Source organism: Apteryx mantelli, chromosome Z (assembly GCF_036417845.1).
Source record: "Apteryx mantelli isolate bAptMan1 chromosome Z, bAptMan1.hap1, whole genome shotgun sequence".
In the NCBI taxonomy this organism is placed as follows: Eukaryota; Metazoa; Chordata; class Aves; order Apterygiformes; family Apterygidae; genus Apteryx; species Apteryx mantelli.
Window position 1 is genome coordinate 13,653,162 of NC_090020.1, and position 71,941 is coordinate 13,725,102.

The 71,941-nt window shown below is 41.0% G+C and overlaps 1 protein-coding gene across 4 annotated transcripts; it reads left to right on the plus strand.

The window, feature by feature from the left end:
• Positions 1–211: 211 nt before the first annotated feature.
• RAD23B (RAD23 homolog B, nucleotide excision repair protein) lies at positions 212–36,575 on the plus strand. Of its 4 annotated transcripts, none has more exons than XM_067316490.1 (10): positions 212–292; positions 13,464–13,545; positions 16,383–16,462; positions 18,616–18,881; positions 22,590–22,645; positions 26,285–26,412; positions 30,701–30,824; positions 32,141–32,268; positions 32,676–32,846; positions 34,693–36,575. In XM_067316490.1, exons 1-10 carry the CDS (start codon positions 227–229, stop codon positions 34,804–34,806), a joined length of 1,215 nt encoding a protein of 404 aa, XP_067172591.1. In that variant the 5' UTR covers positions 212–226; the 3' UTR covers positions 34,807–36,575. The 4 variants fall into 4 exon arrangements, with proteins under 4 accessions (XP_067172591.1, XP_067172593.1, XP_067172594.1 ...); XM_067316492.1 differs by lacking the exon at positions 212–292 and adding an exon at positions 867–888; XM_067316491.1 differs by lacking the exon at positions 212–292 and adding an exon at positions 4,131–4,239.
• The last annotated feature ends 35,366 nt before the right edge of the window (positions 36,576–71,941 follow it).

A 71,941-nucleotide genomic window follows, 5' to 3' on the forward strand; every position in this document is an offset into this window, starting at 1 on the left:
CGCGCAGGCGCAGGCGCGACGCGCTGCCCCCGCCCCCCCGGCAGCCCCCGCGGCCCCGCCCCCCCGGGCTCCGCGCTGACCCGACCCGCGCCGCGCCGCGCCGCTCCGCTCTGCTCGCTCCCTCCCTCCCTCCTCCGCGCCGGGGACGCGCGGCGGCGGCGGTGGCGGGGAAGCGGCGGGGAGGCGGCAGCGCGCGCCGCGGGCGGGCGGGCGGGCGGCCGGCGCCATGCAGATCACGCTGAAGACGCTGCAGCAGCAGACCTTCCGCATCGACATCGACCCCGAGGAGACGGTGCGGGCCCGCGGCGGCGCCGTGACACCCCCCCCCCCCCCGCGGGTCCGCCCCGCTCGGCCCGGCGGCGGCGGCGGCGGGAGGGCCGGGCCGGGCCGCGGGGGCGGCGGGGCCTCCGCTCGGTCGGTGCCGGTGCCGCGGGGCGGGGGGGGGGGGGGGTGTTTTGGTGGGGGATGGTGAGCGGCTCCCCGCGGGTGCGGGGCCCGTTGGAAACCGCCGGTTTCGCGGGCTGAGCGGCGGGAGGCCGGGGCCGCCGGGCTGGGGCATGGGCGAGCAAGGCTCGAGCGCTGCTCGCCGTGGCTTCTTGTTAGAAAACTGAGGAAAACTTCCCCGTCTTCCAGCGTTTCTGCCTGGAAGAAGGTCTGGGAAGCGCAGGCGGGGGGGGGGGGGGTGCCAGGCGGGCAAACTCTGCTTATGAGACAGCAAAACGCGCTGGCCCGGCGGGGTCGCGGAGCGCGCAGCGCCTACTGCGCCAGCACCGGGGTGCCCGGCCTGGCACCGGGGTGGAAAGCGTGGCCCCGTCTCCCTGGAGTGACTGGGAAACCAAGGACAGAGTTCTTGCAGAAAAAGTTGAAAGTGGCGCTTAATACAACACGGTAAAAAGCAAAAAAAAAAAACAACAAAAAAAACCCAAAGCATTTTTTGAGTCCTCTGTTAACAAAAAAAAAAAATCTGTTTAAACTGGTAAATTCTTTGCAACATGCCCTGTTAACCAAATGTTTCACAACTGTGCTTGGATGCTCCTCGTTAGTGCGGGTTTTTTTTTTTTTTTTAATGCTAATTGTACCTAAGTGTGCTGGTTCATTAAATTTCTAATGTCTCGAACCCAAATATTCCTGTTTCTGGGGACTCTGGAAGCATTGCTTTTAGTCGTTGCACTGTGCTTGGGTGTTTCGCTGCTAGAGGTAGGCTTGTTTACTTGGAGCTGTGCCCTATACTGTGACAAGGCCAAAAATGATCTAGTTGTGATAGGCCCGGGAAACTTGTTGCTCTGAAATTGGCTTCTGTTTCTAGCAGTTTCTCCTGTTATTCGTAGTATAAATTGAATTTAAACAGACTTAATATTACAGTGCAAAGTAGTATTTTAATAACAGTCCGTGCTTGTTACTAAAGACTCTCATGAGCTCTTATTTAAATATACTTTCCAGTGAGAGTATAAAGTAACACACCTCATTATAATGAAGTAGACATACATTTTGTTACAGCTTTTACATAAATACTGGTTTTTTTCCTGCTTTATCAGATGGTTGAATTTTACGGTTCAGAACATGTTTTAATAATAATATGTCTTTAGCTTATATTTTCGTTGTGTTTTAAAATATTGGCCTTCTGAGTATTTTTACTGAATAAGTATTAGACTTGAAGCACGAAGTCTGTGTTTGTGCAAGTGGTAGGTGAAGACTAATGTATTTTGGCTGATTAAAAAGGAACTGAGATGGCCTGAAGCCCCATTGTTTGAGAAGCAGGGTTCACTGACAGAGGATTTTTTTTAAGCACAGCTGGTTTTGCTAAGTTTGGGGGAAGAACTTCAGGGGCATGTAGGAGCCAATGCTGTGCTCCTTCTGGTCTGTAGAGAAGATGGATTTACCGGCTGTAGTGATTCTGGTATTCTGAGCAGAGCACTTCAGTACCTGATGGTGCATTTGGACTTGCCCGGGATAAACCAAAGCACTTACCTACAGAAGTTCGCCCTCTTGTCTATTGACTGCCTATGAAGGAGTAAATGTATTAAGCTGTGTGTTAGAAGCAGGTAATAAGTGCTGTCTGAAACTGATGCAGGCCTGTGTAGCTGCATTTCTTGTCTGAGTGATGACACTGTAGGCTTCTAAATCAGAAATATGCTTCTAAAAAGTTCTAATCTCAACAAATGTTCTTAACTTGTAAAATGAAATACCAGTCTTAAGTATGTTCTATTTCTTTTCCAGTTTCCCTGTGCTGTTAACCTAAATATTCTGATTTTCCCAAAGGGGAGAAATGCAAGGAATATTCGGGATGTCAGTGATCCTTTGACAGTTTCCACTTGTCATTTTCACGTTTCAATGTCAATTTCACATTTCTGTGTTCTGTTACAGTGTTCAAACCCTCTGGGGAAATGCCTGCTTATTTAAGTGTCAACAGGAAGCTTTCTTCTGGAAGTTGGGACTTCTATATATTCCAGTATATCCTTCATATGTATGAGTTTATTGTTAAATGTGTGTACTGGGGTTTTTGGATGTGCACACAATATCTCTCTGGTGCTGAAAGCTTGTGATTTTTAAGTTGAGGATTTTGGACTAAATACTAACAGAAGCTGTACAAAATATCTGGGGAATGGGTTCCAGGAAAAACAAATAGAAAATGAAGCAGGATACAAAGGGTATGTAATAAAGAAAAAGTGAGGAGTGGCATATGTTTGGGGTTTCCAGCTAAAATAGGTATACTTCAGGAGAAAAAGGACACAGCTCTGAAAGAGATTTTTGGAAAGAGACTGTCCTAGCAAAGAATTTGTGTTTTCTGGTATGTAGGGGTTTAAAAAAGTCTTGGTTGTGTAGCGACAAGAAAGCAGTACCTACCAGGGAGATACTCTTTAATATGTGCTTGGGAGAGTTCTGTGATAAAGAAACAAGTTGCTTTAATTCTCTTTGGAGAACCTTTTATTGGCAGTAATAAATTCTGGAATTAGATAAGATTAAACTGAAATTATTATCTGAGTGGCTAGAGTTCTATCTGTGAACCCACACAAAAGTTTGATTGGTTTCATACCTTTGTATTTATTCTATATTTTGAGAGCTTAACTAAAGCATCCAATAAAAAAAAAAGGGAGATGAGTGTGGAAAAGCTGTTTGTGGGTTTTGTTTTTTTTTTAAGCATACTTTTCATTTATTCCTGTTCTGAGACAAGGAAGGGTATATGGAAACAAGTGATGGGTTGTTGTAAAATCTGCCTATTGATAGTTCATATTTCTTAAGGCTGCCTAGGTGAACTATGGGCTTCTGTTAGAAACACACCTGCTGATCTTATAGCATTGACTGAAGCTTAAAGGTTAACACAATTCTGCATATAACTTAATAGACTGTGAGAAGTATTAGATATATCTTGTAAGAAAGTCAAAGTCTTTTTTTATAATAATACATAACTGATATAAAAATAATTGATATTTTAGTTTTGTTTTCCTATATTTGTGAGAAGAATTAACTTTTGAAACAGTTCTGCAGTAGCCAGAGAATGTGTCTATGTTCAAAAATGCTAAGGTCTGACCTTATCAGGCCTTTAACTTACAAGAAAATGCAAACTTATACTGGCTACCTCCCCCCTGCATGGGCTTCAGTACTGGTTAATGCAGCAGCAGTTTCTGATAAGAGGATTATTTTTATATTTCCCTCAGAGTTTGTATTCTCAGTGGTTAGTCGAAGAAGTACCCTCATGATCCTGTTCAAAATCCACAAATATCCTTCTAGGCTAGAGGTGTCTTTCCATGTCCTTAAGTCCTGATATTTTTCTTTCAGTGCCTCTTTTGTTTTACACTAGGTGTCTTGCTCTTCTAGGAGATTGTCATGTTGCTTTTTTATCTGCTGGCATTTTGTTTGAGTGTATGCACATGCATGCTCAGCGAAGCTGTGAAGTTGCAGGGCTTGTACTTGCTGCTTGAGATTTGATAGATGACTCTGCAAAAATGGTAGCTTTGGAGACTACTAGAATAAAGTGTCATTGCAATTTTTTTTATTGTTTGTTATGCTTTCTTTACAGACTAGAATTTATAAGTTATGTTTTCTGATTTTTCACATTTATCTTACTAACTGTCTGTTTGTTTTTTTCTGCAAATGCTTTCCTTCTGTATCTAGTCTTTCTTTTTTTTTCCCCCTGCCTCATGGTTAGATTTGGAATTTTCAAGTCAGAGTTGTTGTTTAACTTCTTGGCTGAAGAGATCTAGACTTCCACATCTTCAGGAATATTTCCCTTAAGTTTGAGTGAGTGTTCTAATAATAATTTCCAAAGAACTTTGGGGAGGATGATACATATTCCATAAAACTTAATGAAGGAAAGGTTAAGGGAACATAAGCTATGAATACAACTAATTTTGTTCATATTAGAGTGTGTTTTTACATGTTAACCATTTTTCAAATACAGTAGCTCTATGACCATAAGTTTACAACTACTTTATTTTGTAACGTTCTTACTCATTTTAGCTATCATCAAGAAAAAAATTTACCTTTGGTGTGCTTTAGTAATTCATTAATATTGTGTGCTGTATTTCTCAACAATTTAAACTTTCTTGGGGCATAGTTCAGAAGGTGGCCAATAAACTGAGAGGCTAAATATGTGGGTTGTATGAATATGAAATGCTCATATGGCTTGTAAGATTGTTCTGTATGTAATTGTGCCTTAAAGTCTGTTTTGCAGATATAACTGGTAATCAAAGATATCTGCCCCTTGTATGGATAACAGAACATGTTAAAAGATGTTCCTTTGAAATTTAGAGGCAGTGGGGAGAAACAAAGGTGTGTGTGAGTTAAAGAATAGTGTGAGCAGATGATCATGTTGTGCTCTACAGTTTCATTGCTTCCCTCTTGTATAAAAGCACATAATTTACCATCAGGTCTTTGGAATGTATTTTCATTGCATTTCTGAAACATAGCAAAATACTTCTTTAAAGCAAAATTCGTAGGGCTGTGTAAATTTACAGGACTACAGGATGTGGTTGCCAGTGTCTTCTGCCACCAAGAAACTTTGTTTCTTTGGTCACTGTTCCAGGCAGCATACTCAGCTTGAGGAGTCAAATCACTTTTTACCTTGCAAGATGCGGTGAAGTGCAACAAGTCTCATCTAGACCCCATAAGGGCCAGTCAGAAGTCCTTGCAGGCTCTCCTGCCTTTTGCATGCTGCTCTGAAGGTAGCATCAAATGACCATGGAAAGGAGAGAAAGGGGCTCGTGGCTGCTATAAGCATATTGGATAGGAGTGTGGTATAAAGTATTATAAAAACTGACTCTACTTGTCCTTTTCTCTGTCATTCCTTCTGTTTGGATCTGAGGCATGGTAGAGTCAAGGAAACCAAGAGAAATGGGGCTGAAAAGCTTATCCTCCCTCCTCCCCACTTTAACGTCTGAGCTTCAAACCTCTTATTTCTAACTTGTTTGTAATCTGGCACCTTAGATGAAGACTGTTACAGCATACCTAAATAAGCTTGCTTGCAGGTGCTCAATATTAGAAAAAAGTTTTTGGAAAGCATCTTTTTATAATGACTTAAAATGTCCTGTCAGTTCTGCTCATGTTTGAAACCATGATACTGCTTTTGCCCTCTCTTTGAAGCAGTTTGTGAGGAATAGCCTAGCACTTAAAAACTGTCTGTTTAAAGGTGCTGCAAGGTTTCGTTTAGGCTAATAAACATTACCATGCAAGAGTCACCACTTAGAGTATAAGCTTTCTCCTTCAGACAAGCCATTGCGGGCTCTGAGAGGGTACTAAGAGCTATCAGAAGCCGTATCTTTCTGCTGTACTTGAGATGCACAGACAACTGTGTGTTTTTTTCCCTGCTATGTAAAGGTCTACTTTGTGTTGAAATCTGTTTATCTGTTCACACTTTACTACAAATCTCATATATGCAGCCCTTTCAAGCACCGTTTAGCTTCAGAAAACTGACCCAAGTGTTTCCACGTTTAAACAAGCAGTGTTTAGATCAATTTGGAAGCATGGGATAGAAGTGCCTAGAGGCCAACTGGGAGATCAGAAATTCCTTTTGTTAATCTCTGGGCAATGCAAAATTGCAATTACTACACTGGTAAACTTCACCTATGTAGATGAGCTCAGTTTTGGATGGGAAATTAGAAAGGCAGAGGTAATTGCTCAGGAGTAAAAGTCAAAGCTAAATTTAGATTTGTACATTGCAAATTCTATACTACTTATCTACTTACTAGGCCATGCTGCTTCTGTATTTGTGTACAAACTTCAGCACAGTAAATACAGACTGTAAATACAGAAGTTTCTGAATGCTTTCTACTGTCTGTGATGTCCGTTTTTAAATATGGAGATAATTCCTTTAAATGCCTTTTTCCATGGAGTTTTAACTCTGGCTATTTTGACCTATTTTAAGGTAGTAAACCTGACTAGATTCACAGGACTTCTCTTCTACTATGGTTCTTCTTAATTCCTGTATTTGTTACATGTTTGGGACTTGAAGTAGGACAATAATCTGTTAATTCAACTGTGAAGGTGGTCTGGTTAAAAATTGAGTGTTCCATTTAGGAAGGTAATGTAAGGCATTATTGTATGTGTAGATTTGTTCAAAAAACCCCTGCTTTTATTATTTGTAGAGGTAGCTAGAACCAAATGTGTTCTTATCAACAAAACTGCTATAAAGCACTTACTTATATGAGGCAAGTAGTATCTTATGCTATGGACACTTCAGTAATTTGCAAAATATGTGCCATTAATGTATTGCTAATCATTGAATTGGATTAAGGATAGTAAAACCTGTTACAATAGTCAGGTTTTTTTCATTAGTTGTCTTATTGTCTGAAGTAACTGCACTACACGAGGCTGATTTTGAGCAGTAACAACATGGTAGTATAATATATGGGAAACATGTTTTCAAGGGCAGTGGGAGTGAAAACTTTGGAATGTTAAATGTAAATTCCAAACAAAAATGTTTAGTCTGTTACGCTCTGCATGCCCTCGCTCAGGGACAGGGAGGAGAGCAAAGCCCTTTGGACTGGATACTTCAGATTGAAAGCTCTATCTGAAGGATGACTTCCCCCCCTTCCTCCCCCCAAATGCTGGGAGAAACCTGAGTCTATTTTAGAAGGGCTGGGGATTGGTAGAGTAATTGTAACATGGATTTAAACACTCCAATGGGAATTGCCTGCTCAAATAAAAGACGAAAACAGTTGAAGTGTAGGTGGGTTAGTAATGAAGGTCTTTAAACGTTGGTCTTGGGATTAATCTTTTTATAGTGTTTTTTGTTAATAATTTGGTAAGAATTTTATGATTTTGAGTACCAAAGCAATAGAAACATGATGGAGTTAAAGAATACAAAGTTTAAAATTTGACTTGGATGTCTTGATTAGGAGGCTGCCTTTTGGGAGTGGCGGTCAAATGAGCAACATAGCTTCACTACTCCGATACACTAAAAGATAAATCCTTGTAGTTCACCAATCCTGGAATTTCCAGTCAGAGTTGGGATGCTGGTGCAGTACATGAATGTTGGTCACCTATCTCCAGTATGAATAGATTTCCACTAGAGCAGGTGGAAGAAAGAGATGCTAGGAAGATATTGAGACTACTACATGAAAGGAAACTAAAGGGGCCTGGCTAGCTTGGCTCACAAGCTGAGAGGAGAATTTGATAGTGCTGTATAAATGTTTATAGTGGTGAGTACCATGGAAGGGAGAAAGGCTGTTCATGCTTAAAATAGAGCACTGGCATAGGAACAAATGTGTGTGAACGGTCTATGAATTAATTTAGGCTGGAAAGTATAAAAAGGCTTCTCACATCAGAAGCAGCTTTACAGTAGGAGAGATGATAGCAAAAAACCCCTTACTAGTTGTTAGATGAAGATGGATCAGATTCCACACGTAATAAAGATTGTGGGGTGCAAGGAGGGTATGTGACTTGATGCCAAAAGGGGTCCACTTCAGTTCTATATCCAGTTTATCTGTGGATCTTAAGAATTTCAGAGATTTGTCTTGATTGTGTTGCATAGCCTGAAAACTGACAGAATTATACTGTTTCCTGCTTATTTTATTAGGAATCAAGAAATGTGACTTTGTATGAACATTGCCTCTTTTCTTTTTCTTTCTTTCCTGTTTTAGCATACTTTATAAGGTAAGAGAAGTGGAAATTCATCTGTGAGAGGGAAGGGAGGGAGTTTACTTGGTATACTCAACTGTGAAGAACTGCCTGTCTAGATGTCAGTTAGGTCAGCTATATCTAGCTGTCAGGCCTGTCAGGGTCTGATACTTATTTGGAACACCTCAGTTTTTTCGTTTAGGAATAGGTGAGCTGTGGCTCTGCAAACCAGATTGCGTGGTATCTTGTTCTTGAGCAGACTGTACTCAGTATAGACCCTGAATGATAGGGAGAGTTACAGATCTTAATTTATAGAGGGCAGAAGAGAATCTACCAGCTTGTTTTGTAAATGGGCAATTGTAGTGTGTGTGTGTTCTGTTTCTGAGTCTTTAGGGTAAGTGTCTACAGGTGAGTTGATGTTCATCCTTAAAGGTGTTGTCCTAAAATATAGAACAGAATAAAGAGAACACATATTAATTAGAACAAAAGAAAAATGAGACTCTTAGGCCTCAAATTTATTTTAAACTTAGATTAGGTGGAGTTAAGCTAGGTAGCCTGGAGGTTTGGTTTATGCATATGCTTTTTTTTTTTTTAATTAGGAAAATTATGTTATAATGTTGTGGATGCAGAGGGTGACAGTGTGTATTTAAACTGCTTTCCAAAATCATCAGATCAGCTGGCTGGACTTGCTTACCAGAAATTAATTCTCACTTAATAACCCTGAACTGATGTTGTTGCTGATGTCTGGGAGATCTTGTAGATACTTGGGAGACCTGATTTGCTACAGGCAAAGTTTAAGATATTGCTGTGTTCAGCAGCTCCTCATGCTGCTAGCTGGAAGATGTTGCTGCTGTTCCAAAGAGCAGTGAGGGTGCTTCTGTCTTTCCCTGAAAATGGAGCTTTTACAGTTTAAATCTAAATAAAGTGGTTTGAACCACTGTGTCTGCCTTGTCACACTGGTGGATTAAGGAGTGCTCTTTGGTATTTTTTTCTGCCGGTTAAATTAAGGCCATGGTTATATTCTCATTAGTGGATATTAAGTCTTCAGGCAGTCCAGCTGGAACTGCAAGAGGAAATTTATCTGTCACTAACAGGTTATTGGTAAGTTTGGTGTATCACATGTTACCTAATACTTTTTTATTCCCTTATATAAATTGCTCTTCTGTATAAAACAGTTAACTATGTTGTTAGGAATGTACCTCATGGAAGTTACTTGAATATTTTATATACTTTATTACAGAATTTCTTAATTTATAATTTGAAGCTCATGATGTGTTAAGTTACTGTCAGTCAGAAAAAAACATATTAAATGTCTTTGAATGGCAACAGTTTGGGTTTAGACCACCATGAAAGTCTGTTTAAATGAGAGGGTAAAGTTAATCATCTTTGCTTTTGCAAATAACTGTGAGTGTGTATAGTTAGTTAGCAAGCTACTGTAGATTATTTGAACTATTTTAAGCTCAAGTTTTGTTTAGATGTGTGTAAACCATTTGTCAGCTGAAGAAATGTTTCTGAGGACTGAATTTGTGTTTGAAGTTATCATCTGTTCTTAAATTGATTGCTGTATATGGCAAGTTCTGAGAATGTAGACAACCAGCGTTGAAAACTATGGTCTTGTTTCTTTAGCATTACCAGGGGTTTTTTTGAATTCCTCTAAGAAGCCAGTCGTGATTGGCTGTATTGGCTTGTTCTAGTCAAAGATTTTATCAGTTCTTTGGTAGACAATATGTAGTTTGGTCCTGCAATCAGTGCTCTGTTAGCTTATATATAGCTTTTTAGAATTCTTTAGTATTTTAACTTTATTATGGTTCTGCATGTTCTTTGCCTCTACCATTCAAGTCAAAGGGGTTGGTTAGCATCCTGGCCTACTGAGCTGGCATTACTCAAGTAGTTAGGCCATTGTCAGAGTCCCACAGATTCACCTTTGGTGTGTTGCTGTGTAGTTGTTAAGGATGTAATTTCTGTTAGATAAACCACAATTAGGCAGTTGTGATGAAAAACGCACAATTGGTAGAATAAGCAGAACTAAAGTTACAGTTGCTCAGCAACTTGCTACACCGATCAGCGAGCAACAGCTTGGAGCAATCTGCCAACTGGTAATGGTCAAATGGTCTGGAAGATGCTCTTCCTATCATAAACCTCATCCACCTCTGCCTGATGCGGGGGATGACACAACTCTGCCCTTGGTGATGCCTGGCTGTGGAGGACCTCCAGGGATGGCTGGGACCAAGGTTGTGTGGCCAGAACTATTGCACTCAGCACCCTGCTCCTCCCAGCTGCTGGCACTGCTGCTCTTGTCAGCAAGGAAAAGGGGAAATAGAGATATCTGGTTTTCTGTGACTTTGTAGTGTTCTTTGCATCCTTAATCACCCTTTCAGAGAGACAATGAACATCCAAACTCCTCCGCATGGATCTAATTATTGTGTAGTAATTAATGTGTGTGTTTAGTCTGTCCTGACCTAAATCACAACACTGGTGAAAATGGTGTCAGCAGTGGGATCCAAAGGAGGTTTTTGGACTATGAAAAGAGGACTGTACAGCTGTAGTGCTGTTTGATGAATATCTGTGAGGCTGAGACAGCCTATAGCACCTAGTTGATTCGCCCGTATGTAGTCTTGTGGAACCTGAGGGTAGGCACTCAGGGGTAGGAGTCTAGTGGGAAGTGTATGTAGTACTCCTGGAGGCAGTGTGTTAATAGCATATATGGGATAGCACTAACTCCTACTGGATACAGGCCAACAGAAGCTCTGTGTAGTAAAAACTGGTCTTGGTCTTACTAAAGGAAACTGGAAACTCCATGAAGTTGTAGCAGGACCTGGTGCTCCTTGCATCTTGGGTGTTGACTTGTTGAGGAAAACTGTAAGGACACACAAGGACATCAATGAGTATTTGGCATTGCTGCTGTAGAAATGTAAGGGCACTCCTTTGATATCTCAACTGCCTGACCTCTCAGAAAAAGAGACAGTAGTAGCACTGCTACGGATGTCACCTCGGTTGGTGCTGGTTGCAACTTGTACAGTGCACTGACAATAGCAAACCAACAGAGATTGGCTTGGTCTCGTACCTGGTCCTGTCAAAGAACTGGAAAGTCAAGGGGGTGGCTGCTTCAGCCCCATTCATCCTTCAGCATCCCCATCTCGACAGTGCAAAAACGCCATGGTGTTTGCAGATTAGCCATAGACCGTTGAGGTTTGAGTGCACTGATGCCAACCTTCAGTGCAGCAGTACCAAATATGCTAGGACTGCAGTATGAGCTCGAAGTAAAGGTTATCAGAATGCAGCCTGATATTCGACCATCCTCATAGCTTTTCTCAGTTCTTCTGGCCTCTGAGTATAAACTGCAGTTTGCCTTTACCTGTAGAGAACTACAATACACCTAAACCGCCTGCAGCAAGGATGGAAGCGTATCCCCACCATCTGTCATAGACTAATACAAAATGTTTTGGAGAAAGGCAGTGCCTCAGATCACTTGCAGTGCATCAGTGATGACATAGTATGGGGAAACACTGCTCAACAGGTGGATAGCAAAGGCAAACAGACAATTGGAATTTTACTACCAATATTTTACTACAATAACTATCTGAAATCCTTTACACAGATCCAATTATTGCATAATAGTTAATGTATATGTTTAGTCTGTCCCAACCTAAACCACAATATTTAGCTGTTGAAACTTTATTTGTGAGAGCAGGTTTTGGTTTATGTTCCTTGTAGGAAAAAGTGTAGCCTGGCATAAAACTCAGACGCTAAAACATGAAGAAAGTAAAGGCCAATAGACATCTGAACACAATAGCTTGACTACGTGCAGTGGATATGAAACAAGTCTTAGTTCTTTCCATCAAAACAGATTATATGTACTGATCATATTGCAGTATTTGTTATATATCTGTGGCAGATGTTATGGACAGCGTGAATAAAAGGAGAAGCTTTGAAACATCACCATTGAGTGATTAGTACAAGTGCATGTGTACGGGAATAGGTAGGCTGTGTGTTGCAGGGTAGAGGTTTGAAAACATGACCGATTTTAACCCTGGCTAATTCTGGGGTTAATTTGCCTGAGTGGGAGCAGGCCATTTCCTGGAGGTGCTTGATGTATTTAATTCTTTAAAATTCATAAAAAATTGCTTGATCATATATCCGTGGCCTAAGCAGACCTTGCAATGATATGGTGAATGACAGCCTTAAATACTGATTGGGGAGGAACTGCAATTTAGATTTTTAGTTTTCAAGGAAAGATTCTTTTTGAGCTTTTAAACAAGTGTAAATCCGGGGATATAACTAATTGTTTTAAAGTAAGTGCATGAGAATGATGATGCTATTGACAAATTGTTAGTATTAAGTTAAAACTTTGCCCCTACTGAAGACTTCAGGAGTGTTGAGAACTACTGTTAGTTTTGCTGTAGAAATGCAACTGGTCAGCTGCTGACTGATACTTGGGCTTTAGGCATGCTGTCCCAGAGATATTCCCATTAAGAATACCAACAGCTTTCTTTCTCCAGCTGTTTAGGGAAAGAAAGAAAAAAAAAAAAAGTTGGTTTCTTATTTCAGTCTTGTTCCATAGACAACAGTGTATCTTGTGTTTTGGATCCTCACAGTAGTTAAATCACCTTCTGTAGTCCTGTTGGGTCCTGGTTAGTTGTCTAAGCACCTAAGTCAGGTGTAAGCCTGGAGAGGAGGTTTGCTTCTGCAGGCCTCCTTTGACAGGTAATGAAGCCTGGCGGAACGACTCCTTTTCATGTTACTGCTAAAAAGATGCAGCTCCTTCATGAATGTGACAGTTTGATCCATCCGTTTTAAAACTTCCACTTTGAAAGGATAAGCCTGGTAAAGAAACTGATAAGGAAACAAAGAAATTAAAATCTGAGAGGAACAAGGAGAGGAAGAAAGAAGCAACAAAGAGAAGATACTCAGCACAAAGGTTTTAGCATCAGTTAGAGAAGAATGAAGTGAAGGCAGGAAGCATGATTGGTGTATGGCAAGTGGATGACAGATTTTACTTAGGCTAAAAAGTTAACCTTTTTGATATGTAGTAAGTATTTACCATTTACCTGAGAGTATTGTTTCAGAGCATCCATAGGAGGAATGGTAGGGAAATGGGTCGACAGACCCATTCTGCTCAAATTTCTCTACTTTCAACTGTGTTGTAAACTTGTATTTAACAATTATCATGAAGAAATTAGTAATCTAACTAGATTAAACAGAGGAGAGACTATTTGAGGAGGAAAAAAATTGCTCTAGGAAGTTGCTAGAATGACATCTTTGGCAAGCTGATGTTCCCCACGTAATGGGAATGTGAATGAAATACTGCTTTTTCATAGTTAAAACTTAGAACAAAGTCTACTTAATTAGGTTTGTATTGTGAAAATGCTTTTTCTTTTTAAATTAACAAGACCATTTCTGTGCTTTAGGTGAAGGCACTGAAGGAGAAGATTGAATCTGAAAGAGGGAAAGATGCTTTTCCAGTAGCTGGCCAAAAACTAATCTATGCAGGTAATGGATGTTCTGAAGATACTCTATCTGAACCTACAATATTTTTTCCCGTTTTTCTGTGACATTGGTTGGAAAGTTGAGCCTTCTCTAAAACACAAACAAATGAAAAATCTCACTGACAAGGGGGACTTTTATTTTTGAACCAGAGTTTTTCAAGTTTTAATGAATGTGTTTCTCTTATCTTTATTCTGATAACATGATCTGCCACTAGCTTTATTTGTGGGTGGTAATGGTAGGTGAAATAGGAGCAGCCATTGTTACAAGAAATCAAGATGTAAAAAGATCAGATTTCATGTTTTTGGTCAGCTTGTGTTTATTCAAAGCATTCATCCGTATGCCTCGGAGAATTAAAAATCAGCTTATTTCTTTTGGATTTGCTGTGTTAGTCCTTATCTACCAACTAAAAAACCCACCATCCAGACTGTTGCTAGACAAAACTACTTGTCATACTTCTAAGCCCTGAGATTAGAAAAACGTACTACGTGCAGGTGAAAAGCAAGCTGTGTCAGATGAAATTTAAAGATACTGAATTATTTCATTTGTACTTAGGCAGTCAGCTTTACTGACTTCTACTTGACTGGTACATTCTGACATGAATATACTCATTTGGTTTTAAATTCTTACCTCATTTCTGGGTTTAAAAGACTGTCCCAAGATTGGGATGGAATCTACTGCTGCCTTTTTTTTTTTTTTTTTTTTTTTTCCCCCTCTAACTCTGCTGCTTTTACCTCTCTAGCTACACTTGAAAGAAGTTTTGGTCTTTACTTTTTCAGTATGCTGCTTTGTAAACAGTATTGTTTTTCCACTTCTAGTAAGCTAATCATGACACAGGAAGTCAGAAATCTCTCCTTGTTTGTAGGAACTCCTCAGAATTATGTTTCTTAACAAATTTTATGCCCCTTACACTTGAGTGAAGGCAATGAACATCAAGACCATGAGGGTAATACTCCCTTATATAATGAAGAAATATGAGCAAGGCAGAGACTTTGTGCAATGTATATTGTATGACATTTTTAAAATTATGTTTTTGTGACTAAAAAAATCAAGAATTGGATGAGACTGTATAGTGTGACTGAAATTTACTTTCTGTATTTTCAAAAGCCAAAATTTGTCTTTAGCATTATATAATGCATACAAGCACGTAGAAAATGTAGGAAATAAGATTTAGTATAGAAGTCTAGTCTTAGTAATGATTCTCTCATATTTTCCTAACTCCGTCATGCTCAAGGTGCTCCTCAAAGATGGATTTTATTTATTTTATTTTATTTTTATTTTTGGACAGGAGATAGAACAAGAGCATATTGGTGACATTTTTACTTTAATTAGAAAAAGGTTGAGAATTTTCATGGTTTGGTGGAACTGAGTGTGATATCCCAAGTCAAGCTGATTGAAAGTGTACCATTTGTTACTAAAAATGTTTGTTTATTAAACAAAAAAAAGTTATGCTCGTCAGCAGTGATGTGGATCTGTTGTATTGTCATTGGTATTAATGTAGCACCTAGGAGCCCTGAGAGTGATGTGTCCCAAGGAAATAGGATATCGGTGTATATGCATTGTGCGAGCTCCTTCCCCAAAGTGCTTATAAACCAGGTTAGTGTATGTGCAAGTCTGTGTAGATTCTGAGTCAGATGCTGTGCCATACACTACAGGTATTACTGCTACACATAACACGTTTTTGAGTACTTGACCTGCAGGAACATGGTAGAACCAATGGGGAGTAAGTCAGTGCCCTCTCATTTGTGTTTTGCATGCCATGATGTGTGTGCATAGCTTCATTTCCTTGCAGTCAGCAGGATGAAGATCTGTCCTGATTGCATTTAAATGGTGTATTCCACTACTGCTGAGAATGGTTATGAGAATGTGTATTTTAATCTTGAAATGGGGAAGTGATCCTGGGTACACCTTCAGAAAACGCTTCTGCTAAAAGTATAAACTGTTTTCTGAAATTTTTTTAGTAGTAGTAATAGGTGCTGTAAAAATGACTGAAAAACAGACTTAATTCTCTGATTTGTGGCAATGCCTCTAAGCCAGCTCATTGTGTGTGTGTATGTGTGTATATATATATATATATAAAGCCTATGTTTGATATATTTTTTAATTCTTCTATAAATTAGGCAAATATACTTTGTTACAATACCATCTCTGCTTAATAAGTATTACAGGTGGTAGTATAGCAAACAAAGGTTTCTGGTTTTGTCTGATCATTCTCTTTCATCCTTCTGCCAAGATAGCTGGGTGTGAAACAGTTATAGCTTTTCCTAACGCTTTAGCCTTCTGTTAAGTATAAATTAGTAAAACTGAAAGTCACAAGTTTGTCTCCTGCAGGTAAATTTATGCTGTTGCAGGGAACTCCAGATCATTTACTAAATTTGAAGGGCTAACAGAAGAGAACAAAGAAATATGAAGCAGGCAGGAATTTTCTCATCATGTCTAGAGCGTGTAAGCAGGCATAAATTATTTATTTTAGCCTACTGTATCCTAAAACTTTACGTTACTTGAATCTGTTTTAAAGGTTCAATAAGTCTTTCCCTGGCTTTCACACTCCTGTTTTAAATGATTTGAAACACATTCAACACTTACAGAAAGGTATCAAGTATTCTACTGGGGATAAGATACTGCCTTCAAGCAACTAGTATTGTGGATGTCATAGGAGGAAAGTCTCTTAGAACTCTACTGCCAAAGCTTAATGGCTAAAATACGTTTCCTAGGATTATTATATTCATATGTCTGCATAAAACTTGTTTTTATATATTTTGGAACTTGTGTGAATGATCCCAGGATCATCTAATGATCTGGTAAATGACCTTTTATTAATTTGCATCTGTTTAATTTGCTAGGTAAAATCCTTAATGATGATACGGCTCTTAAAGAATACAAAATAGATGAGAAGAACTTTGTGGTGGTTATGGTGACAAAAGTGAGTGGTCCTTATTTTTGGAAAGAAAATTGCATTTTGTTTTTTTTTTCATTGTGATGAGTGATCGTATATGCATATCCTTAAAACCAGTGGAAATTGGTTATCTGAAAGTTTTGGTCAGCAGTAAAATGCTGGTGTGAATAGAGCTAAAATATCAGTTTCCCTGAGTTGATCATTTTTTCTGTTCTGTGCTTAGTGTTAATACTGGAGAAAGTAATTGACAGTGGCTGACTTTGATTTTATTGTTTCTTCTGTTTCTGGCTTAGAGTCCTCTGTGGTCTGTTCCTCCAGCGATTTTCTTGAAAGGAACCAGGGAACCTAGATAGTTTGTTACTAAATCTTCTGTACGGATCTTCCTCCAGTCTTGCCCTGTTGCTTTCCAAAACTAATGCCCCAGTTTCTTGTGTCAAGTTCAACAGCTTAAACCAGTAAAGGAAGAAAATGTGCAAATCGGCAAACCTGTGAGTTTTGAATGACAGCTATGGCTTATTAAAGAGAATGACTGTGACACTTGTTTGAAGTGCCTCTCCTCTTGTCCTGTAGCCAGATTGCTTCCAGGGACTCGAGCCATTCGTCTTGTAGGCATCCCAGGTCCTTCGGGTCTGAGTAGAAGTCTGGTTTTGTCTCCGTCTTGAGACGCGAGGTTAACTTTGGAATTACAGGTCCCCTTCCTGACAAAGGGAACCTTTAGTTCGGTTGCCCTTTGCTTTTGTCTGCTGTTGGCTCATTAGACTCGCTATTTGAACATAACAGCTAACAAACTCCTCCAGGCAAACCAGAGACTAGAACTCAGGAAAAGAGGTGTTTATCAGTAGAAGCACACAGATACAGATGAGATTTCAGAGCATGACTTTGAGCATAAAAAATACCAATCACTTGAAAACTTGCTAGATGCAATACCTGGCCTGTGTGTAGGAATTATAGTTCTTCACTGTTATGGACCTGTGTGTGAAATAAAGAAACTGGGGCATTCCTTGAGTTGAAGTCAGCCTTCTGCAATGCATGTATTGCTATGCACACTAAGTTTTTAAGCTTAGTTTTCCTTTTCCTGACTCTTTTCTGGATAAGACATGCCCCCGTCAAAGAAGCAAACCCACTAATCTTTTCTGATGTTCAAAACTGTATACATGTTTGCATCTTTTCTCTAAATGTTTCTTAGTCTTCTCTTGTGGCTGTCATGCTGGAAACCGCTCATTCTCAACCTCTTTGCTTTTCTTTCAGACAAAAGGAGGAAATACCTTTTTCCTAGTTTGAGCAAACATATTGTCTGAAAGTGATTCACCTTGAATAACTAGTTGTATTTTGCTAAAGTAGCTATTTTTGTTGCTTGGGCAGAGAAGTGACTCAGCTTTAAGGATATGTGTAGATAGGGGACTACACTGATACAGCTTTCAAATACTTAATTACATATCTTAACCATAAGTTGTTATATACATTCTGAAAAGTACAATTTCTGTATAATGGCTTTAGTACTATATCCAAGCAGAATTCATGCTTCTAATGGTGAATCAAAATTATATGCTTGCAAATCTAAATTTGTTGATGTTGATTTGATAGTCCTCAATTCTCCTGGAATTTTGGTGCTCTATACAAAACTCAAGTATGTGTAATGCTAGTTACATAGTGCTTTATATGTAAAGAGTGCATAAATAAAATTTGTTGAAGGTTAAGTTTCAGATTTTTAGCCTTAATTTTTAGTATTTCATTTTCCAGAAAATCACATTCATAACAAAATGTGATTTCTGCCTTTTTCATTTTTTCTGAATTTGAATGGTGGGAAAACCTTGTGCTTGTTGCACTTGTCAGATGTCTTTTGACAACTATTTCAGTTTTGTCTGAAAAAAGGTGCTTTTATAAAACAAGATTATTTTTGAAATAGTGTTTCATTCTATAAATGTTTAGATTTTCTTTCTAGATTGCACTTTGTAATCAGATAGTGTGAATGCTTAGGTGTCTAAATAAGTACTTGAAACTTTAAACATAACAAAAGTCATTATAGATTTAGACAGTCTTTCGAATATTTGTTATGCTTGATGTTGAGGCCACAGGGTCAAACACAAATGTTCTTAGCAGAACATAGTCAGTGTATTGACTATAGAAAGTATTGCTATAGAAGCTTTGTGCGTTGTCTGAATTCTCTTGTCCCATTATAGCCCAAAGCAGCAGCTGTACCGACACAGTCACCAGCAGCAACTCAACAGTCAAATGCTACGACCACTGCTGGCTCTACAACTGCAGCTCTCACACCAGTCCCAACACCAACACCTGCTGCTGCCCCTGTGCCAGCTCGTGTCCCTACCACTCCAGTACCAGCTGCAGCAGCTTGTGATCCTGCACCTGTAAGTACTCCTAAAGAAGAGAAGCCAGCGGAAAAAACACCTGAAGCACCAGCTGCTGTCAGCCCATCATCAACTGACAGGTATGAATGAGTCTCCCAAAATGGATTCTCTGTCAATTTCTGTTGCTTCTGGTTTTGGTTTTAAGTTGAATTTTCCATTACAGTGTCAGTCCAATCATTTTTTCTGTTCTACATAGCTTTTCTTCCCTCCTAACTGTAATTTCAATCTCTGGCTCGAGTATAACATTACTGAAGGTAATACGCTTACCTCTCACCCTGCACCTTTTCCTGTGGGAAGTGTGGTTTAGAACTAAACCTATGGAGTGGGGAGTTAAGTGATACAAGACTTGTTACATTCTCTTCAGGCTTTTCAGAGTTATTGTGACCCACATTTTCTTTTAAACTGAGGATATTCACCTGCATGGTGAACTCATATTTGTGAAGCTCTTCCAGGCTTTAAATATAGGTGTGTCCTCCCCCCTTTATAGGCCTCTGACAGTGTTTAGAATTATACTGGTTAGATGTGAATCATGCTAAGAAGTTCTTTACTACAGCAAGAGTCTCTTAGTTTCTGGAAAGAAATTAATTTTATTTATTTATTTTTTCATAAAATGAAAAGATCTGTAGTGTGCACCCTATTGATGAATTTTTACAGAATCAGCTTTTACCAAAATGTAGGATATAGTATTGCTCTTAATCATGTAATAACTTAAAGCTTTAAGATTATTCATTATGAACAATTCCTTGGCCCATCTGTAAGTAGCTGTGAGACCTGGGATAGCTTTTAACCTCAGTTCTCAATCAAGAAAATCAAGTGCAAGTTTGAAGTTGCATCCCTGGTTGTACTTTGCCTTTTGTTGCTTAAAGTTGCTTAAATATTGCATGGGATAAAAATTTTGTCGGCCATAACAGAATGGCTTGCAAAGTGCTGCATAGCGTCAGATCTTCATTTTTTTTAAAAGACCTGCTAGCAATTATTTGTGTTATTTATGTGAATGCTGTTGCACAAGACATTAATTTTTGAAGTGGTTGTATTTAAATACCATCAAATGTTGATTTGATATGGGGATGAGGAAACAAAGGTTGCAATTGCTTGCAAGGCTTGCAATTACCTTAAAATGTCAGCACTGATTTCTTGCACTAAATACCTTTAAGTATTGATTTAATTTTGCTATTTTGTGAAATTGACATCTCTCTTTCAATCTAGTGAAGTAGGGAATACAAATGAAGCTTCAGGCAGCAGTGGAATAACTTCCTTTTCTTTGTTACTGAGTGGTTTTTTTTTCCTGCTCAGTTTGTCCAGTAAGTTCAAAGACTAGATTAAATCTTTGATTCTGAAACAATGTTCTCCAGGTTTTCTATGCACAGATTGCAGTGCAGGAAAAGGAGTCTCAATGTGAATATTTAAATCTAACAGCAAAAGAGTAATCTGGCAAATACATTGTAGTTATCACCTGCCTTGATTTTAGTGAGTAGTGCTTGTTTTTGATTTGCTTGAGAAATTAAGTAATTACTGCTTCAGGGGTGGGTGAAGGTTTATCTGGTCTTAACCAGGCAAGCTGGTGTTCCATTTCACCTTTGCTCTTTTTCAGTTATGGTAAATCTTAGCAGTGATAAACACTAGCAAAGTATTCTTGCTGGAACAGATTTTTTTCTCACATGAAAAATGCATCTCTGCATCTCTACATTGCAGATTATTTATTTATTTTTTTAACAGCCTGTTCTACAAGTTGATTCTGATTAATCTGATGATCTTTCATTTGCCATTGTTAGGAGTTGGCAGCTCCAGTAGCCCATTAAATGTGAGGCTGCTGCAGCTCCATGAACCCAGGTCCATCAGGTATTGAGGCTGAACATGCATTCCCAATAGGTGTGCACATGTGCACACACATGCTATGTACGTACATATGTACATGGCTAGCCACACAGATCAACATGGAGAGAAACCACAGCATCCACGCAAATACAAACAGCACCAGTGATCTCATCTGCTTCCCCTCTTTGGCTGATGAGGGCGAAAGCCTGCTAGTGGAAAATATATATACATATAGAATATGGGTCCCACCAGTATTTGACCTTAGACAGTCTGTTGCAGTAGCTGTCCCCTGGATCTGCTGGTGTCCCCAGTTGCTGGCACCTGGGCAGGCAAACAAACAAGGCCTGCAGCTGTGCTTTCGTTGCTGATACTCAGCCTCCCCTTGCACACAGTCACAAGCACGTGCTATGGATGCATCCAGGAACTGGTGTGAGACACTCGGTCCACCTTGTAGCTGGCCCCTGGATCCCCTGGTCTCCCAGCTGTCTCTTGCAGAGAGAGGGAGAGACAGAGAGAGAGACAAATGCACGCACTCTAGTCCAGACCTATGGCCTTGCCAGCAGCCAGCCACCCAGCCTTACGATCTCTCCAGCAGCTGACTTGGATCGCCTGGTCCCTCCACTAGCCAACTCTCCAGTAGCTGGCCCTGACTTAAAGCCCATCCGATACAAGTGTTTTAGACCCCTCGACAGCTCTGTTGGCTTGATGTTTGTTAGTGATTGTGCAAACACCAACATGCACATCCACACTTATTGCATGCACTCTGGTCTCTTCAGTAGCTGGAACCCCAGGTGCATGGGCCACTGTAACCCAGGGCCCCTTCTCCAGTTGTTGACACTTAGACCTCCACACAATCCAATCTCTGCGGTTGCTGACTCCACAGACACACAGCTCCTGTGACTCGTGATCCCCTCTGTAGTTGCTGGCACTTAGACCTCCATAGACACAGATCAGAGCGCCCTGTCACTCAAGAATATATTTAGAAATGAATTTTTAATAAGAAGGCAGGACCAACTGTGGTGATGAGGCACAGGGCATGGCCAGACAAACGTACTGACCAGCCACCAGTTTAAACATGACTGGCCCCTCCTGACCTGTTTTCACCTCCATTTTCCCTGCTTTTCATCCCTAGTCCGTACTGATTCCCCCTCCTTTGCCTGCCTTTGGTCTTTCCCTTAGACGTTCCATAATAAATCTTTCACAATCCCAAAAGGCTTTTCCTGGCATCTGGTGATGAGTCCCAATAGCCCTGAAGGCAGTAACTCCCCAGTCTGTAGGGCAACCAGGGAGCCTCTCCTGTTGACCTGTCAGGGTGGGGAGGGAGGTATCATCCCTGGCCCATGGGGCTGATCGGCATCCTGTGACAGGCCTGGGAGGAGCTGGGCCAGGGACTCTGGTGGCTCTGGTTAGGTTATTGGGGTTCCTCTGCCTGCTGTTGTGCCTCTGTGCTCCTTTGTGTTTATGGAGATGAGCCTTTATTCCCTTTACCTAACAGCTATGATAATTTGAAAGGGAATAATTGCATATTTTAGTAGTTTACCAGGAAAGTACAACACTGAGATTTTAAAAAGTGCTTGGCCATGATCTCCTTAAGTCCTCACTGAGACTAGCCTGAGTTGCATCATTGACTTTGGTGAAGCAGTTAGAGAGACTGCTGTGTGCTTTTAAAAATCCTCCTTGTTTTCCCACCCTTTAAAGCATTCAAGCAAGCAGATGGCAATCCCTGAGCAGATGGGCAGTGGCCAAAATATGGGATGGGGGCACTGGCCTTTAAGCGCTAAAAATGGTAGCATTGTCAGTTTGTAAAATTTGGTCTCATTATAAGTCCAAGAGAGACAGCTCTTTAGAAAGGGTGTTGGTCCTTCAAAAACAAAAGGTGCCACTTACAGAGTTACAGCTGCTGCTTCTGTTTTGAAAAACAGGAAGTTTTCCAAAGTTTTGTAATTACCATTGCACTTGTCTTCATCTTACAGTACAACAGGTGATACATCTCGATCAAATCTTTTTGAGGATGCTATAAGTGCACTTGGTAAGTGGAGTGTTTTTTTTAATGTAGACATTATTTTGGTGCAGCAGGAACAAATGAGGGATTCACAGATGTTGACGTTCTCTTCTGTGTCTGTCATTTTACAGTTATAATCAAAGTACTCTTCTCTGAGAACAGAAGTTGATATCATAGAACCAGTACCAAGAACTTCTTTACTGAAGAATATTTCACTTCATATATTTTTATTGTAGAAAAAGAAAATTCTTATCCTTCCTGTGTTTTTTTTTTTTTTTCCCCTGTTTGCCTTGATATCTCTTTTAATTATTCAGCTTAAAGTGGCTTGGATAGAAGACTGGCCATAAATATGTGTAAGTTTTTCTTTTACCTTTGCTTCCCAGTGAGCAGGTCTGATAAAATGGCTGGCTTTATTACTCACTTGTTTCAGCTTGGACAGTACTGTCAAAGTATATCCCGGATACTTTTAGATTGCATTTAGATGAATTCACTTTGTCTGCTGCTATCTGGGTTGAGGAGTGAGTGTTTCCAAACACTTACAGTCAATTCACTTTTGTTCTGACAGTTTAAATGTCTTTGCTTCTCAGTGGAAGAAATGGGGTAAAAATCATAGGAATATCTGCCCCTCAGTTACACTGATGCAGGTACTTACAGAATTACTAGACAAACCCACAAACTCCTGTCACTAGAATTGTCTACTTAAAGCTTTTTGGAGGGGATTTTTCAGAGTGTAGCAAATTAAGGCACAGAAATTAGGAGGGAGAGATTTTTTTATTTTGCGTTTCTCAACTCTGTAAACATTAAGCTGCATCTTAGTTTAAATAGTTAAACCAGATAAAGAGTCACTTCCTACATTTTTGTAGTGGTGTGTGCATGTGTTGGAGGCAGGTGTTGTGACTAAGCAGCTCAAAGTCACTTGGGAGTGGTACTGCTTAACTTACTTTGGCAGTTGCCACCAGGTTTAGTTCATCTAATTGCAGTTTAAGGACCTATTTATGACATACTGTTAAAGACTGAAGAACTGCTTGAGCTAAGGTAGCTGATAAGTAGTGCAGGAGACAACCAGTCAAGTATTCTGTTATGTTTCGTAAGTGATTGCTGGTGCCAAAGGTGCTACAGGCTTCATTAATGACTCGTTATACCTTAGTGCCTGAAATGTGCTCATCACGAATACTTTAATGATAATGACCAACAAGTTTAAATGCGCTGGTGGTCTTGGTTTAATAGTTACCTTCAGAGTTGTGTGTGGGTTTTTTGGTTTTTTTATGTAGCAGAAGAGAATCAGCTTACTTATCCCTTTGATGTGAAATTTCTTTGATTTCTGTTATAGTAAACCCAAATGTCTCTTAACAGTTCAGAAATTGCAGGCGTTGAGTGTAATTTTCTGGATAAATGTCCTGCAAGGGTTATAAGCCAAAGATTTTTTTTAAAGGCAGTAGGCATGAGCTCTCTGGTCCTTCTCCTTTAGAGAGAAGGAGTTTACTCACACAAGTTCATGTAGTTTTTTACACTCTAAGTAGGATCCCAGGCATGTTCTTACTCTGGTCTCTGAGGTATATTGTCTGAAGAGACTTGATTTCACTTTAAACACAGCGATTGGTTTCTAATGAATTGCTCTTATTTTCAGTCAATTAAGCTGGCTGAAAATCAGTCTGACTGTGTTAACATAAGGATACGCATGTTTTGCAGTTTCTGTGTAGCCATCTCTTTCCCTGGAACAGCCTATGTTTTTGCTGGACTTCGGGCAGGAATTACTGTGGGGAGTATGAGGAACTGGATTTGAAAATTAGTCAAGCTTTAAAATGTTGTTTGAAAGTCAAAAAGAACAGGATCAGTTCAGCAGTGACCTCACAGATTTTCTTAGTAGCAGTACACAGAGATGGACCTGAGTGTGTCGCAACGTAACTGGTGTGTAGTTCCTGAATTATTTATTCTTGAGCTTGCTTTAGCACTACTTGTGTGAGTAGATTGTGTATGCACTACGTGTGCCCTACATTTACGGTACTTGTGTTTCCTTCTTCGGCTTTTACTTGTGCTTAATGTAGGATAAGATGTAAGTTGACCTTTCTTGCTTTCAAATTTTCTTTTTCTTTAATTTATCTCATAGTGTTCTGGTCTCTGCATAGACCATATTGGTAGACCACTACAGAATTGTTTAGCAAATAGGTAGTCAAATCAAAAGGCATTCTTTTTGCTGTTTAGCTCAATTAGTTGTTAGCAATAGCAAGGATAAACTAGTGGTGGGTGAGAAAGATCATAAACAGTAGGTTTAGCAAAATCACTCTATTGGGACAATTGTGTTTTGGCTTTTTTGCCTCTCTCAAAAGATATCCAGAAATATGTATCTTTAAAACACAAGTGTTTGGGATTTTTTTTATTTCCTTGGAAGAATGATGTGAAGTGATTAACCTTCCAGTTGTGTGTATACAGACTTGTGCATACCATTCCTTAAACTCAAGTCAGAGCTATTATTTTGTAGTCTAAACAATAAACACTCTGGTTAGTTAAGTGGTGTCAATTCATTTCTCACTTATGGAAAAAGCACAGATATTTTTGGGTTAGGACTATTTTGCTATGCTTGAGTATATTGCCCTCAGTTATACAGCCACTGATTAATTGGAAAAAGTCTTAAAAAACCAAGAAATTAACTTCAAGAAATGTGACTGTGTTAATATTGGCTTGAGTTAAATTCCTTCTCCCTAAGTGTTTAGAGCATTTTTCATATTAAACATTAAAACAGATATTCTTTGGTTCTTTTAATTGTGATGTATTTGTCCTAAAAGAGTAGATCTAATAGTATTAGTTTCCTCTGTTTTTCTGCAATCTATTGTTTTTAATGATAACTCTAAATTGTTTAACTTTCCTGCCAATCCCTTGCTAGTTTTAGGACGTCAACAATACATTCCCACTGAGATGGGACATATGCAAGCATGGGCCAGTTTTAGCCCATTTGTGCAATAAGGTGGTGGGGGACTCAATATGAAGGTTATCTAATCAAAATACGTGAGTTAAGATAGTCTGTTCTCCCTGATCCTCACTGAGATCTTAAGTGACTTTCTAGATATAACTTTAAGTCTTCGACCTGACTTGAATCCTTTCATAGGAGGTTGATTAAATGACTTTGCTACATGCTGGTGACAAGAATCAATATAGTTATAACTTGGCCTTCACTGTTTGTCATCTTTCTAACCATAGCGTAGTAATAAGATTTTATTTCACAAACCATGATGGTTAACAGCAGTTTGACAAGTAGATTTCTGCCTAGAGAGCCTTACAACCTTATACTGCAGGAGACTTTTCTAATTCAGTAAGGAATTGATTATTAGCTTTGCGGATGCCCTTAACCTTAGAGGAAAACATAGGGAGGGAGAATTACTTCAATTATGAATACGGAAGTGTCATAAATACTGTTGTTTTTTTTTCCAGTAGAAGGCTGCATTGTGTTCTGTCCCCTGGACCTTAACATTCCAATTGAATGCATAATGAAACCCCCTGAATATGTTTTAAGTTAATGAAACAGAACCATGGCAAGTTTAGTATGAGCTCCTCTTCTTTACTCTCCAATGAATGATTCAAATTTAGGGTAGAAATGATATTTCTCCATTGAAATATTTTTGTGCTCTTTTTTGCCTTACTCCCTTAAAATGGTGATTGTGTTCCTTCTAGTGACAGGTCAGTCCTATGAGAATATGGTGACTGAGATCATGTCAATGGGATATGAACGAGAGCAAGTAATTGCAGCGCTGAGAGCCAGCTTCAACAATCCTGACAGAGCGGTGGAATACCTTTTAATGGTGAGCAGCTTATTTCATTTACATTCTCCCCTTTCACTTTTTGTTTTGCCCGTGTTAAAGAGAAATTTTGACTTTGATTTACTTATTTTGATTATTATCCAATCAGAAAGAGTAATGTGTGTTCACAAGAGAATAGCAGCTCTAAGGAGAGTATCTGGAAGGCCAAGATGCAGAATTTTGAGGAGCGTGTCTTAGAGGAAATACTATCCTTAGCTATATCTGTCACTTCTTTGCTTTTATTTTATGTTGATTTATGTGGTTATATATGTAAAGAATGCCCTGTTTCAGTGATAAACTGTAACTGCCAATGCGTAGCTCAAGGAATGATTCTGTTTGTGGTGATGTCTTAGTGATAACAGTAGTTGCATTTTTGTATTAGTATCTAACTTCACAAGAGAATTTAGAGTTCCCGTTCATTGTTCTTACTAATCATACACAGTGTTCTTATTAATACATTTTCCAAACAGAAGGATTTGAGTTTTTTTTATAGCATGCTTAGTTTAACTAGTATTTTAACTAAATAAGTTTCTGGACAAGAAACAAGTTCTCATTAGGTAATTGTAGTTTTAAAGCCGAAATAAGTTTCACTGACTTGAAAGGAAATGAAGAATAGTTTCAGTCGAGCGGGCATCTTGTGAGTCATTTTAGGGTTTGTTTCGTTGTTGAATTACATCTTGTTGCATACCATAGTCTGATAGGTGAATTGTGACCATAGGAAAATGGATCTGGGAGCTCAGATGTACAGAATTTGTTGTTTATTCATTATTTTCAGTGTGTTTAGTTTTGGCTATGCTCAAGTTCATTGTAGCATACCATTTTTTCCCTGATGTTTTTTCTTTTTTCCAAATCTGAATTTGATTAAAACTTTGAGGCCAGTTACCTTGATCCAGTCCTTGCAGAATATATGCAGAATGAATTTCTGGTAGACTGACAGGGAGACTGTGACCTTGGTCTCCAGTTATAACCTTCATTATCAAAAAGGAAGTTTTTTCTTCAGTAGTTATAACTACAAGTCACTTTGTTTGTTACGTATATTGATGGTTCTAAGACTTTCTAACTTGCAGTTTTTGAACAGATAACAAATGCCAGTAAGTGGGATGTAAAAAGTTCAATTCTCATCTTTTATTAAGCTGACCAAAGATGGTAAGTATTTATTGCCCAAAAGAAAGGCAGTAGGTACAATCTGGCTGACATTGGTCTGGAAATCTCAAACATTTCTACATGTTTCATGCCTTAAAAGTGTTGAATTTACTGTGTGCTTACTGCATGTGCCATAAATCTGGTACCTCCTGGAAGTGCTCATTGGTTATGCAGGTGTCAGTCTTTTGTAGGGTGCTTGTACAGCCAGTCTGGGATTTCCCTGCCCTCGCTTATTTGTGTTTAGGAAGTCTCGAATAGAAATAGAACAGCCCTACAATGGAGTTCAACACATGGCATGTCTGCAAACCATTAAGTCTAGCTATTCTGAGCAAAACTTTTTTTCTTCTTCAGTAGGTCCTTCTGTTATGTAAGCTTGTTCCTTTCTCTGTTTCATGCCATCTTTTACTGAGTGAGTTTTCTTCTTTCTTCCTCCCCTCCCGTTGGAAAAAAGGGCGGTAAGAAGGTCTCTTCAAGATCCTATTAGCCAACACAGGTTTTTATTTTCTCTCTAGGAAAATTCTGTTGCTACAAGCGATCTATTAACTTTTCTTGATCTTGTGGAGTCTGAGCATACTCTTTAACATCCTACTGCATCAGAAAAGCTTTTAGTAGTTAATACTGGCCAATTGATGACACAGTTCTTTGGCCTTTTGCTTTATCAACCACCAAATCACCTAGGTGCTCCAAAGTGTTATCTTTTTAGATAATCTGCAGAGTAGTATTAGGATGTTGAGCACTGTAAGTGTATACCAGTCTCCTGGTTTTAAGAATCACTACTCAAAAAGTGCCTGTAAACTGCTGAAGAGACATGGAAAAGAGGAAATGAATGCATAAATCATAGTAGTTCTTTAGATTAGCTCTGGACAACCACTTGTTACCCAGGGTTCAGATGGCAAGTTCCTCGATTTTCTCAGCTCCTTGTCTGAGGATCTAGAAATTTTATAGTCCTGTACCCTTGAGCTGTGTTCGTGGACGATCTAGATTTCAAAAGATGCTACAGACTCATCTTTGGAAGGCATTTAGCTTCAAATCTGTTTTTGACCCAGGGTTTTCCTAATCCTTAATTAGGAAGGAGCTTTGGCTTTCCTCCAACCACTAGACCATTGGTTACAGCCTCTTAGTTTGGAAGCCTCTACATTCTGTGGGTAGAGCCTGGTGTGATTATTGCCTGCTCCCATAGTGAACAGTGTCACCTAAAATCTACTCCAGTGCTTAGTTAAGCTGTAAACAGATTGTTTAACTCATTGCACGGCAGAAATGCCCTTCCCACTGCCCAGGCAATGTTTGCATCCAAAATTAATTCTTTTATGTTAAGAACCCTATATTCCATATAAACATTTAATTGACATTGTACTTTATTCAGTTGTATACCTGTATGAACTAGATGTGCAGAGATCATTAGTCTCATCTGACTACCGTAATACGTAGCCTTGGTTATTTGGAGAGTGATACTTCAAGCTTAGCTTTAAGAATTAATTTGACAAATCATCCCTAAATCAGTTTGGTTAGATTTGTTTCCCTAGTGCCTCTATTAGAGAGGAAACTTAAGGTTTAACGAGCATTTGCTGTCTGGTCTGGACATAGATTGCAATGACAACATATGCCCCTATGAATAGGTAAAATCAACCAGTAATTTCATAATATTAACCAGAGTTCATACATTGTACTTACATACCACCAAATATCTGATTTGATGGAAAAATGTGTTTAAGTGGTGTTCTGTAAGGCAGTAGTAAGAGAGTTACCACAAGATTGCATCATAAATGGAATTTTTTTCCCCTTTGTGGAAGGAGGAAAGCATAGCAAGCTGATCAAACCAGATAATAATGGTAATAAAGGGACAGACAGGGAAAATTTGCATGAGTGGCTTAAATATGGACTTGATGTTGTAGGTGCTTTATACTTTGGTGTGCTTCTGAACTCGCAGATAAGGCCAAATCATGCCTGGAGCATTACGCAGTTCTACCTTTTTAGATGTAGCCTTTATGTTGGCTGTGTGTTTGTCCTTTTTTGTATTTGTCCTCATCAGCCACAGTGATGAATGTATCATGTGAAGAACATGTCATAGCAGAACTTTTAATCTACATTACCTGCCAGTTTATTCTGTGCTAGATTTACCAAACCTCTTCATTGTCTAGTTACACTGAAATTCTCTGATTAATTCCAACCCTGTTTGTTATGCTGAGTATTACCAAACTGAAGGGTGTCTTTTCCCCTTGAGACAGGTGGTGAAGTGTATTCTGTTGTACCAGTGCTGCTGCCTTCCCAGACTGATCTAGATTGAATATTCTGGAAGGTGTGGAAAAACTGAATTTTCTGTGTACCTTGGAACAAAGTGTTGGGGAGTAGAGAATCTTGTATGGTCTTGCTGCTTTGGGGCTGGGTTTGACATTGTTTAACATTCCCCCAGCTATTACTGTGTGTGTGTCAGGAGGTTTACTGCTTTGTGGAGCTACTTAGGTTCATCCCTCTGAACAGTTAGTTACTCTTTAAAGTTTGCATACAGGAAGTGAAACAAAATGCAAGTTAACTATTTCTATAATAGTTAGAAATTTGATTATATACAGCCTTTTCACACTCAAAATAGAAATAAATGGCAATAATACCACTATTAGCTGGAGAAAGGAGATCCAAACAGCTGTGCTCTTATCTCTCTTAATTTCCTGCCAGCTAAATTATGTGTTCCTTAATCAACTGTATGACATCTATAACCTCACTGTAAGCATTGTATGCTGTGATTCTGTGCTGTAATGTAACTTTATTTGCATAATACCGTAACATAAAGTTATAACTTTATAGTTGGTTAAACTTTTTCACATCATATGTATTAGTACAGGATTCAAAGCAACTTTTTATTTATGGAGTAAAATGCATTTAAATCTGAACAAACTAATGCATCACAAGGTTTATTACCTTACTACATGGCTACACAAGCCATATATTTTTTGTCAAAAAAAAAAAAAAAAAAACTCTCTCCCCAGTATTCTTCTCCAGCGGTAAATGCCTATCTGTCACTAGCATTGCATTGGCTATGTATTTGCACTGAAAGTATTAATGTTGTCTTTTCATTCTGGGAGCTAAATAATACATACAATAAAACAAATACCTTTTAGCATTCTGTAGGTAATAATGTGATCTGTGGCTTTAGGGTATACCTGGAGATAATCAGGCTGTGGCTGAACCTCCTCAAGTAGCAAGCACAGGTGCGCCTCAGTCTTCCGCATCAGTGGCAGCAGCAACAACTGTACCTACAACTACTAGTTCTTCAGGAGGTAAGAAAGATTGTATTTGAGAGGCTCTGATAAACATATGCACCTAAACTCACTGCAACACAGAATGCTGAAGTGGACTGGTAAAAGTGAGTTGCGTAAGAGCCATAACATGAAAATTCCGTAAGTGTGGTCCCGCTTGGAAGAAATGACTTGTTGTATGTGGATATGTCTGTAATAAGGCATCAGATTTTTAATACTGCTGTGATCTCACACCATTCCTTTGATTCAGTGTTTTGGTTTTAAATGCAAGACCACAAATGTGGATGGGGTTGTGTTTTCTCTCACTTAAATCTGTCTTCCTACTGTTGTGGCTAACTGTGCTGTGCTGACTGTGGCTATACTAACGCATTTACTGCTGGGGGAAGTTGGAATGTCGAGAGGGAAACATGCAGTAGGCGATCAGGCATAGTGCCTCTGAGACCCATCCGTCAGCTAGCACCCCTCGTTCATCAGTGCGCCACATGAAGGGAGTGGTAGTGCCCATTGAAGAGAATGCCGTCTAAGAAGAAATAAATACATGAAAGGAGCATAATCAAGTCTTATTTAATTTGCAGCAAAGAGAATTTCCAAGATTTAAGCCTTGTTAGAGGCCAGAATGCTAAACATACAGGCAGGAGTGACAGGCAGTCATGGCATCATCCATAAGTAGAGAATGGGGGGAATGGTTTATTTCAGAGCACTTTTGGCTGTGCCTGGTTAAAGGCAATAGCTAATAGCATAGGAAAAGTGGGAGGCCAAGACTCACTTCAGAAAGATAGAATTGACCCAATTAGAAGGTATGCCTCTGTTTTAGGCACAGAAACGGAAGCTGATTACTGTCTCTGGATGAGATTACTCAGAGATGAGATATAAGGAGAAAAGTGCAGGAGATCTAGGAGAAAGGCCTGTGGGATCTTCAGAGAAAGCAGGGTGAGAAGAATGTACATCATTTAACTTTGTTAGAAAAAATACTGAACTAAAGCTATGGAGTAAATCAGAGTGAAAAAGCAAGTTCTGTTCTTCTCCAAGGTGGCAGGTGTTGTCCACTTTCATATGTGAGACCAGTTAAGGTGTCAAATCTACTCTTTCCCAGTCGGTCAGAGAGGAAGATGCTAGGATACCAACTATTTGGAAAAATTGTCTTGCTTTGAAAGGAATCTTCCAATTTAGGTTAACTAGGAATGTAAAGTTTTATTCAAGTTAGATTGTGTACCTTCTTACATTCTAACTTGACCCTGGAAATGCCATGTTTCTATTTACAATTATGATGTAGAACTGTATTTTACAAAAGTTTTGGTAACTTGCTTTTTAAAAATGTTTCTCTCTTTGATTTTCAGGACATCCTCTTGAATTTTTACGAAATCAGCCTCAGTTCCAGCAGATGAGACAAATTATTCAGCAAAATCCTTCTCTGTTGCCAGCATTGCTACAACAGATAGGACGGGAAAACCCTCAACTACTGCAGGTGAATTTTAAAGGAGCGCAAAATAACATTACTAAGTGTAGCTTTGAAGAAGGTGAAATGTTGATTCAGTAGGATAACATGTTAATAGCAGTTTAAGAATGCTATTATGGGCTTTCCAGCAGTTACTGCTATACAGAACATATTTTCTGTAGCATTAGAAGTGAGTCTCAATCCCCTTATAAGAGGCGCAAAGGGTGTGAGGAAGAGGAGAGGGTCACTGCAACTGGATTTAATCATGAAATTGTATTTTTTGATGGTCAGATTTCATTATTTTTCTCTAAGTGCTTTCTACACATTCTTTTGGCTACTTAATTTGCTGAAAATAAATAATGTTAGCTGCCTGTTGGCAGGGCTAAACATGCTTTGTTTCAGTATGTTGCTTCCTCTTATTCTCCCATATACCACAGCAAATAAGCCAACATCAGGAGCATTTTATTCAGATGTTGAATGAACCAGTTCAAGAATCTAGTCAAGGTATAAGTGGTGGTGATGGCAGCACTGGAGGAGTAGCGGAAGCTGGAAGTGGTCACATGAACTACATTCAAGTAACACCTCAGGAAAAAGAAGCTATAGAAAGGGTGAGCCTTTCTGCTTTTAGTTGTTTGGCTATTACTGTAGGGTGCTGACTCTGCTTGGTGCATGGTTAAGATACGCCTTAACTTAAACTGTATATGTAGTAATCTATGACTCATTTCTGATATTTCATAGCTGCTGTAGTCTGTTTAAATCACATCTGTTCTTGCTGAATAGCGATTAAGTCTAAACTCTCCTGAACCCGTCTTATTTAGAAAATGCAGAGCCTTTTAAGTGATCAGAGATCATCTGTAATAATTGATGATTTGAATGAGTTTCACTGAGGAAATAGACCTTCAGGGAGTAACTCCTCCTGCAAAAGCCTCAGACAGTAGTGTTCAAGATAGTGGTAGCTGTGGTAGGTTGCCAGGTTCAAAGGAGTGTGCATGAGCACTGTTTGCAAAGTACTTGGATGTAAGAGCTCTCATCATTAAGTAGATTAGTTGAAGTCACTACTTAACCCAGTTACTTGGCTATCTATTAGTTAGAATTAATTAGTTTTAGCTTTCTAAAAATGCATGTAAAATTTCAGTATAAAAATCAACTTTTGGGGGTATATTGCATGCATGAATATTGTTTGTAACCCTGACTAAATCTGGATTTACATAGATGGCACTGCCTCTGAGATTTTATTTATTTATTAAGATCCAATTACAAGGACTTATGATGCCATACTATAGTATTGTTTTTGTTGTATATCAAAGACACTTTTTTTAGCTGGCAAAGCGCAGGGTAATGTAAGGATTACCCCAAAAGCTCTTTAATCTAGCCTTTAGTTTTCTACATCTGAAGGAAACTGATAGTTGATAAAACTAGTCTTTTTGCCCGTGTACTTCTTTACAGATTATCCTTTCTCAAGTCTGCTGCATTTCCCTTTAAAACTATTTTTATGCAGTACAGCATTATCACTAAGCCTGCTCGAGAAGGTACAAAGAGAGATGTACGCCTCTTCCCATTTCCATGAAAGACACACCTGAAAACTTAGTACTACAACTGACACATTCATTCTGTTTGTAAGCATGATACTAAATCTAAGAATGGATGATAAGAGATAATAGAAGAGAGATTTGATCTGCCCTGTATGTAGAATGCCTTGCAGGTGCTGTGAGAATTTTGAGAAAATCTGCAAAAAAAGATTGTATTTACTTGCCTGTGGCTAAAACTAAGATTTGTTTGTAGAATGTCTAAATGCAGACTAATCCCATTTCATTTGGCGCAGTAACAAGCCTTTCTCCAGTAGTCTCATCCCCCAGTGTAATTGTGTCCAAGATATTAGTCCCCAGACTTTCTGAAAACCAGATTGCTCTCAATTTATTTCTCATGGCTGCAATTTTTAATCAGATCTTTTAAAACCAGATCCTAGCTGGGACAACTGAAATTATGGCTTAATGTGGTGTGTTGGACTACTTACCAGTGGTCTACAAATCACAGGCTGTAAGCTTCTGCTCCAGGCGTTTTTTGTTAAAAGTACTGTGCTTTGTATAATTACTAGATTAAAATGTGCCTTGTTTTCTTTTTTCTTTTTTTCTGCAGCAATGCAGTGTGTAGTTACTTCCTAACATTACTGTGACCCAGGTCTGTTTTAATAACTTATTTTGGCAGTGAAAGCAAAGTGACTTGACTTTCAGTACTTCATTAGACTCCTTCAAGTCACTTTGTCAAGTGAGAACTTAATTTTGCTTCCTAAAGAAACAGGCTACATATTCTTTGTTCGCTAAAGACTATATTGAGATAAGCAGCAATGTTTATTTCAACAAACCAAAAATGGCTTAAGTGGCATATGAAGATATTAAACATACAAAGAAGCTTACTGTACAAACTGTGGTTTCTAAATATGTTTCTCTTCTTCAGTTAAAGGCGTTAGGATTTCCTGAAGGACTTGTGATACAAGCATATTTTGCTTGTGAGAAGAATGAAAACTTGGCTGCCAACTTTCTTCTACAACAGAACTTTGATGAAGATTGAAAGGGAGAGACTTTTTTTTATCTCACACCTCACACCAGTGCATTACACTAACTTTGTTCACTGGATTGTCTGGGATATTTGGGCTCATATCAATAATGCTTGGTGTATGGTATATGGGAGGGTGGGGGGGAAGAGATGAAAATATAGGAAACAAAGCAAAGAAAAATACAAGTATGTCTGCTTTAAATTGGCAGATGCAGCAAATCACACAGTGTAAAATATGCAACCAAAAATCGGCTTCTGCAGGTATTTAGTTCCTTCTATAAAGTGTAGGTTAATTTTTTTTTCTATGTTTTCACTCTTACTGTACTAGTTCCAGAAATGTAGTGTAATGCCCTGCTTCATGTTCCTTTTCCTTAACATTGGTATTGGAGATTGCCGTTGCTATCTAGAATCTACAATCTGTATTTCATGGCGACACTGGATAGTGGCTTTGAGAAATCTAAAGTACCTGAGCAAATGTAAACATGAATGCCAAAATATGGGTAGTTATTTTGCTTTTTTAGATGTATTAAATTAGTGCAAGAAGCCCGTTATTTTGTTCAACAATTTAAAAAATGAATCCCTTTAGATGGAAACTCATTTTAGTTAAAAGTGTCTTGATCATTATTTGAGAACCCTCCTCCCCTTCTAAAATGATCTCAGAAGCTGTATATGTACAGGTAAAATTTTTCTCCTGTTTACATTTCTTATTTTTGGGAAAAATGATAGGTATCTAATTACTGTTTACTTCAATGTTATGTTGCAGTAAAGGTTTGAAAAGCAATGATTGCATGCTTGGTTTTGTTATACTAGCTCTTGTGAACAGAGTGGTTTTTTTCTGCCAGCAAAGAAAATGTAAGCTTTGTTTTTATCCATCCCAGTAATACTTTATTTATTATCAACTCAAATTTTACTTTCCTACTTTTTTTGTAAGGGATGGTCCAAAAAATACAGCTGTTAGCATCTTAGAACCAAGTGTCTAATATTTGTAATACTTTAAACTTTATTTTTATTCCTACCTTTGGGAAAGGATGACCACTCTGAAGCTCTTGGCATTCTGTTGCTCTTGAATAGGTTGTAATGATCAAGACATTTCTGTTCGGTAAGGCCATTTTAGGATTTGTTTACTTTGTGAGAAAGATAAGTTCAAAAACTGAGAAATTAAGCAAACAAGTTATTGCAACCCAAAAGATTACACATACATGCTTTTCTTTTAAAGAATAAGGTTTAATTACAGAGATTTGAATCTTATTTCTTGGTACCTATTTGTCATTATTTTGTTTAGTGAGCAGGAAATTTAACATTCTTAAGACTCACTGACTTTTAGAGACAACCTTGCTAGTCAATGTAGTGCTAGTGACAAAAAACAAATTCCAGTTTCTCCTAAAGATATTTTGTGCAACACTTCCTGAACATACTTTGGGGATATCATGAGTTTTTTATTGTTGTGTTCCAGCTAGCTGGTTACAAGTTTTTTTTCTACAGTAACTAAGACAATATTAGCATCATTAGTGGTAAAGCCTTGAACTGTTGTACCACTAATAATACTAATGATTTAGTGGTGCAACTAAAGAATGATTTCTGCTTGGAATATGTAGAATTGGATTTAATTACTGCTTATGCTCAAACTACAAATCATGTATCTGAGAAAAGAGAAGGAAAAAGAGGTGGAAACACTTGTATTCATATTTTGTTTCTTCATTGGTTGGCCTTAGTCTGTTAAATAATTATTTGCATAAAATAATGGAACATAATAAAACCTTTCACTGCTTCTCTGTAGCCTTAAACATCTATGATGTTTTTCAGATGGTGTGTATTTTAATTATTCAGATTTTTATTCTTTAACATTTCATAGGTGCATAATGTCTAAGTGATCAGTATTGCAAACAAAATCTATCAGTACAAGCTGTGATACTGCTCAATACAAAATAACTCTTTCATAATGCTTTCATTTTACAGAGGTTAACATTAATATCTAAATCTGCCAGTACATTTCAGCTAAACAGGAGTATCAGTATATTTATGGTACTGCAAGCGATTGGTTTTAATAATGTGCAGTTATGCAGACAAAAAGGGGCTAATAATTATCTGTAAAAGGACTAGCTGCCAGGTATTTGAAAAATGCTAATTTTATACAAGGACTTCCAGAATGTACTTTACTACATAGTTAATATGAAACTAAAACAAAAGCTTTGGGACTATGGGAGTCTTCTTGACCAATCATATTGTCTGCTCTCAGAAATAATTATTCCTTCCTCAGGAAGATGGGGAATAAAGTAAGAATGACTGTGAGTATTTCTAATCTGCTCCTTTCGGTTTTCATCCTGAAGCATTTACTCGTTATAAGTGCATTTGAATTAAACACTGGTTATCTTGCTCTTTAGGAAAGAGCAAGCAGCTGTGGTCATTTGTAGGTTTGTATACTGGGTGCCAGAGGAGTTTATAGCTGCCCTCATAGAAGTCTTACTGGTTATGATGTTCCTATTTTTCATTGATGGACTCATGTTTGTATGCCATTGGTGGTCTGCCTTCTGATGAAGAGCCAGATACCAGATATATATGCTAGCAAAAACAGTATCTGCTCAGTAGTGGGTTACTTGCTAGGGAGAACCACATATCTCTCTATAATTGCAGCCAAAAAGGAAGAATATATGGAAGTCTTATGCTGTTATGCTGGTAAGTGTGACCTGAACCAGTTGCATGGGTATGATGGTCCCCACTCAATATCATGTGCTGCCATAGGAACAGAAATTATCTGCACAAGTATGAGCTTTCCAGGTTGGGGAGCTGCCTCCTCAGGGCTCTGCGAACAGTAGCCAAGAAAAGCAAGCATTGCTTCTTAAGTTTTATTACTGGAGTCCTTACTTTTGTTGGAAAACTTTTAGGTGTCTGCTTACTGAAAAATGAATGAAAACCTCTGAAAGTGTGTGTGTGTTTTCACCCTTTTATGCTATTCCTGATGGACTTTTCATTGGGAGAAAACATCTTACTCTGAAAGTTGCATCAGCCTTAGAGTTGTTAATTCCTGTGTCCACTGTACTGCTGCATTATAATGGTAAGGTTCGTTAACTTTGTCCAGCATCCTCTCATGAGTCTAGATAAAACCTGAGACATTGATTTGATACACTTTATTCTTACCACAATAAGGTAACTCTTTTTAGGAATGTGAGGCAATCACTTAAGTCAAACTGTGACTAATTTTAAAGTGTCAGGCTGAACTCTTTCTTCAAGAATACACATTAATGAATGAAATTGGGAGCCACAAAGCTGAGCCCCTGCTGGTGTAGGTGGATCTGTCACCTTGGGGTTCAGGGGATGTTTCAGTTGATTTTAGAAATTTGGGAACAGGTTTGTTAGTGTTTGAAGTTTGGTACTGATTTCCTTCAAACCCAGTCCTGTCTGTGCATAAAAGAAATCAACTCTAGAGTTTCCACATTTGAGAATACTTCATAATTCAGTGGAAGTGATAAAGGGGGAGTGACAACCTCTGTCAGTATTATTTTTTGTTCTTTTTCCTTTTGTGGTTTGGGAGGCCAGCAAGATGTTCAGCTCTTCTAAGTTAATCACATTGTCTTCTGAGAAACTCTATTTTGACACTAAACCTATATAGTTTTGAAACTATGAGGTAGAAAATGGAACTTGACTAAAATATCTACAAAGGCAGGTTTATTTCACCCTGGATGAAATGATGTGCAGGAATAATTTAGTTTTGAAATTATGGCAAAATACATGATTAGTCGTCAGTGCTAATAATTGGAATTTGTGGTCGCAGGCTGTAGCTGATTCTTCTGGATTCTAATTGTCAAGTGCCAGTGCTGTTTTTGTATAAAAATATTTCTTCATAGAAAATAAGACCTGCAAGAAAAGGGGACATTTACCTTTTTGATTCTTGTTAGAATTCAACTAGCTTCTCTTTTCTCCTTCCTGAAATGAGATATACCTCTTGGCTAGGCAAAAGCAAGAAATATTAGTAATAAGCAGTTTAACTCTAGTTCTAATCAAAGCACATTTTTTGAAGAGGCTAGCATCTGTGGTATTTCCTGTCCAGAACTGCGCTGAGATCAATAAATTCAGATGCATATTCCTAAGCAGTGAAAGTGTTCAGCTAGAAAAACAGTAATACACTCTAAAGATTCTTATCCCCACTTACCCCTGTGCTTCAGCGTTTCCCTCAGTGCACACTTATAAAATGGTATCTACTGTATTCTTTTGTTCATTGAAAGTCTAGTGCTAAAACTACCACTTATGTGAAAGTTTTCTGTTGTGTATACCTATGCAGCTGTGCCTGGAGAACTGGAATGCAAAGTGTCTTTAGCTTGCAAAATACGTACCTTGCTATTCTGCTATCCTATTATGGTATGGCTAGAAGCACTAATGCAAATACTTTGTGCCCTAGAGGGCAAGGAGCAACATCCTTGAGATTCTTGTTGACCAAGATAAGGATTTTAGATGTGATAGACTGGGAGTGACCAGATACTTCAGCAGGCACTTTTGTTTGCCATCTCTTGCTATCCTTGTAACATAAAGCATGCAACTCAATGTGCAGCAGCCAAAGATGGGAAAATAAGGCAATGTCTCCAAAGTTCCTGTGTGGCCTTATTTGTAGAATTGGTCAAAATCCTTTAAGTTCAGGTCTGTGTGTCTGTGTTTTTAATGGTATATTTGAGTTAAACATGCACTCCCCCCCCCCCCCAGCTCTTTTCACTTTTGAAGAAAGCATGTGAGCTGCAAGGGAGGTGCCATCAGTGCCTGCTAGTGAATGGAAGAACAAGAATTCAGAGGCAGGGGTTGAGGTATAGGATAGGAAAGTGATCAGCTCTCTGGGTGGGGAATGTAATGAAATAGTGACACTGAAGTGATGAACGCCAGGCAAATGGACTAGCAGATGTTTCCTCTGTGAGGAGGCTAGGTTGAAGTGAGGAGTCTGCATCTAGAAGAGGAGATGGCAGTGCTTGTGAAAGGGCATGGCTGGGAGAGTTAAAGCAACTATGTTAAACATAGAGAAATGGAGTCACAGGGCAGGACTGAATGGAGAGCCAGCTAATGAATGAATGTTTGGGATTATGCAAGTAAACGCAAGTGTTAGGTTGGTAAAGAAACTGGGAGCAGAACTAACATTTATATTCAAGGAGACTTCAAAGGCAAAGAAAAGGGTTCCTTTTTCATCCATTAGCTCTTTGTCTAGCAGGTCAGTCATCATGAGCTGACTATTCATAAAGCATGTTCTGACTAAGAGACAATAAAGAGGTTGCAAAATAAAGAGGGCAATAAACAGGGACAGACCACAGTTTGCTACATGTTGTCTTTGAGATTTATGCCAAGATACAGTCTTAGCTTAACCCTACTAAGCTTAACCCTACTGAAATGCTCCTGTTTTTGAAGGTGGGGGGAAAAAAAAGTCATTTGGTTTTATTTCCAACTGTGTATCACCTTGTTAAGACCTAATCTGCCCTTCAGGCCTCTTCAGAAATCTACTCCCTTTGCTGTTTGAAGTGAGAGAAATGGGTGATCAGCCTAAACTGTGCATTTAACTGTTTGCTTTATTTGTACCTTTTTGTAAAGTATCAAATTCCCCTTTGGCATTGGGCAGTGTTATGCAGCATACCAATGGACCAATGCTGCAAAGTTCATTTTGGCAACTAATTCTGTTGGGATCAGGTCACACCAGCATGTTTCTAATTCATGCCTGTTCTAAATTCTAAACTGAGACCTGTGGGAAGATGCCAGAGCAACAGCTAGGAATAATCTCTGAAGAGGAACAAGGTTAAGACGAGAAACTATCCGAATATATGAAGTATAGCTCTAAATCAAGATCCATATTATTTTTGCAGTTGCTGAAAGAAAATAAGCTGTTACTAAATGAGGACATAGCTATATTGTTTTTCTTTCACATTCCCATTTCTCAAAATCCAAAGTAACTGTGGCTCACTGGTGCACAAGTACTAAGGAGGTAAAGTATGTAGACCATTTTCTACACCTGTTTAAAGTGTGCATGCAGTGTCCCGGTCACTGTTCAAAATCAGTGATAAATTGACATTCCTGAAACATTTACCCTTACTTTGCCTTGAACAAGAATGATGACTTTGCTCACACTCAAGATAGCGGAGTGAAGAGATGTTACTGCTGGTTATAATTGCTTGGCATGACCATTTGTGGAGAGGAAGGAAACTAACATTTAATGGCAGCTTTGTTTGCTGCTGCTGCTAGCAATGAGGGTTGCTTTGTGTTTCTGAATTCAGTTCAAAGTGGTTTTGCTTCAGAGCTGTTAGAAAAGAACCTGTTGCTTTGCACGTTTATTTGAAGAGTCAACTTTTGTCATCTCTGAGTTGTATTGCCCCACTGCTTGAAATGGAAGCTAGTTGAAAGAAATCTAAGGGTGCTAGTGAGAACAACTGAGAAAGCCACTTGCTGCTTCATGGAGTGGTAAGACCTCATCCTTTTCTGGGATATATTACTAAGCACAGTAATGCAAAGTGAGGCTGAATGCATCTGATGCACTGTATCCTATTTTCATGATGTCAGGCATAGACAGAAAGTGGTATTTTAATGTTTGCAAAACATAATTTGGGGAAGGAGAAGGGAAATTGCTTCCAAATTACTAGTGGTGGATCTTTAGCCACAGCAGGTTAATTAGAAGAAAAAAATTTGTGTTCAAACTTGTGCCAAAAAAAAAAGTGACCCCCAGTCCTATTTTCCTCATGAAAATACCATCAGCACAAGTCATTGGAAGTTATATGTGCTACCAACTTCAACTGCTTTCTCTTGATGGACCATGGGCTCAGTATCCTGTTTGTTACCTAGGAGGAAACAAGGAAGTGCAAGAGATCTTGTTGAAGGTCAGTGTGGCAAGAAAAATAGGCTTGATTAGTGGGGCCTCTTCTAGTGTATAAGCAGAGTTCTGTCATCTTTCATGTATTTAGATTTTAAATTGAAGACACTGATGCTGGGTTTTCTGCTGATTGCTGCCCTGATGGATTTCATGGTGTCTTCAGAATACCTTCAAAATATCCAAGTGATTAAGTCTGTGTTTACATAAACTAGGGATATCTTGTTGGTAGGATGTCATTTGCATGAATATGGTCTGTAGATGGAGAAACTGGAAACTTATCATATTACACCTAGCTTAAAAAAAAAAAAAAAAAAAAAACTCCACTTGGCTGTCACATCATCTTCATAGGCCATACGGGTCAACGTGTATGTTACAAGTGTCTGAAAAATCGTTGTTGTTCCTGTTCTTATGTAACTTCTTTTTAGATAGACAAAAACAAGTAACTCAGAATGCTGAGACAATTGAAAGCAAGTTTTCTACTTGCTTGCAGTTTATTAGATTCAGCTAATCTCCAGCACAGTGTATTTGTGGGTCTGTGCTTTGTTTTTATGTACCCACTCCAATGCCTTGAAAACTGGTGCAACTTTTTCCTTTAGTTGGAAGGATAGAGTCATCCTTAGGCAGTGGCCTTAATCAGGTAAAAGTATAGGTTGCTTAGTTTAATCCTGCTCTCCCTTTGCCTCTGACCCCAGCCACACTGTTGCTTGTCTTCATGTCAACATTCAGATTTTGTAATTGCAGAGTAAACTACAGTAGGGAGATGAAAAGGAAGGATGAACAGTTTGGGTATCAAATTAAACTAGCAACCACTAAAGTGTGAATAGAGGGCACTGAAAGTTGACCAGGCTTCTTGTGTGTCTTGGCTCAGAGAGTAGCTTGAGAGGGGAGAAAAGGACAAAGTGATTGAGCATTTGGGACGAGAGAAGGCAGAACATTTGCCAGGTTGTTTTTGAAGAAAAAAAGTTTTCCAGAAGGTTTTTTTGAAGCTCTTCTGGGACAGTAGAGTTTAAGTCCTGGGTTAGAGAGTCTAGCAGCATGCAAGTGAGGTGGCTAGAGAGGGCAGATGCTAGAAGACATGTCTGTTTGCGTTGTTTATATGTGAGGGTTTGAATAGATGTATGAAAATATGTGTGCAGCTTGAAGAGTTGGACATAACTTATTTCGACTGAAAACTGCATCTGTTTTATCAAGCAAAGTGAGCGTAACCTCAGGATGCCAGAATGCATGCTATGTTTTAATAGAGTCTGTTTTTCCAAATCTGAATATGTAATTCTGAGAACAAGTAAAACTACAGAGAGCTTGGGTGTAGAGATGGAAAATGCAGTCATTTGGTTTTGTCTGAGAGAATGGAGTATTGTTTGGTCCTGTGCTTTAGCACAGGCTACTTGAGAGATCAGAGCAGCTTTAGCAGTGTAAAGGACTGGCTGTTACACTCTTAGAAAAAGTCATGATCAGGAAGGAGGTGGGACATGTTTTTTTGAAAACACTGGCCATTGGCAGGCTTTTTAGAGAGCTAAGTGGAATAATTAAAACCTTGGTTTACATTCTGTGTTCTAAAATGCTGCAATCAATTGCTTCTAACTTCTCAGCTTTAAATAATATGCAAGGAAACTTGCTGGGTATCTGCCTGTGACTGTCTATTTTTTCAGTATGTTTCAGATAAACAGTTGTGCTGTTTTGGGAAATAATATTGAGGATGAGGGGAATGAATTATTTTTCCAGTTTCAAATCTGTTTCACTGAGCAGGGTACAAGACATCTGGATGTTCTTGTATGTGGCCTCTTTTTTCCACCTGTGCACTTGGGATCAGGAGGAGGAAAAACTTTGAGGATTGAGAGTTTTCTTGGCTTCCGAAGTTCAATGCCCAGGCAGCATGTCTGTCACGTGAGAAGTCTGCATGAGTGATGTAGCTGTCTGCTCTGAATATGCTGAATTTACTGTTCATACACAGATCACTTACAGGTTTTAGGTGCAAAAAGGTGACTGTTGTTGATTGCTGTGAGAAGATACAGCTCTAGAAATCTGTAGGCTTGAAGTTTGGAAAAGACCAGTGGGGATCAGGTTTTGGTAAAAGAGGCAGGGTTTTTGAGCAGCTTTGACTTGCTTTTGTTTGTTTTTAATCCCAAATGATTATGTTTTGCTGCTACAATAGCTTTCATTTACAAGTTTTTAAAACTTAAGCTCACCATTGATGGTATTTTTATTAATTTCCTTTTTCTACAGTGTTTCCTTGCATGTACAGGAATTTTGTGTTCTGTCTGTGCTTGGCAGCAGTTCCTGGGACTACGTGCAGATACCGTAGAGATCGCAGGGTATGAATCACCAAGCTATGGCACATTCAGCTCTGGAAACACATCCTAAGGAGCTGGAGCATTGCCTGTCCTCTGCTGTCAGCAGATATCTGTGAAGGCTCCCAACAAAGTTTGTCATCTTGTTCTCATTACTTGAAGGATAACATCCTATAAGAGTTACTAGCTTAATCCTTAGCTAAAGTGGAAAGGCTGTGTGGTCTAATGGTTTCAACCACCACTTATGAATGAAGAGGCAATGGGATTTGAGGCAGTTTTTCACATGGACAACTTTTGACTTCAGCAGATACCTTGGCAGGTGGATGGTGCTGTTCACACAGGATGATTTCTAGAACATTTGTATCTAAGCTCATTCTTGTAGTGGAGGACATTCTTTTTCTTAATACAATGAAGAAAGATTAATTTGAGTCAAGCACTGGAACAGGTTTCCCAGAGAGGTTGTGCCTTCTCTGACTTTGGAGGTTTCCAAGTCCAGACTGTCTGAAGCCCTGAGCTACCTGGTCTGACCTCATGGCTGATCCTGCTCAGAGCAGGAGGTTGAGCTAAAGACCTCCCAGGGTCCCTTTGAACCTGATTAACCCAGGATCTCAACTTTTGAATGCCTTTGTCATGCAAGCTTATCGTTCAGTGGGGGGCATAACTTCTGTGATGGCTCATCCTAACTTTCCAGATTGTGCTTTTTTTTTTTTTCTTTTTTTTTTCTTTTTTCCTTAAGGGTTTGCTAAAATGTCTCCTAATCCTTCACGGTTTAACTGCATTGGTCTGCATGCCACTAAAGCACTGGTAATGTTCTCTGCTCAATGAAAAATGACAATATAGAAATAAATGTTCTTGTGAAAGCTTCCCAGAGGGTTTATCAACTGATAAATCTCAGAACAATTGAGAGGAGATTGGGGATGGGAGGAGGAGTTTCTGTGCTGGAACGACAGGGCAAGAAACACCACCGTATGAGATGCTGTAACTGTCTGTCTACTATTTCACTTCAAAGGACCTCTTTGTTACCAATCTTTAAGTTACTTTTCTAGCAGTGAGAGAAGGAAGGGATAAAAGAAAGCATTTGCTTCTCAAGCTTGACTCTCTAATGCATATACACTGTGCTATCTCAAGCCTATAAATTCTGTTTGAGCTCATTCCCTAGAGTTAAAAATGGCTTTATGGACCAACAAACAATATAGTGGTTGCAGAAAGAAGAATTCAACCTAAAAGGAAGTGTTTGCTATGTTCTTGAATGAAGTGCTTCTGTGGGACTGCATTTTGGGTGCCTGCCCACCTGGGCTCTGTTCTAATTTGAGCCTACACGGGTTGAAAAGCAAGTAGTGACTCAGAGAAGCAAGCCACGTACTGGATGGGTACTCAGTGTAAGCAGAAGAGCCATCTGCTGACCAGTGAGTATCATACTGTGCAGGATTTTCTGACAAGAAAACCAAATAGTAGTTGTTTGTGTGAGCAATGTTTGTGGTGCTGTGAAGGACTCCAGGTGTTCTCTGGCACTATAGGAATGAATCTTTCTCACCATAAGGTTATTTTTTGATGCTAATCAGGGAGCCAGAGTCTTGTCTGCTTTTAGATATTTATACACTGTGAAGCAGTGGCTTGTTTGCAAGGTGTCTGTTTCCTTTGCATCTGTTGCAATGTGTTAGCAAATTAAAAAACCTTAACTACTTTCCTCTTGCAGTGCCTGTGTCTTGTGGGTGTTTCTTATCCCTTCTGGACCCAGTGCTAGAAATCTCCTTTAAAGCAATCACAGTGACACTGCTCTGAGACTCCAAAGTGACTTGAAGGTCATCTGCAGCAAACTCAAAAACTGAAGCCAGGTGTCCCGCCTCCCCTGTTTTTCACGTGAATCACAGGAATAGTTGCTAGTGGTGTCTCTGTGGTTGTCACAGCCTTGGTGTGCATGGAGGAAATAGGAATAGTATACAACCTTGGAGCCTTGACTGTTCTGTGGAATGGGAATATGCAAGCTGGTTCAACTGGTGTAATGGGGAAAGAAAAGGTCACCTTCCCACCTTCCCTGCTTTCTTCTGCCCATATATCTGGGGGTCAAGGAACCCCTGCTCCAAAAAAAAAATCACCTCTCTGGTGCATGATGGTCCTGTCTTATGAAAAAGCTGGTGGTGCCTGGGTAAAGATGGGAGAGTGATTTATGTCAAATAGCACATGGTAATACTGCACCACAGTGTAGTAATGGACATTAGCTCTCCTATTGTCCGTATAGGTCTCCTGTGGTCATCGTGGAAATCTGCTTCACAAGGGCTAGCTGGCCAGTAGGCATTTTTGCTACTACACTTGTTAACACTAAAGGGGATCTGCTTTGCGGTGATACCAAGCTAGGCAGATCTTTCCTGGGGCTCTGAATAATGCACTTGAATTATATCTCAGCTTTCATGTAAATTTGAATTTTATCATTCATACAAAGCAAAAAGAAAAAGGCTTTCAGGGCCTCAATGACATTTGAGCCTTTCTTCAGATTTTGGTGGGAGTTTGTCTTTGGAAAAGACTTCAAGTCTCTGAAAATCCTCTTTGACCCTTCATAGTAAATTTTTGGCAGCTGGTCCTTTCTCATCTCTTCATCTCAGTGCCAGTGATTGTCATCATTCATGACAAGAACAATTTGGGAAAGGGTATAATTAGAGATTAGTGTTCAGATAGTTCTTGGTAATTAGAACTAAGGATAAGGTTTGTTGTGAAGAATAGGTTGACTGACATCTCTCCCAATCTGCACTTCTCTATAAGATTAACCCTCCTCATCTACACTCTCCTCTAAACCAGTGGGCTGTGCTAAAATTGTGTACTGGGCTGCTTTGGAGCTGATATAAATTGATAATTATCCTTCTTGGAAAACACTGTAGCCTGTTTTGGGATTCTGCCTGTCATGTGAATGTGTCTAGCTCGTAGGAGCCAAGGTCTCTGGAGATCAGATAAGCTGGGTGCATACGCTGCAGTAAAATAACGAACTGGTAAGGTAGGTTTTGCTAGAGTTCCAAATAATAATCCAAAAAAAAAGTTATTTTTTGAGTGGCAGAAATAATAATGCCTCATTTCCTGTGGATTTGTGGCTCTTTATGTACACAAGACTCTCTTTGGGGAGGCAGGGAAAAAAAAATCTAACCCAAAATTCTCAGTGGCATCTGAACTTGTTGCCATCGGTTCTGTGCACCATTTTGCTCGTTTTAAGATTTCCTCCACATTGAATGCCTGTGCTAAGTCCATCCAAAATCTTTGAGTGAGTAGCCATTAACGAGTCGTTCTGTCTTTTATTTGCTGATGGATATCTCAGATAGCTACACTTCCAGTTGTCCTAACTGCCCTCCTAAGCAGAGACTTTTTTAAAATGGCCTTTAAATGTTTAGTGTCTGATAGAGATGCAGTGACCTTCAGGCTAAAGCATGGAATGATCTGTGTTGTGTAATTACATTTCAGACAAATGTCTTTTTTTAAATTTAATTTTATGTTTTTTAACTTTTCCAAATCTCCCATTAACCTCTCGGGGGGGGGGGGGGGGTTTGTCAGCAGCCCATAAAAGCAGCATGTTATAAACATTCCAGTATTCTTCACAGTGGCATGCTAGCTGCTGTGTGAGTTTCAGATTCTTTTGATATTTTCCAGATTCTTTGTAGAAAATGAAGAACTGGAACACAGACCATGAGGCTCCGCTTTGGATATTCCACTTCTCTTGGAGGCCTCTTCCCAAGCCAGAGTGATGTAAAGAAGTCTGAGTGTAAATAAGAATCAGACGCTGTTTAGAGAGCAGAAGATTGACAAACAGAACCATTAATTTTCTTTTCACAATAGAGCAACAAAGGATACTGCAGGGGCCAGAGAATCTGTTGATGTAAATTGACATATTTTTACTAATCAGGGGATTCGTATCCTTTCATCCCAGCTGTGAATGTGTCACTGAGAGACAGCTTAGTATCTCCAGTCAACATCAAGGGATTAAAAAAGAAAGCAACATTGAAGAAAGTCTGCTTAGATCAATATGTGGCATTAAAGGCCTGATTTTTAAAACAGAAAAAACCTGCACATTGTAGTTAATTTAAAAAAAGGTGTTCTAGTGACTGTTCATACAAACAGTAGGGCTATATGTGCAGGTGGTCTGGTTAAATACATTGCCTTTTGTTTTTATATGTAATTAATAGCTTTAGAAATGAAATAATGTTAAGAATGTGCCAATTTGTGCCCTGCTCTTGCAAATGTGCAAGTATGCACATAAATACTTCAAAGGGGTTACTCATAGGAGCAAAATGAAATACAGAATCATTGTGCCTTTACTCTCTTTCTTCCAGGTTGGTTCTCCTAGTGTAACTTTTGGTGCCTCATTCTCAAAATGCCCCCTCTTGAAATACTCTGGAAATTTCTGCTGTAATCTCATTACCTTCTAATAAACACTTATCCTTTTCTTTCACATAATAGGTTATTTTGCTGCATATTGCTTCCTGGGGATTAATGTAAGACTGAAATTAACTTCTGGCTGGTGACGCTCTTGCCAGAACATGCAGTCTGGTCAGTCACCAGCCAAAGACGTGAGAGAGGTATTGCTCACCTCACTCTGGGGTGGCCAACTCTCTGTGCATGCTGAGGGGGCATTTCTGTTCCCAGCCAGGTGTTTGGAGAAGGCCAGGCTAATGCAGCCATGTTTGCAAGGGGCAGGATGTGTCTCGCTGCTGCCGAACTTGATTTGGCTCTGCGTTCCCTCTGCCTCCCTTGCTTTTCTCACAGTGGTGCTCCAATCTGGACAGGTCAATAAAATTGTCCCGTGGGCCAAATCTGGCCTGTTGGTTGACAGCTGACCAAACCAGTTTAACGCTCCCGCTGTGCTGTTGTAGGATCGTTCTTATGGCATGTTTACTGGTGCTTTGTATATTCAAATGTCTCCAGTGATTTACTCAGCTCTGAGCAAAGGTCCCTGTGACACAGCAGAGGGCTGGTACCTCAAGGTACGGGGAGCAGTATCACTGGGTTAATTCAGTCTAATCAGTCCTGCTCAGGCCAAAAGCATTAGGTTCCTCAGAAGTCATAAGAGGGATGTTGCTTACATTACTCCCCACAGAAGTTTTGCATGTAATTTTATACGCTCTGTTACAGGTAGCTTTTTGCTTCTTATCCAGATCAGTTCAGTTCTCCTTGCCCCCCTCCATCTGCAGCAAGCCCCTCTTTGTGTCCGGTTATGACACTTGCCAAGTGCATCTGCAGGCTTGCATCCATGTCTTTGTTGCCTCGCAAAGCTAAACACAAACAAACCTTTCATCCAGCTTCTTTTAAAGTCAACAGGAGTCTTTCCACTGATTTTAATGGCAGTCAGAGTGAGCCTTTCATCTTTCCTTCCTAGAAACTGGTTGTTCTAGGTCCTTATTGTTCTTGTTCTGGCCTTTGTCCCCATCACGTCTGAGCACTTCAGTCTGCGGTAGATTACTTTCTCCTGCTTTAGTACATTTATTCTCTATTACTGGATGAGGCTGGGAAATGCAAGTGTCTCCATTACTCTGCACATCCGCATCTTTAAATGGAGACAGATGGCAAAGATGAAAGGCCCGATTTTTGGGATGTGAATGACAGTCTAGTGTGATTTTTTTTCTTTTTTTTCTTTAAAAAAAAAAAAAAGGTGTTTAGACACTTCAGAAACCATGACTTGGCCCCTGTTTCTTTAAGCCCTTAAACATCTTGAAAGGACCCCATGCTAAACAGCTTGACAGAGGTCATGGAGGAGGTCTGTTGCAGAGGAGTTGAACAGGCTTCTCCAGTTCTCTGTCTGCTTCTGAACCGTTAGATCGTCCTCCCTCTTCTAACCACCTGGACATCTCTTCATGTTGGGGTTCTCCATGTGTTGGGTCTACAGGCTTAGTGTCAGCAGCAAGCCTGAGAACCCATGTAGGGAAAAGCCACCATTCTGCAGTACACTGCTGGTTCGTTTTAAGGTATTGAGGGCTTCTCTACCTTTCCTAAGTTATCGTTTGCCCTTTTTGTTTCAGGGGCTCATTCCATGATTCAAAATAAATCAAAATGCACTGTAAATATGAGGCTCAAAGCTCACAGAGTGACTCTTACATGAGCATATGTAAGTTAGCAGAGGTCAAGAGCAGCCCGGTGACTTGTTCCTTTCATAGGGAGATACAGGGATGTGACAGAGAAATTTGGAGAAAAATCATTTTAAGTCTTATTGCCTGTTGACACAAACAGCTCAACCCTCCAGCTCTCAGCTTTCCTGGTAGATTTTGGATGGTTTGTGGGTGCTCTGAGGTAGTCAGATATCTACACTGTAGCACCAGTGCCAGCGATTAATCGCACCTCCAGAAATGTAATCCTTCATTAAAGCCTGTCCATAGATATGAAGACATAGCATTTCATCTGAGCCCTTTGAAGTCTTTGGATGTTGCAAGTCTAATAGTAGCAATAATAATTGTAGTTTTATATAAAAACACTTCCTGAGTGTGTCACAGCCACATTAAGTACAGATGCAAGCATGTTAGTAAGGCTGCAAGAAGCAGCAAAACGAAAGTTCCAGGAGACCCATGGCACATCTCCGTAACAAACATCATTTTCAATGGAAAATTGTCCCTTTCTCTTTGGCCAAATTCAGGGCAATTCATAGCATAACTGAGTCACCAATATTATAGATGGAAGGTTTGGTCGATTTTGAGGTAAGCATGTGATGGCTCAGCTGATGATAGCCAGAATAAGGAAGTGTTGCTGAAGGATCATTTGAAAGGTTCACGGAAATATCTCCTTGCAACCTCGCCAAGAAGCAAAAGGAGGCCATTAAATTAATTTCTGGAGTGTGGCAATGGCCAGACACTGCTCCGGAAAAAAACTGCTGTGTTAGGGAAGAGAGATTGAAGGTTTAAAAAATAGGCACTTCTGTGGTGGTTTAATGAAAGCTTGTGGCCCGCAAGCTCCAGACTATTCTGAGCCAACAGAGAGTACAAATGACGGGAACATTGGTATTTGAAAAACCTTTTCCAGGTGACAGTAGCCAACTAATTCTTTGTGAGCCTGAATAAAGCCAAAGCAAAAATTATCATGACCTTTGTTAAATGCTATGTATGTGGCAATGTCTGGGGGGAACGGGGGGAGAGTGAAGTTTTGAGCCTTCCTGGAGGAGTCCCTTGGAAGTCACAAATAGCACATCTACAGGAATTGCTATCTGGCCAATCTATTTTTTTCTCAGCCTGCTTACTCAGAGACAATATTGTCATTATACAGAGCTGAGACCAAAATGGCTGTGACAACCTTCTGTGATATTGTTGGAGGCAGCTGTAAGTTGTTTGGGTTCCAGAGCTGAACCGGTGAAACATTTCCAGCCACCCTGAGATTTCTTTCCAGTGGACTATGTAGTGTAGGGAGTCAGACTGAATGATATGATGAATTATACTGACCTCAAAAAATCTAAGTCCTGTGACCTGTCCTCTGGATAAAAGTTTCTTGAGAAGCTTGCACTTTCTCTGAAAATCTTTTCCAAAAAGGAAGGAGATCCTAAATACACTAATTTGTTATGTACAGTTGGGAGTTAGTTTAAAATATGTGAAGGGAAAGGGGACAGAACTCTACAAGACTGAATGAAAATCTGTAATTGAGAAGGTGTTGGGCTATATTTTCAGGAAGGAGCAGTGAATTTAGAATATTGTTTGGATGGACTTCACCAGGAGGTATCAAGCTACGCATCTAGAAAAGCTGAGGCCTTCTGTATTTATCTTATTTGAAATTATGCATTATTTTTTGAAAATACATGTCCTGAGGGCTTTTGTGTCATTATGAATCCCCAGGCCCACCTAATTTTTTCCTGTCACTCAGACTCTGCTACAAAGATCTGCAGGGTAAACCGGGAAAGCTGATCAGCATTACAAGGAAGTACCTGTTGCTCTCCTGCGTAGAGTTTTAGGCTGAACAAAGACATTAGGATACTAAATTATGCCAAGCACAGAAGAAGACGAAGTCCCCATGCATCTCTTCAATGCCAAGTACTTAATTTCTGAGACCTGTGCCCATGATCCTTGCTGACAAGCCATGTAGTATATTGCAGAGCAAACAGCACCCTGTGTCTGTACCAACATGTTCTGCTGTTAGGAAGTAATGTCTGTCTTCAGATCTTTAAACGGGCTGAATTTTTTTGCCTTTTCTCTGAACAAAGTGCAATGAGGAAATATTTCTTCTCACCACCAAGTGAGTGTCACAGTGTCCTGTGTGGTTCCCCTACCATAACTCAAGCACTAAGCTCTTGTTAAAAAACTGGGAGATGTATGGAGGAAAAAAAGTATTTTGAGGTGTTTTTCAGAATCTCAGAGTAAAATGACTGGTGCAGTGGGGAAGAGCATGGAGTAGCTACGATGAGGCACGGGACAGCCCCTGTCCTGCTGGTAGGACTTATGTTCTGCGTCCAGAGATAGTACATAGTCCTTGTTGTACAAACTAACTAATGTCTTCTGGCTGTTAACCAGTTGGTTCAGATAATTTCGTAATGACAACCTGTCCTCAGCTTTTACTATTCTACCAGCCTGTGAGTCACCCACCAACTTCACCAGCACAGATTTGGCGTCATTGTTTAGATAGCGGGTAGCAATACAAAACAGTGTTGCAGCAAGGATCGTACCTAGGGGTGTTGTTAAAACAGACCCACACATTTCTCATGATCTCATTAGCAACTGCAGAACTTGAAGAGGTGTCTGTGGAGAGAGTGTTTATCCATATCACCTCTGCTCTTATAAACTTCTACAGTGTAAGATCTTACAACAGATAAGTGAGGTAAGACACCTGGGAAAATCCAGGTATATCAAGTCAACACAGTAGTCTCATTGAAATAAAACATTAATACCATTTGACATGTCTTATGGAATAAATTATATCATCTAGACACTGTTAGTAGGGGCCAGAAATAGCTGTTTCATTTTGCTCCTGGAGACTAGCATTAGTCCAAAACTAGTATGCGGAAATGAGGTAGCACTTCATGTGCTGGCTGTTTGCAAATTCTTCCAGATTTAGAAAACATTTGCTAATTCCTTGCAAACACAAACGTTCTTGTGCCAGGCACTCCTTTCTGCTGCAGACGTCCTCAAATCAACTACAGTTATTAAGTGGGGAAGAAGGGAGAAGCGCATCCCTCTGCTAATCCTGCAACACAGCGGGCCATTTGGCTGGAAGTCACTTGTTCCAGCACTGTATCAGCTCTCCAAGAGCTCTTATGGGGCAGTTGTCATTTCTGTGAAAGAGTGTCTGCCTGTGTGCTTGCAGTATGTATGAAATTTGTCGGATTATCTGTTAAACGTTCTGTGCTTCAAAGTACACCCTTGCGTGTCCTGAAAACGGCTGAGGGGTGTTGATGGGATAATTCTAGTTTGCAGTAGGAAAGATGGTACTTGCTTCTGGAGAACTGCAGTCTACGGACTCTTGCAGGACAGTATCTCTGTGTTTGTGCGTGCAAGGCCACAAAAGGTGTTAAACACTGTTTAACGCTGGAGTTGTCGCCACATTTACAACCTACTGGGAGAACAGACTTTAGATTCATCTGCTGTATGTGTTAGCTTGCTCTTGGGTTGCTTTTCTTCCAGCTTCCTCTAAGTGTTAATTTTCTCTTGCTAACTGAACTGTGGGGGGAGGGGGAACAAGTTGAAATGCCATTTGTGCCTAATGTTTAGTGAACATCTTTTAGAGTCCTATGAGGTCTCTATGACCTCTATGACACACATCCATTAGCCAAACTATGGAAGGAGAAGTCTGCATAATGTAAATAAGCACTTTCTACAGACTTCTTTACTCATAATGACCCTATATCAAGGAATAGATGATGTAAAGCATGTAATTAAGGGCAAAGGTAGGTGGTGATACCACAAGACCTCCAGTATCTTCTGGCTGATTGCTGAGATCAGCATCTCAAAGTACCTTGGGCCAAATTCTTGCAGGAGCTCAGCTCTTTGGAAAGTCAAAGTACTCATTTAGATGCAAAATTACTTTAGAACTGGTTTCCTAAGGAAATCAGGGATTAGGTTTTACCCCTGCATCTCTGGCCATTTCTGTCTTTTAGAGCTCACCTCTGAATAACTTCTGAATCCATTGGTTAGTCACATGTGACACAGCAGTGAACAGCCTCAGAGCATTTAAATTCCATCCTGTAACTGATTTTTCACATGACAAGATGGAAAGGCTGGTGAAACAGCCTCTAACTTAACCAGTGGCTGAACTGACACATTTGTTGTTCTGAATCGGCATCCACTCACTTCCTGATGGGGAAGGGGTGTGAAAATGGGGGTGGTTTCATAGCCGAAGGGAACTGGAGATAGGGAAAGGATCCTGGATGGCTGGAGGGTGGCTGGAGGAAAAAAGGGCATGTTAATATTGGGCTCAAAGTTGTAGGAAACCAGCCTCCGTGGGAGTGTTCTTATGGAGACATTTTTGTTTGGGATTCTGCTCCTGGGATGGCTCCATGAAATGTGGGCCTGAGTTAATGTATACCTCAGAAATAGCTGAGCTGAGAGTGAGGTCGCAGTAATCTCTCATATTCCTGTGGGTCTGGGTAATGCCAGAAAACAGGCTAAAAATAAATGGGGATTTTTTTCAGCAGGCACCGTCCTGATATCAAACAGCAGAGCAAGTCAGAGTGGTCACAAGCCTTCCATGAAAACATGCTCTGCTTTGCCTTGTCTGCTCCGTGTGTTTGCCAGGTCAGTGGTGTCATGCTATGAAGGGCTGCTAGGCTGACAACTGCTCACATTGCCCCCATGTCCATGTAGGAGAGAAGAGGCAGCCAAGCACTGTGAAGACTGTGAGACCTTAAATCTTCCCATGTAACCATGCCTGTAGTCACTCCTGGTGTGACACTGGAGCACAATCTGTACTGGGGAGGAGAATGAGGAAACTATGGTGCAGGACAAAAGTCACTGAAAAGTGACTCCCTTCACTGAGATTACTACATTTGTCCAAAGACCATAACCTTTACTCAGAATGTATGTGATTAAAATGTGTTTTTTAAGACAAATAAATTTCATCCTAGGAGGAAACAGGGGCACATTTTTTCTGTAGAAAGCAAGAATTTGGTCAGAGAGATAAAAATACAAACCCACCCTGTCTTTGAATACCTGAAAGATAAAGTTGAAGAAAAGGAGACCTGAGTTCTGGTAGCATGGCTGCTGTTCATATGATTTTGGGTGTGTTTAGTGGTAATATGTCTACTAATTCCCAAAGAGTCTCTTACTGTAAACCAGGTTTAGCACAGGGAGGTAGCTTTACTCCAGTCCTCATATGTAAAGACTACCTTCTCCATTTTGGCTCATTTTGTTACCATTCAGTTCCCCTTGCCCTAAATATCCACCCACCTGTGATGCTAGGAGCACACAGGGGACGAATATGGTCACACAGAGAAGAGCTATCTAACATCAGAGGCAGGGCAAGTTTTGAGGGAGAACAGTTGAGACAAGTGGATATGTCAGCTTGGGGAGTATCACTTTAGGCCTTAACTTAACTTTGGTGACTGTGCAGCCTCCACTTGAGTCTGTCCCAGGGCGCCCAACTCATCCGCCAACAGCGTTCCTCATCAGTACTCTCCCCAACCAGGCACTTCCATCAACTTTGTGCAATTAGCTAGATCATCTGCAAGTGGTAGGATGAGCCGTCCCCTAAGCACACTGCTTCTCCCATCAAAAGTCAATTTGCTTCAGCCTTTGATTTTGTGCGGTTAGATTGCTTCTAAAACTCAGGGTGCATCGTAATCCTGCTTATTTCCAAAATCTTCATGCCTTTCTGTAATGCTGGCCTTTTCAATAGCCAGCATTAATTTCATTAATGCCATGTCTGAGAGGGGATCATGTTTGTATAATATATATGCATATGTCTATGTATAAACTGAAGGGCATTTTTAGCATGTTTCATGAGAGGCAGGATTCTTATGCACAAGGGCTGGAAAACTTACAGAGTGGGCATGTGATATGCTCCACCACCTGAACAAACAGCATGAATGTATGCATTTTGCTGTAAATCACATTTCTTGACCTTATACCTGTCAGGTGCTATCACAGACGCTGGCTCTCTGCCCATGTACTAGCTTGTGTGTTGCAAGTATCACAGGCTTTCTTCAGAGTTGTGGCTTCTGTGATCAATGGTAATAAAATGGTTGCGTTAGTCGGTGTCCCTGACAAAATCCCAGAACTGTTCAAACTGGAAGGTCTCTAGTCCAGCCTCCCACTCAGGGCAGGGTCAGCACTGAATTCAGACCAGGGTGCTTGAGGCTGTGTCCAGCTGGGTTTTGAACCCCTTCAAGAATGGAGGTTGCATGACCTCTCTGAGTGCCTCCTTGCTGTTAAGTTATTAAATTGGCTAAAGACTTGTTTTTCTCACCTCTTCCCCAGTGAGCGATGAAGGAGGGAAGTCAACACAACTGGTACCTGTACGACACCAGCCTCAGTGGTCTGAAGGGTCTCCTGTGCATGCCTGAGTTGTTACAGGATCTCAGGTTTTGCTGTCCAGGAGAGCAGGTAGCAAGAACTTATGGCTCTTAATAAAACACTGCTGATTGGCACGGTTGCTTAACACCTACCGGGCTCTATGAACATGGGGAGTCATTTAAAATATGCATGTACCAGTCTTCACATTTGTGCTGGAGCAGCCCTTTCAGGATGCTACTGCGCTAATTATAGCATTTGTTGGGATGATGGGGAAAAAACCGCTGCTTTTTAAGCCTGTAATTATGTTGAGGCTTTAATATAACAGGAATATTAAAAAACAGTAGAGGAAGAGGGAAGGCAGGAAAGCTGTGTCTTCCAAGCTGTTCACCCACTCACTCAAACAACTGGCCTGAGCAAGTGTGTTTCAGGAGGTTGTATTTCAAGCCGGGTGACCTTATGCTAACAGCTGTGCATACCTATGGCAAGAGGCAGCCGCTGCTGTGTAGAGCTGGGAGTCTGAAATCAGAGGGCTACATGGGAAGTGGGCAATGTGATTTGCACAGTAAGAGTCACCTCACATCTTTAATTGTAGTTTCTGTAAGGCAGTTTTTATCTTCCCCCTGTGATGCCTCCAGCAGGTCTGTGGCAGAGCCGGAGACAGGCCCCACCGTTCTTGCTTGCCCTAATTTGAACCGAGTTCATATGGCTTATGCTATCTTGCTCAGTGGTGCATCTCACAGCTGATCAACAGCCTGTGGCTCTCTAATGAACATCATCTCATTAAATCATTGCTTGCGGCATTCAACTGCATCATGCACCTTTCCAGAAAAAAAGCAACGCAATGGAAAAGAGAAGTCTTTAAACCTGCTCTGTCAAAAAGCTACAGAACACATTGCTGTCTGCATTCCTGGTGCATTGTTGCTTTGGTAGATGTCCTGTCAGGTGGAGTTTATGGTCCTTGCATCAGGTAAGCAGTCTCAGAAGGAAGATGCTGGCCAGTAATTGTTTCCAAATCTTTTAAAAAATCCGCAGTAGCAAAAATGTTGGCTTTCTCTGGGCTGATCTGCATAGGCATATCGGCTTGGTTTGTGAGTCAGGGATGCTGGTTATTTGGGCTTTGGAACCTGGAGAAAAGTCAACTTACATGATAATGCCTGATGACTAGGAAATTTACCTTGTTTCACCAGTTCAGCATGGCCTTTCACACAGAAGAGTTATTAGAGCTCAAGAACAAAGCCAAGGACCGAATTCCTATATGGAGCAAGAATAAGCGAAAATGAAATGCAACAGTAGCCAGCAGTGCCTGTGCATGGTCACAACAGCTGGGAGCATGATCCAAGAGCTTGATCCCAGTAGTAATTTTCCCATTACTGATTTCTGTGAAGGATCTGTGTTCGTTTTCTTGGTAATTACGTGAGAGGCAAGTGGATGTCCCCCCAAGAAAGAACGGTGAAATATTTCTGTTGTCTTATTGTCACTAAACTATTCAACTCCAGTCAAGCTTCAAATACTGGGAACTCTTCAAATATCTATGTCCCAGTTCAGATTGCCAAATGGCAATCAAGGGGGCATCCTATTTGGGATTAGGGGTGAACTAAACATCACTGAGTTTTCCCTGTGCCATGCATAATCAAAGCGTTTCAAGGATTTCTAAAATGTCAGCTTCTGGACCCAGAACCTCTACTTTACTCCTTCAGACCAGGAAACCAGGCCACTGACAGTGCTCATGCTTCTTAGCTGGCGGGGATCTCAAAAAATCTGCTTTGTTCAACTGCATCCTAGAAAGGAGGGACAACACACACAGTTAGACAATATGTTCTCACTGTTCACTTCACAAATGAGATCACAGGAAGCCCAAGTGTCGGTACCTGCTACCTTTCTCCTATATACCTCTTTTTGTGCTAGCCGAGTTGCTGCATACAGTCTCTGCAGCTCTGGGTGTGAGCATGGAAATCCTTACTGAGGGCTGCCACAGAGACTCAGTGTGCTTTCTGCTTGGAAGTGCTGACCTGCACACCATTCACGCTTCGTCTGTAAGGGAAGTAAGACTCAGAAAGATGTTAATGAGATTCATAAATTCTGGTGGGTATGGACCTCACTACTTCCATGGGAAAAGCTCATCCCAGGCCTGCCTCAAGGAAACAGTGTCATGAGCGGATTCAGCCAGTGGTATATTGCTTGCTGTACTCCCAGACTCTCTGAAAACATCCATGCTTCTTCATGGAGCACACACGTGATTTGAAGGAAAGGTACACAGATTTTCGATCTAGTTGAAAGGTATGCAGAAAAAGAAAGGAAAAGAGAGAATATTCACTGAATACAGATGATCTTTTCATTGAAGTTAAAATAGAGAGAACCAGGAGGTCATTTGGCCCTGACCTGTTGTCACAGGCTATTAAATTTCATGCAGCTGTCAATATGTTGAGACCAATAACCTGTTGTTTACTTGCATGTATCTTACAGAAAACTGTCCTGCTTTAATGTGAGGGTGTCAAGGGACAGCAAAACTATTGCTTCTCTTTGCTGTTGGCTCCCACGTTCAACCATCCTTCCTGCTAGAAACAGTCGCCCTCATTTCTAGTTTGAACATGTCTAGCTCTACCTTCTTAGTGCCTCTTAAGCCATTCTCTGCTAGCCTGATGAACACTGTAGGATGTGGCATTTCCTTCTTTTGAAAATGTGTGAGTGTATCTGCATTATACTGTAGTGTGGAACTACTCAAAGACTCTAAATGAGCAAAGCTGGGTTCCAGAGAAGTCTCAATATAGCAACATAGGCCTTTTTGCTGAAGCAGATGGTGTTGGTCACAGTGGAAGAAAGCATGTGGGGATGACATGTGTTCTTGGGCTGATCTATTCTTGCGTCCTGGGTTGGTTTTTCCTATCTCTGGCTAGCTGTGCAATTAATTAGTGCTTTTGTATGCCTCAGTTTCCTGGCTGCAGAACTGGATTCAGCAATTCTGTCTCAAAACATAGGACGTTAGGGACATTCAGTCATCAGACATCTTTTGCTGTCTACTTCCAAAGGCAAAACATAAAATGCTACAGTTTGCCACTAAATCAGTGAAAACCCTGAAATGTTTTGTTGCCTTTGCCTTAAATTGTCATTACACAATGTGAGATGCATGGCTGGGTTTTCCTTAAACATGCACACCTCTCTTTTCCCCACCCTTGTGCCAATTTTAAATTGCTGTGACTCTGCTGTCTACAGTGGAGCTGATGTTATACGTTGGATGGCCCAGCAGTGAAGTGCTGTCTGTGAGCTCCAAGCCTCTCCGGTGTTGTCATGCTTTGCAAAAAAGACCCTGGACTTTCCCTAGCAGAAAGGGCTTGTCCAGCTGTCACATCAGTATTAGTCCATTCTCTGTAGCTTCATGATGGCTTCTTGTCTTGTCCATGGTGAGCATTTTGGTGATCATGTCCTCTTGAAGACTTCCCACTCTTTCTGGGCATCAGATGAGTCAAAAATCTGTAGGAAGCTCATGCAGGCCTCTGCAAAATTGCCTCTTCCAGTGAATGGGAGATCTGGACAGAAATATACTGAAACACCTTCCAGCAGGCTGTATTGGGAAAATCATCCAAGCTATTTTCTTCTTCTGCAGTGGGGTATCAAGAGCAAGGGCACCCCTGCATCTCGGCCTCTGAGAGAGGGTGTGAGTGCCACCTCTGTGTTGACTACGGCTGTGTAAGGCCTAATGGCCTCACAGTAGCTTTGCATTAGGCCACTACAGCTCTCCAAATCCACTGGGAGAGAAGAGTTTGAAAGTAAAGAAGATGTAAGCCCTGCACTCAACCTCTGCTGAGTCAGAAGAGGAATAGCAAGTGTTATCATCCCTCTTGCTGGCCAGGCAACTTTTCTCTGGGCTTGTGGAAGTGCAGTTTTGATTTTGTGGGGGATGGAGGAGATAAGCCTGGTGAGGTGCTTGATCTAAGTGCCCTGCACAGAGAGATTTGCCTCCAAGGGCAGGCGGACGGGTAGGTGAGCCAGTCTGGATCTTACACAAAAGATTCAATCCTACATAAATAAAAATAGTTGTTTTAAAAAGCAAATAATAAACAGGTTCTTCTCCTCTACCACCCACCTTTTTTTTTAAAGAAAGGATCAGAAGCAAAGCATAGTCTGCCACCACTAAGAAGACTTAAAACTGTGTACTGTTTGTTTACATATATTTCAGATCGTTGAGCAGAGACCAATATATATGAGGAATTAATCAGTGTTTGAATAATAACAGAACAGAGAGAAGGTACAGCAAGTCAGCAGGGCTCTATGTTGACCACTTAATAGTTACTTGCTTGTGTTTATCTGTATCCACACAGTACATATTGCTGAGTCTAAGTGTGTGTTAGCTTTGCTGCTCACTCTGGTTTAGCACGCATCTGCCAGCAATTCCATGAGGGCAGCACTAGCAGCCCAAGCTCACATGGCCATATCCCTATCTCATTGTGAAGCACTTCAGCTTTTCATTTGTAGATACTAGATACCAATTTCAGCTAAGTATGATGAAATATTGGATCTGTATTGCTTTGTTTTTCCCATGTGCTAAATACCACATTCAAACGTGCTCAAACACCTACTCAGAATGAACCGTCTGGGAGGTATTTATTTTCACAGCCAAATACGGACCTTGGTTGAATCAAATTTCAGGATGCAGACAGTCAGGATCAAGTTTATATCCAAATGTTGAATTCCAAGCTCTTGCGAGGTACTTGGAAAGCAAACAGCTGAAGCCATTCACCACAAGCATTGAGGAATATTCCTTTGACTTTTTTTTTTTTTTTATTATTATTCCTTAGAGCAGAGAAAAATCAGCGTAGCTCAGAGCAGTGGGTCCTGTGTTTCTCATCATCCATAGTCTGTCCTTGTCCAATGCACTGCAACGGCGGTGTGAGTGTATGTAGCGAATATGAGTGTGCACTGCTGAACATCATAGCGCTGGGGATCAGCTGCTGAGCTTTGCACTGCTTTCACCGCACCGCTGCTCAGCAAAAAGGCGGATAACAGGGCTGGGATCTGTTCCCACCCCCTGCCACTAATTCACCAGGCATCCTCGGTGAGCTACTTGCTGTCCCACCCTTTGTCTTTTCTATTTATATTGCAAGCTCTTTAGGTCAGTGGCAGAGTCTCTGCAGTGCTAAACACAGGGGAATTTATGTCTAAGGCTGCTTGGCAATGCTTTAATTACAAAGATAATAGATATGACACAGCGAAGCATGCTTTAGAGTTTTTTATAAGAAGTCATCCTGTCTTGGTATACAACACTGTGTAGCTGGATGTATTTGTCTGCTGGTAACAGGTAATTGACCGCATAGCTCCTTGTCTTTGGGTATGCAGCTGATGCTATGAATACCCTCTGGGTGTACACATTTTGCATCCCTGCCATTAGACAGCACACAAATTGGACCAGATTTGTGAGATTGCTGACCTTTCACACTTGAGCTTGGCTCAAGGATGAAGGATCCACTTCCCAACCACATTGCAATGAGGAGCCGATACTTCGTGGCCCCAAAATTATTTTTTAATTGCACAACTGGACTCAGACAAGAGAACCAGTGTATGACAGAGCCTAAAAAGCAAGATCCTGCAGATAACTTATGCAGAAAGCCCTAGGGTGCCTTTCCCCAGAATAAGATCCTCAGATGTGTCTTCCTACAGATCCAGAAACTTTTCCAGCAGGAAAACAGGCCCTTTGGCGCAGGGAGTCCGAGGTGGGAAGATGTGACCCCGGCCGCATCACTCCCTTGCGGGCTGTTGCGTCTCAACGCTGGCAAGCTCTAGCCGTGCCAGCCCAACAGCCTGAGCAGGTGACAGTGGGAGGGAGGAAGGAAAAGCTGCTCAGCAAAGAAATGAGCGAGTGGCAGCGTCTGTACAGGAGATGAGAGACCCCAGAGGCGAGCAGAAGTAACGTGCTCCTGTACAAGGTTCAGTGGGGGCAGGCGATCGCATGTGCCAGACTAATTTTGAAGCCATTTACTGAGGGTTTTTGAGCCATATCACTACTTTTGATAAAAAGCATAGCAGCATTCCAGGTGGGTTTTTTGGGGGGTGAGTGGGATGGGATGGGGGCATCTATTTATTTGCTTGATGGTTGCTTGGGTTCTTCTTTTTTTCAAGTGCCAAATTTGTTGCTGCATCAGAGCACATAGGCTGTCGAGGATGCCTTATGAAACATATGTCTGCTTGCCTTCATCAGCATGTGCCACATCCCTGACCTTCGTTAGTATTTAGGGCAGCGGGGAAGGTTTGTGTGTAAAGAAAGGTTTAAGGTGCGTGTTAAGAACACGTCATGTACAGTGTGAAGCACAAACCTCATCCTAAACCCAGCGATACAAAAGCAAATATTCTAATCAGGGCTTCCACACTAGCACTTTGATCTGAGTTTGGCTGGGCTCTGGAGAGAAAGATTTCTCTTTCAACTCCGGCATGTCCTGCACCTTTCCAAGAGAGGAATATAAAGAGTTTGGGTTGTGTTAAGAGGGGGGTGGAGGCAATTCTTATCTCTGGGGTCTGCTCTGGGTGGTACAAATAGAAAGGAAAGACAACTGCTTAAAAGCAGAGACTTTTCTGGGAGCAGGGATCCGTAATAACATTTTCGGTTCTTATAAAGTAGGAATCTTCCTATTATCATTCAAGACAAGGCAGCAAGAACAACCAGCTTACCCTTAAGGGAGAAATGACCACGGTAAGTCACCACTGCACAGCTGGTTTTTGCCTTCCTAGGGCAAGAAGGGATGGGAAACTGTAAAGGAATGGCTGCTCCCGTGTCTCTGGCCTGAATTGCTGGCCTGCACTGCAGCTAGCCGTGCTGGTAAGAAGGGTCAAACTGTCCTTTCCAGGAGCTGAGAAACTGAAGTCACCTTCCTGCACCTAAAATTCTCTCTAGGTTGACAAATATTTTTACTCCTTGCACCAAAATACAAAAGCTGGCAATTCAAACAGCACCGGATTTGGGAAGTTTGTTTATTTGATGATCTTTTTGAAGCCTCCCTTAAGAAGCGTGAGTTTTGCCGGCCTTTGCCAGCTGCTCTCTGGCTGTGGCTGCGGAGGTGGGCATTTCACACGTCTGAGTTGCAATTTTCCAAAGAGGCGAAATTTTCAGGGCAGCGGATTTCCCCGGATGCTCCTGCTCAGCAGCTCTCCCCGGCACCTTCTTTGCCAAATGCATTTTTGACACAATCCTGCGGGCAGGGTTCTGGCACATCCACCCGGATCAGGCAAGCACGATTATGCACACAGTGAGGCATTTGGCGCGTGGCTCCACAGCACCAGGAGCGCGCTGGCACCGCTCTGCTGCAGCCAGCGGACTGGCGCTGGTTTACTCCGGTTGACAGCCTTCCTGAGATTTTCCAACAGGAATTTCTGCAGCAGGCACGATGCAGTCATTTGGGGCAAGACCTCTGCTCTAGGGCATGTTATGCATTAGCTGAACAGCTGTTTCCTAGAAATGTTTTTGGATCACTGGATGACACTTACAAATACACTGTTTTTTGGTCAGCAAGGCCCTGTTTCTGGAATAGCAAAGTCAGCTCTGGAACAACCATATTTCTAGTTGGGCTTGTGCTTCAAGACCAGCTGTGGCCAAGCCTTTCCATCCCTCTGCAAATATCAGTCCCATTAGGAGATTATCGTGCTCTTAGAAGCTTTGGTCTAATTTGTATTTTGTGTTCAAACTGGGTTTGCTGTTGAAATTTTCCTGGGTAGGTGGTGAGGTAACTCCCTAGTATCTCTGGTTGCCTTCAGTACAAGCACATTAACTTAACAGCACACTTTTCACCAAATATGCATTTTAGCTGAGCCAGAGGGCTAAAACAAAATTCTGATGCTTTCTCCTCATTAATTTCTCTGTGCAATTGTGAGAGGCAGTGGCTGAGACTTCTCCAGAATCACTGCCTCACTGGCCTCGATGCAGAAAGAGATTTTAGTGATACCACCATGCAGATAGTTTACTGTTAACAAATAACAAATAGCAGGACTGAACAGGAATGTGCATGTTGAAAACCCAGTTCTGCAAAGAGGAATCTGATTTTGCTAAGGTAAGACTGCTGTTGGAGTATTTTGGCTTAGACTTGTTTCATGACTGGCTCCTAGGTATCCTTGGTCAACTAGGTTCAGGCCCTTCAGACTCAATTCATGCATTTGCATGCAAGCAAGTTCTCGAAACTGAAATCTTCAAAAATCTGTAAATCAGCTCTGGCAGTGGATTTGAACCCAAAGATGAAGTTGTCTGCTACTGTTGGCTGGGAACTAGCTAAAGACAACCTGTTTCAGAATGAAAAAATTACATCAGTGATGGCCTTGTATGCCTAGATTTCAGCTCTTTCGGTCAGGCTTGGAAGCAGCTCATATGCATTGTCACATGCTCTACCACCAGCTCTCTGCAGGTGATAGTACTTTCTTCTCCAAACTCTCAACTCTCCTTCCTAATGAGAAAGGTAAATATCTGTCCGCTGTTGGGATGAAGTACAGACAAGAAGTTCAGGGAAAGAGGGTGAATGGAGGGAAGCCCACGCAGAGATTACTCTGTGCTAGCCTGTGATCTGCAGGCTGTGAACTGTCCTGTTCATCTCCTTGAAGGCATAGCTCTGATGTGCAGCACTGAGGACTCGTTTTCCCAGGATGTTTTAACTAGATGATTATCTCTTTTTAGGAGCAAAGAGGGGGAGGGACACAAAGATGCACAGGTCAGTGTGGGCAATGCCTCATTTTTTTGTTCCAAAGAGATGAAATAGAAGAGGAAATCCATAGTGCTTGGGGATGTCCACGTCCCAGTGAGGAAAACTTAACAGAATTAAGATGCAGCACAATCTCACTTAGCACATCTGCAGTGTATTGTGACGGCTTCTCATTTTGCTGACTTGGACGGGGACAGAAAGACTTTATTTTGCGGTGGGAGCTGGAAGAGCATTACACTTGATTCTGCACTTGCAGATGCCAGGCCCAGGTCAGAATAATCACGGCAGAAAGGAGCAGCTCTGTCTGGATGAGCAGCTCACTCCTTGGATGCAGTAGTGTCCCACCCGCCAAGAGGGGCAGCCTGTGGGTACCAGTTCTGCAAACCTCTCTGTGCCATTAGCAGATTGGGTGCAATATGCAGCTAAATATAGCAGGCATTACTATAGGCAGGTAGGGAATCAATGTCTTAATTTGTAGTAAGGCAGTACCTGAACTGGCTTTCAGGAATCTCAGTTTTGTACATAACCTGCCTCACACAGGAGGAAAGGTTTTCCTGAACTGGCAATACCCTGTGTGCAATATCTTGTTGAAACACATCCCGAGTGACACCTGAGGTCACTTATCATGTTATGAAAACTTGCTTGTGATGTGTAGGGCATGAGAGATTGGATCCATGGAGCAGCTGAGCTGAGATAGTTTATTGTAAAACACTGAGGCACAGGACAGCTATAGCTCTTAAATGCCTGCTTGGTGGTTTGTATCCTTAACTACTCATGAAGCCACAAACAGGGTTGGATCTGTGGTGTGGGCTGTAGCTTGGATTTTGTGATAAAAGAATGCCTGACTACTTATTTTCTATGCTAATATTGGTAGAAAAATAACTTAATACAACACAACTTTTTCAGATCTGAATTCTGTTTCTCATACTCACAGAATAGCCTAAAGCTTTCTTTGGGTTGTACAATAATCAAATTAGTCCTTGCGTTTTACTAACAAGTCTCCCGCTGTGCATAGCAGTCCCTGCTAGCAAACAGCCAGACAGAGACATGCAAACAGAAACATGTTCCTTCGAAACATGTGGTGCTATCTATACTGAAAATAATCAATAAAGCTGGATTGGTTTCACTTGCAGTTTGTTTTGAAGGAAGAAGCAAAAAGCAACATATTGTAACATTAAAACACCCTATAGCAATGCTTTCAAAACGCAGGGTTTCAAGTGCGGGTTTAAAAAAGCAACTGAACTCTCAGTCACTGTTTTCCGCAGGAACGTGCAGTGGCAGTAACAGAACAGAGACAAGGCAAAGCAAAACGCTCCTTCAGGCCCTGAGCCACCTAACTGCTTTGCAGCAAAGTCCGAAAGGCGAACCCGAGAGGTATCGCAGGACGTGAAAACTTGCATGAGATGATTGTCCCGCTCTTCCGCCAGCCCTAAGCGTCGGCAGCGGATGTTTCAGCGCCGCTGGCTCTGCGGGAGCCCTTGCTCCGCGGTGCGCGGTGCGCGCGGTGCGCGCGGTGTGCGCGGAGCGCGAGCCGGCGCCGCTGCCGCCTCCGCAGCGCGCCCGCGCCTCTAGAGGGCACCGCAGGACGCGGTTTGCAGCCGCGAAGTCGTCGAGCCGCTCGCTCTCTTGCTTGTTTACTCACTTGCATTTTATTTATTTATTTATTATTATTATTATTTTTAAATTTTTCTTTCTTTCTTTTTTTCTTTCTTTTTTCTGAGTCCAGCCGGGAAAAGAGGGGCGTTGGGGAGGACTGTGCCGGTGCGCACTGCTCCCCCGACGGGGCCGTCTGCAGAGAGGCGCCGTCTGGAAGGAGGAAGGCGTTTGCCGAAGACCCAGCATCCAGGTGCCCATTGCTATGACTTTACAGCCCGGCAAAGCCGCTGGTAGTAGCCAGCAGCTTATGGTGTGTGTGTGTGTGTGTGGTCTTCTTGGGGGGGGGGGGGGAATTAGGAAATATAAACAAAACCCTAAGTTCTGCTTCCACCCAGGGCTGCCTCCTTTTCACTTGAAATGAGTTTCTGCTGTCAGGCTGAAATCTGTTTTCTGTGCAGGTCTGTGCAAGCACGGCAGGACTTACACCGGAGGGCTCCACTGTCCAGGTCCCCACATACGTTCAAGCAGTTGCACATGGAGACGACTCCACGTCAACCGGTGAATCTGGGTGCCTCGATTTCTGGATTTCCATTTCAGGTGCCTGAGCATAACTGGAGAATGTGCTGAAAGGAAATGTCAAGTTCTTCAAGCTGTTTCAGATGGGGCAGATGTAGCTCTAAGATGTGCTGGTTATAAATTGGGTTGTCAAGTCTTTGCTTGCCAGCTCAGCCACTGATTTGAAATTAAACTAGGCAAAATAAAGTCCTGTGATGCTGACCTGTAAGTATCTCACAAGGAAACAGCTTGAGATGGAGACAAGAATTTAACTTAATCATATTTAGAAAGCAAAGAAGCAGAAATTACAGCATCATTGGAGTCACTGAAAGTTTTGTGAGTTGCCTTCCTGCAGTCTTAATAAAAGATGGATAAACAGGTTCTAAAAATATGTGAAACCACCACACCTAAACCCTAGCCCATTCCTAGCATTAAAATGTTAAATTAAAATGAGATGTTTTCAAAGGCTTTAAAATGTTTGGTGATTATTTATATGATGGTAGTGCCTTCAAGCCCAAACAAAATCAAGGTCCCACTGTCCATGCACAGCTCTTAGCATCTCAGGAGCCGGGACTGCGCTTTCAGAAACGTTAGTGTACGGCATCTTTTAAAATCACGCCGCTTGTTGCAAAGGCTTGAGATGGTTTTAGGGACCATTCTTAGACACTGACTAAGATTTTTAACTCCCTCCTACATTTCTTTTTTTCTCCTAAATCTATTTCCCCTTGTGTTAAAGGCCTTTCAGGCCCCCGTTGAACCTGGCGAGGCAGGACAGGTAGCAGCTGTGGGGCTGCCTCAGCGTGAGCCCGGACTGGGGTCCCCAAACTGCCATGGCCAGAGGGTGCCTTGAGGAGCCTGGGGTCATCTGGGCAGGTGCCTGGGGCCTCTCCACTCCTAAGGCACCCAGGATTATGGAAAAAGACAGGTTATGCCATTTTTAGCTCTGTCTCCTGATAAGCTGCAAGATGTCTAGTCTATTTCTAGAAAGCAAACTCTTGCCACCTCTCCTACAAGTCCTGTAAACCCTGACTGAAAATTTTGCATGCTTATTGGGAGTGTGCTAGGCCTGAAACCGAGTTTGGCCCATCCATACAAGCAGTATTTGAAAGACCGTTTTCAGTTCATGTGCCTCTGTCATCCGTTTGGTGTTTGGTGCTTGTGTATAATCCCGTCATTACACTTTACTAGCACAACTATGTATGAAATGTGTTTGTTTGTTTGTTTCGGGGGGGGGGGGGGAGGAGGAGTTGCATATGTGTCTGAATATTGGCTGATGAAATTTCAAGTTGTGCACCTAGGCAAGATAGTCCCAGTAGCAACTTGCTGATGGGGGACACTCTTTGTTGCTTCTTTGCTCGCATGCCAGCATGCCAGTCAACAGCGGCTCTTTACATGGTTGGTCAGATATGCCAGCTCTGAAGGACCAGCAGTGTGACCATAGGTTCTGCATTGCCTCACGGTCAACCAATATTGTGCTTTTTAAATCTTTGCAAATCATCTGACTTTTTTCCATGAAGATAACCCTCAAACCACATTCAACTAGTGATACATGCAGAGATTTTTGTGCTAGTTCCTGAAGTTTTGTAAACAAAATGAGTAAAATAAATTAACTGATTAGATTAATCTTTCTTACCCACTTGGCTCCAATATGGGGGCAAAGGTTATTTTACCACAAGTATTTATTTTACTGGTTATGATTCAGCTTGCTGACTGTTGCCATATGACCAGAACAAATTTGCTGTCATAACTAGAAAACCATTAACAACCATTTTATCAGTCAAATGTCTGAAATCTCCTTGCTGTTCTAATGCATGCCTCCAACACGGAGGGCTGCTAAATTGAATGGCCTATTCGCTTTCTGCTTCCCCTTTGAACCTTTTCACTTCCTCTTCAGAAGAGTTAAACAAACTGCTTGATGTATTTTACACTGAAATCAAAAACCTCGTATGGAAGGTGAGTAGTTCGCTGAATGTCCTGGAGGGGCTCAGTCATACTTGTAGGCTTAATGCTGGCTGTGACCGCCAGGTTGGAGCCATGCATATGTACTTGAGTCTTAAATAACCTGAATCTCACTTAGGCCCTCTTTGGTTATTGCTTTGCATATTCAGGTTGCAAGCGGTGGCAGCTGTGTGCAAGGCTGAGCCTCGCTGCCCCCAGTGCATCGGCTGCATGGGGCAGAGCAGGTCCTGGACCAGGAGGATGGAAGTCCCTCAGCCATCTGGCTCCAACCAAAGGAGACCTTACCGTGCTGTGCGTGCCCAGCTGAAGGCCCTGTAAACATCACCAGTGGCACAAACAGCCTGGAGTGACAATGAGAACCAGGTGCTATTTTCATTTCAAATAGTTCTCCAAAAGAAAAAACACTTGAAAGTCGCAGTGATGTAATCAGAAATAATCCTGGAACAGATAGTGAAAAGTTCTCTTCCCAATGCACGAAAAGTCAATTACCGTGATATTAAATACCTGCTGGGAGACATCATCATAATGGGAACAATCAGGTCATTTGAATAGCCAAATATGCTTTTATGCTATATTTGTTTACCTTGTGGAACGTATCTGAGATATGCATGTAAATGCTGAAGCGTATTTCTTGTTCGGCACAGTGATCCCTCCTCCCTCAATTATCAGTATGGTTCCTTGTTTGTACCTGTCAAAGGTTGCAGAAACCTACAACTGTTGGTTTAAGCAAATATGCAGTTCTTTGCCAACAGGAATATCCTGTTTAGTGGAGCTTTCTAAGGTGCCAGTTATATGCACATAGCCGTATATTGCCACAACAGACCATTAGATCAAAAACCTAGGAGGCATCCTTCTAGTAATTGATCCCTTAAACATCTCTACTAGAAACGTAACTATTTGTCTAACTGCAGGTGCTGATTTTTCTCTGTTAATGTCGGGTGCAGTTCCCAGTCACGGGCCAGCAGGTTTGAAAGCCTCTCTCCATGCAAAGAGCCAGGCGAAGTGTGATCGCGTCTGGGTGTAAATGAAGGCAGCTGAGCGTGAGGCCTCCGACAAACCTGAGCCTTGCTTGAGCTGCAGTTTAGCAGGGAAACAGGTAAACACACAGGCATGATCCCAGTCCTTACGCTCAGTCCTACGCCAGAGCGATTTCAGCCTGAGCATGCAAAGCAGGTGGGAATAGGGAAGTGATCCTTGTTCCTCTTCTGAGTGTAGGAAACTGAAACACAGAGAGGCTCTGGCACTAATTCAGCAAGGTGCTTAAGCCCATATTTAATTTTTAAGCTCTGAAATGCGTGGGTGGAATCTGGCTCCACAAAGTCAAAGGCAAAACTCACATGAAGCAGGATTTTTACCTTCTCTGTACTATGAAAGTGCTTTGGGAGGGAAATAGCTTGCCTGAGGTCACCCTGGGAGTCTGTGGCAGAGCTGGGAATTGACGCCAGGTCTCTGGAGTCCCAAACTAGTGTCTGAACCTGTTTTTAACCAACTGCACTCTTCCCCCCAAAGCATTGTTGGCCGTACTTAGATACCCTGGATATCTTTGAGTCACTACAAGCCTGACCTTTCTTCTGGCCATTTTTGTAGGGTTAGATGAAAATACAGCTTTTATTCCATCCTCCAAGTTATATTTAAAAAATGATGTAAAGAAACCAACTCTACCGAATGCCAGCACATGGAGGAGAGCGTTATGTGAGGTACGTTACAGAACCTCCCACCTCCTGGACTGAAGAAGCGTACCACTAAGAGCCAAGAACTGCTGCATGCACATCGGTTTACGCAGGTAGCCTATTGCTGTGCTGAGCTGAGCGCTCTTCTTCGGTTTTAAAAGCAGAAGGGGACTGCTGCGCTGGGCAGAGCCAGCCAACGCGCCCTGCGCAGACCTCAGGGCCGTCCCCAGAGACCCCCACACCGCGGCGCCGGAGGCTGGGGTAGGCTCGCTCCTCTCCAGGGGGGCCGCGTTTTGCCCCAGGGGCACGCATCCAAAGCTAGCAAGCTGCTCAAAACGCCCTGGGGCCAGTGTCAGCCTGAGCACTGTTTCTGAGGTGTTGCCTCTTGCTGTCCTCAGGCCTCTTCCAGTCTGTTTTCGTGCCGGTGTAAGGAGGCAAGCTGCCGGCACTCCCCTCGGTGCAGCGGACGGTCTGCGCCGGAGGGAGGTGCGCGGGGCTGAGCTCCCTGGGAGCTGCAGTCCTCACGGGGGCACTCGAAAGCAATTAATCATGGGCTTGACGAGCTGCTCCGATGCTCTTGGACTGCTGAGTCTAGCTTTTACCTGTGCTGCCCGATTCTCATTTACGTTCTGGTTGTATTGCCTTACTCTGTCAGCGAAAAGAGACTTTTAGGGTGAAGTCTGCACCTCTAAAACCCACTTACCCTGCTGGATTATCTCAATATTTCTAAGCCAGACAGATGTGAATGCAAAAAGTGTTGTCTAATCTGCTAGTGCTTGCTAAAAAGCTTTCATCCAGCCTCCAAGTACAAGCAAGTGGTACCTCATACTAATACCTTCTTTCATCTATCAGCAATACTTCCTGTTGTTTTCCTTATACAAAACACTAGCATTAAAAGGAAAGAAGAGAACTTCCAAACATCTGGAAACATGATTATTCTCAGCATTCAATTAGTGGTTATTCACTCCTGAAAAAAACAGCATACAGGTTTTCTCACCTAGGAGAAAGGCAGTAACTCTTTCTTGCTTGTTGCTTCAACTCAAGCTGGGCCAAATTCTGCTCATGAGGCCTTCAGAAACCATGGACAGCTGTATCTCTGTAGGGCCTGATTCAGCAAGGTAATAAAACATGTGAACAGCCCCTGAGACATGATGAACAAACCCTGGGTAACATACGTGCTTTCCAAAACCAGAGCACA

Coding starts and splice junctions, on each gene's coding strand:
- RAD23B (XM_067316490.1), top strand. CDS start 227: ATGCAGATCACGCTGAAGACGCTGCAGCAGCAGACCTTCCGCATCGAC. Junction 293..13,463: donor ACATCGACCCCGAGGAGACG/GTGCGGGCCCGC, acceptor TCTGTGCTTTAG/GTGAAGGCACTGAAGGAGAA. Junction 30,825..32,140: donor AACTACTAGTTCTTCAGGAG/GTAAGAAAGATT, acceptor TTTGATTTTCAG/GACATCCTCTTGAATTTTTA.